Source organism: Lolium rigidum, chromosome 2 (assembly GCF_022539505.1).
Source record: "Lolium rigidum isolate FL_2022 chromosome 2, APGP_CSIRO_Lrig_0.1, whole genome shotgun sequence".
NCBI lineage: Eukaryota > Viridiplantae > Streptophyta > Magnoliopsida > Poales > Poaceae > Lolium > Lolium rigidum.
The window spans coordinates 26329630-26392399 of record NC_061509.1 but is presented as its reverse complement, the minus strand read 5'-3'; the positions used below and the strand labels follow the sequence as shown (position 1 = coordinate 26392399).

The window sequence follows — 62770 nt, the reverse complement described above, 5'->3', positions numbered from 1 at the left end:
GCCTCTAGCCCAGTACTTGCATGGTCGATTAAAGTCGAGGAGAAACACTAAAGTTTGCCAAACAATGCCATGCCGGCCACCTTTGGCACTCCTCTCCCTGGCCTCTCCCTCGTCGTTTCTCCATGTCTGCGAGCATCTCTGATGCATAAGGACCAAGCCTGTACCCCTCACTCGATCGCCATTGCACGGCACCGCCCGAACGCCCGCGTCCAAAACATGCCGGGACGTGCCGCCCGGCGTGGTGATCACGCCCGGACGCGCAAGGACGCCACGCACTCGACCGCTACCCTCCTCGCCCTGCATCCCTATCACCGCGTCGAGCATCGCCTCTGCACCCTCTACAAGCTAGACGAACGCCCGTGCCCGCCCTGCACCGTCGCCGTCGCCCGAGACGAAATGATGCCGCGCGCCCAGTGACAGACATTGCACGCGCTCGAGCTCTCCCATCACTCTTTTCCCTGTCTCGATACAGGTTGAGCATCTCCAGTACACCGGCTAGCCATAGCCGTCCTTCGCTTGCCCTTTCGCTCGCCGGAAACGCCACGCCATGGCCGCGCCCTTGCAGCACACCACGGCACCCCTCGACACTATAAATAGAGGCCCTCCCAGCAAGCTCTCCTCACACCAATCGACTTCCCTCTCACCACTGATCTTCCTCACCACCATAGCTTGATCGATTGCCGCCGGAGGAGAAGCAATTTCAAGATCGGAGCCGCCGGGGGACGCAGCTCACCGTCGACGATTGGCGCCACCCCGAGCCCCGCCGCTGCTCCCAAGCTCTTCCCCATCTACTACACCTTCACCGCGCATACTGCCTGAGTCCTGCATCGGCCTGGTAGGCTCTCCGACCCCCTACTGCCGCCGTGACCTCGTCGGAATCCCGTCGGTGACGACGACGCTCACCCGCCGTCGATCCTCCCTCTAATCCTACGGTCGAGATAGAAAATACCGTTTCGCCGTTTAAATAGGCGCCGACAGGTGGCCCCCACCTTGTCAGCGCGGCCCGAGCGCGCCAGACGCGTGTTGGGCTGCGAAATGGGTTTCCTAACCATTTCGGCCCATTAGATTTTCCCGCGTGGCCCAAAAATTCAAATAGGATTTAATCTATTTAGTTCAAATTCAATACTGAGGTTAACTTCAAAATTAAATATCTTGAGATCCACTACACCAAATTTACCCAATTTTATATTCTTAGAAAGCTCATAAAATTATCTAAATAATGCCACTGGCCCCATCTCCATTTTCTTTGTAGATTTAATTTGACAAAAAAGACAAGACAGGGACTTTTGCACTTTCAAACTTTATTTAAAATTCAACCAGAATAGTTTTTGAAGTAATTCCAATTCTAATACATCACAAATAATGTCCTCTAATTGATTATGCAATAACATAGCCCTGTTGTTTGTATGATCATGGACTAGATCAAATAAAATGGCTATGTAGTCATTTCTAGAGCATTTTAAAGTGGAATTCAAACTCAACCCCAATATGAGAATTATCTCTCATTTAAATTTTGATCCTAAGTACTAATAACCAGGGGGAATGACTTAGGCTAATGAACCCTTGAGAATTATTACTTAGAGATTTTAATTCATTTAAATGTTAGGTTTTAAAACTATGTGAAGTATAGCACTTCAATTAAATTGAACTCATATATAATAGATATGAAATGTTGACTTTGGGTCAACCTATATGTCATACCTTATTATTATATGAAGAGATTAAATCTTAATAAGAGGTAATGAAAAGGAATGAATTCTTTTAAAGATCTACATACCAAATTTAAGAATTTGGAATAATGAGAGGAAATTATTTCTCTCCTAAATAATAATTCATCAAATAACCCACCATGCCATGTTTGATTGATAATAGGACTAGAGTGTGAACTCTTTGAGTGTTTCTAGTCTAGTATGAAATCTTGGTTTAGTATTTATACCTCGTATTCGTATATAGACGCTAGTACCGAGGAATACCAAGAGGAGGAGGGCTACTCTCAGGAAGAAGAAGAGAACTTCGATAACTACCCGAGCTCAAGGCAAGCTAACCCTTGCTAAACACAAGTGCTTAGCTCTACAAGAGCAAAGGCACCATCACCCTTTACATTTATGTATTACCCATCCCATGTTTTTTTACTTACATTTGCTTTCGCTTATTTATTTCAAAGTACTTTTTGATTTATGACTCACTTGTCTAGATTAGAACAAGAGCATCAAAGTTAGCCTAAGCAAATAAAGATAGATAGCACCCCCTCATGGCTAGTTGCTATTGCTAAGAACTAAAATTGACTACTCTAGATGGGAACATTTGTGAAATGAACTGAAGTGAAAGATTTTGAAGGTGAATATGACCTTGAGGAGATGGTGATTTTTGATAAAATAGATGATTGAGTTTGAATGCGATACCCTTCCAATTATACAAGTACCCCCACAATACCTGATTATGGGTAGGGCTTAACTAGAAACTTGTGTATTTTAGTATGGGTTCCCTCCGAACAAACATCATAGGGGTTACTGCTGCGGCTGCCTCCGTTACTTGTGGATTGATGTTGAAATGAGGTGAATGTACGGCCCAAGCCCCGTGCAGCTTCCGGGTTAATCGCGGTTTTCACCGGGAGGCCAAGCTCATGGGGAGAGGTGCTCATACTAGCATATATAAGTGAAAGGTTTCGATTGATGATCCGCGTATCGTGTTACGATGATTCGAGGTTACCCTCGACGGATGTAATCAAAAGTTGTGGCACAAGAGTACAACCTCTGCAGAGTGTTAAACCTATTCGAATAGCCGTGTCCACGGTTACGGACGATTGGAAAGGCCATATTATCTCCGTTGTCATTAAAATGTTTTGATTCTAGAAATGGATGGTGGTTTGAAAGGTGACATTATGGTGATCCATAATGAGTTGTGGGAATGACACTAATGTTCCCACTTGAGTTAGTCTAGCACATGAATTAGGCTTTTACCAAAGATTTATGAAACTAAAACTTGGCTTTATGCAAATAAACCTAGAGCTTAGCACCCTCTTACCCTTCATGAGTAGTTATCTTTGAGTTAGTTTTGCGAGTACTTTAAAAGTACTCATGGCTTTGCCCTGGCTATTCAAATGCCAGACTATGAAGGAGAGCACCAGTATCAGGATGACGGACAACAAGACGTCTACGATAACTAGGATCGTCTTCTAACGTCAAGCGTTGCCTGTGGAATAGATCGTCCACTACTACTTCGCTTCCGCTACTATTTGTGATGTTGAACAATATATTCGTGTAATATTGGATCATGTGATCTATGGTTGTAAGACAATATATGTTGTAATAAATGATGACTCTATGCTACTTACTATTATGTCTCGCAAAAACATTATCCCTGGGATTGCGATGTACGGCATGATAGGCATCTGGACTTAAAAATCCGGGTGTTGACAAGTTGGTATCAGAGCCATTGTTTGACCTTAGGAGACCCTAGTTAGAATGGACGCTCAAAAACTTAGTTTCAAATTTCATGATTTGACTAGTTATGAAAAATCTTATTCACCTTCTTACCTTGAAGAGTCTTTTTCAAACTTTAAATTCATGCCCTTCGTCTAAGAAAATTAAAATTTGGAACACTTGCACTTATCTAACTTAATCATCTCATCTCTCTACAGATGGATCACGTCGTGGACGCGCAGCCCTTTCTCCAGACTGAGTTCTATCAGTTGGGGAACGGTGGAGAGATCATCTTCGAGAGGGACCTCTTCTCCCTCTCCGGAGTTCCTCGGCGCCCACCACCGGAAGTCTTTGGCGGAATGCTCGAATGACCAACCCGGTGGTCAACTTCGATGGGTGATCATGGTGGACCTTCGTGGAAGGTTCACGCTCCCAATGAGCGCAAGGATCCAGTTCTCCTTCAGGGAGAACAACTGGGCGGATGGTCTCGCAAGGGGACTTCAGGAAGGACTCGCACGTCTGTGCGGGCAAAACTTCATGGACTTCACCGACCAGTCGCTTTGTGCACTATGCAAGGCACAACTCACTCGGAGTGCCAATGAACCTTCCGTCACACCCGCAGCTTCGCCACCATGTTGATCATCTTGACTTCATGCTGAGTGAGACCCGCATCGACCTCGACAACTCCCGCGAATATGCCAACCACACTCACATCCAGTTGGCGCAGCAGGCGGAGACCATCAAGGTCATCGCCGGAGAACGCAGGGCACTTCGCCGTGCCAACCAGAAGAAGGATCACGCCATCAACCGCTCGAAGGCCAGGATCGCCACTCGAAGGCGACCATCGCTGCACAAGCCGAGCAGATCCGGGAGCTGGAAGGCGAAGGTGAAGGGGAGAACATCCGGGGGACGGCTACTCCTACGTCGACAACGACGACGACTACGAGGAGGAGGAAGACGACGACCTGGAGTTCCACCCTTACGAGGATGGCCACGAGCACCTCGATGCCAGGGTGGACAATGTCTACCCTATCAACGTCGATGGCGAGTAGTCCCGTCTGAGCACTTGCGCCCCGTGTTATGTATTGGTCCTTTGTACCCGTCCCATGTATCGTAGTTTGTTGAAAGGGTTCTTAAAACCCTCCTGAACATTTGGCTTGTAATATGTGCTACCTCCATGACTATGTTTGTGTGTGTGTAATATTATTATTAATATGAATCAAGTTAAGTTGAAATTATATCCTAAAATGAACCATAGACATTTCCCTCTTATCTCATGATCCCTATCACTGTTCAGATGGCACCCCCAACTCGCAACATGACTCAGGAGGCAATGCTGCAGATGTTGCAACAGAAGTTGGCTGATAGAGAAGTTGAGAGAGCTGAACGGCAAGCCAACCTAGCTGCACTTCAACAACTTGCTCAGGGCAATCAAGGCCACGGAAACCACGACCACCCGTGGTCAAAGCTGAAAAACTTCCAGAACACCAACCCACCTGTGTTCAACAAGACAGAGGAACCCCTCGATGCTGATGATTGGCTCCAGACTATGGAGAACAATCTCGAGGTTGCCGGAGTGGAGGACAACGAGAAGGTGTTGTTCGCCACCCACTATCTGGCTGGACCTGCACGTGCCTGGTGGACAAGTACCCGCGCCTTACACGCGGGGAACCTGATGACTTGGGAAGACTTCAAACTCAAGTTTAGCAAGTATCATGTGCCCCCGGGTTTGATTAAAAAGATGAGGGATGAGTTCAGGGAATTGAAGCAAGGCAGAATGACCGTGGTAGAATACCGCGACAAGTTCCTCACTTTGTCAAGGTACGCCCCGGATGAGACGGACACCGTCGAGAAGAGGAAGGAGAGGTTTCTGAATGGACTGCATGATGAGATGCAGACTGTGCTGATCAACATCCCCTTTGCTGACTTAGAAGCACTCGTTGACTCCGCCATTCAGATGGAGGGGAAGATACACCAAGCCAATGAGAACCGCAAGCGCCGTATGATGAACCAGAGTGGGCCCAGCAACAATCACAAGTATCGCCCCAACTCAGGTGGAGGGTTCGCCCCAAGAAACAACAAGCCCCCGATGCAGAACCCACGTCCGAGTTATCAGAACCGGAGTGGAGGAAACCCCAGGTCAGGAGGACACAACAACTACAACAACAACAACAGCAACTTCAACCGCGCCCCACCTCGCGCCCCCAACAATAACTCCAACACTGCTCCAAGGACTGGGAGCAACGCTGTTCCCATCACCCCCAAGGACAAGTCCACCTACAACTGCTACGAGTGCGGAGTAGCTGGGCACTTTTCCTATGAGTGCCCCAAGAAGCTCGCCAAGACTGCCGCCAACACCTCGTGCCCCGCGCAGCAGCCAGCCGTCGTGTCACCACCAAGCAAGAAGTTCGCCCCCAACAACCCGAACAACCGCAACGGCCGCCTTTACCACATGAATGCGTAAGAAGCTCGGAAGCCCCGGACGTTGTGCCTGGGTATGTTCTCTGTTAACTCAATACCCGCAAGAGTGCCTGTTTGATTCCGGAGCATCGCATTCATTCATTACCGAAGATTTTGCATGCACTAGTAAGATTCAACCCATCAGTTTGAAGCATGTCATGATAGTTCAAATACCTGGATCAACAACTAAAGCTAGAAAAATTTGCAAAGATGTGCCAATCAGAATACATGAAATAGAATTCTATGCAAATTTGATTGTTCTGGGAGCCAAAGGAATGGAAGTAGTCCTGGGAATGGACTAGATGGCGAAACATCATGGACTGATTGATTGTGCCAAGAAGGCCATCACCATGACTAGTAGCACCGGAATAATAGTCGAACACACATCTGAAAAGATGCCCCGAAAATTTACCTGTAACCAAAGCCTAGCCAAACCCACCTTGGATCGGATCGTGGTCGTTTGTCGATATCCCGATGTGTTCCCGGATGATCTACCCGGTATGCCCCCGGATCGGGATATCGAGTTTATCATCGAGTTAATCCCGGAACCGGACCTATAGCCCGCAGAGCCTACAAGCATGAACCCGGCAGAGTTAGTGGAACTGAAGAAGCAACTGGATGATATGCTATTCAAAGGTCTGATTCAACCCAGTGCGTCACCCTGGAGATCGCCAGTTTTGTTTGTGGATAAAAAGGACGGTGCCACTCGTTTGGTTACGGACTATCGTAAGCTTAACGATGTCACCATTAAGAACAAGTACCCGTTGCCCAAGATAGAAGATCTGTTTGACCAGCTCGACCGGAGCCCGAGTATTCTCAAAGATTGATCTCACGGACAGGATACCATCGCTTGAAGATTCGTGCCACCGATATCCCCAAAACTGCCTTTACCACCAGATATGGATTGTATGAGTACAATGTCATGTCATTTGGATTGACCAATGCCCCCGCTTACTTCATGAATCTCATGAATAAGATCTTTATGAACTTCCTGGACAAGTTTATGGTTGTCTTCATCGACGACATCCTCATATACTCCAAGTCCGAGGAAGAACATGAGCAACATTTGGAAGTGGTCCTAGATACCCTCCGGGAACATCAGTTGTATGCCAAGTTCAGCAAGTGTGAATTCTGGTTGAAAGAAGTAGGATTCTTGGGTCACATCTTGTCAGCAGGAGGAATTGCCGTTGACCCCGCAAAAATCAAGACTGTGGAAGAATGGAAAGCCCCAACCACCCAGACCGAGGTCCGTGCATTTCTCGGATTGGCGGGATACTACCGCCGATTCGTTGAAGGATTCTCGAGTATAGCAAGACCGATGACCCAATTGTTGAAGAAGGACCGGAAGTTCGAATGGACCGACAAGTGTGAAGAGAGCTTTCAACAGCTCAAGTTAAGATTGACAACAGCCCCAATACTAGTTATGCCGGACATTACCAAGCCCTTCGATGTGTACTGTGACGCCTCCAAGATTGGTCTTGGATGTGTGCTGATGCAAGAAGGCAAAGTGATATCTTACCTATCAAGACAGCTAAAGCCGCATGAACAGAACTACCCAATCCATGACTTAGAGCTAGCAGCGGTGGTGTTAGCGCTGAAAGTATGGCGTCATTACCTCATGGGTAATCGATGCGAGGTTTACTTGGATCACAAGAGCCTGAAGTATATCTTCACGCAGAAGGAGCTGAATATGAGACAAGCAGATGGATAGAGTTAATCAAGGATTACGACATGGAAATCCACTATCACCCCGGCAAGGCCAACGTGGTAGCGGATGCTCCGAGTAGACTGCCGTGTCGGCTTAAATTCCATGTTAGCAATTGAGCAACCCAGCCTCGTTTGAAGAGTTTGAACAGCTTTAGACTTGAACCGGTTAGCGAAGGATACCTCGCCGCATTGAACTCCAACCCACCCCGATTAGTCGATCAAAGAAGCACGTAAAGAAAATGCTAGCATTGACGGAATCAAGAACCAAATAGCCGCCGGAAAAGCACCAGGATTCACCGTAGATGAAGAAGGAGTGCTATGGTATAACAAGCGCCTTTGCGTACCGTCAGACTCTGCATTGAAGCAAGTTATCCTGAAAGAAGCTCACGACACCCTATACTCCATTCACCCCGGAGGAACCAAGATGTACCAGGATTTGAAGGAGCAATTCTGGTGGCATGGAATGAAGAGAGAAATTGGAAGCTACATCGCCAAGTGTGACATCTCGTCAAAGAGTCAAAGCGTAACATCAACGCCCCGCAGACTGTTGCAACCCCTACGGATTCCCGAATGGAAGTGGGATTCCGTAGGAATGGATTTCATCACCGGACCGCCCAAGTCTAGTAAAGGAAATGATTCCATCCGGGTAGTGGTCGACAGTACCGACCAAAGTCGCCCACTTCATCCCCGTCAAGACCACCTATCAAGGACCGAGACTCGCGAGCTATATATCTCAAGGATAGTCAGCCTCGCACGGAACCCCGAAGTCGATAGTATCCGACGGAGGATCCCAATTCACCTCCCGATTCTCGGCAGAAAGTACATGAAGGACTTGGAACTCGCTCGAATTTCAGCACATGACCTATCACCCGCAGTACGCATGGACAGTGACCGAAAGAGTCAACCAAATATTAGAAGATATGTTGAGAGCATGTGTGCTAGAGTATGGATCTAAGTGGGAAGACCGCTTGCCGTACGCAGAATTCTCGTACAACAACAGCCTACCAAGCCAGCCTGCGATGGCCCCCTTCGAAGCACTCGTATGGAAGGAAGTGCCGTACCCCTCCGAATTGGTCGGAAGTAGGAGAGAGTCAAATCTTTGGACCAGATATTCTCCGAGAAGCCGAAGAGAAGGTTCACAAGATTCGTGAGTACCTCAAGACAGCCCAATCAAGACAGAAGAGCTACGCCGACAAGAGACGCCGAGAGATGACCTTCGAGATCGGAGATTTCGTTTACCTCAAAGTGTCCCCTCTTAAGGGAATGCAGAGATTCCAGCTTAGAGGAAAGCTCGCACCCCGATATGTCGGACCTTTCAAGGTCCTGAGTCGCCGAGGAGAAGTATCCTATCAGCTGGAGTTACCGGAAGAAATGTCAGCGGTGCACAATGTGTTTCACATCTCGCTACTCCGGAAGTGTTTAGAAGTGCCTGAGAAGACCGAGGTTTTCAAGAACATCGACCATCGAGCTGTGGATATCAACTCAGATCTGACATACCGCGAAGTACCTATTCGCATCTTGGAAGAAGCTTTCGAACCACCCGTACTCGAAGTATCAAGTTTCGAAGATCCAATGGAGTAACCACACCGAAGAAGAAGCCACTTGGGAGAGAGAAGACTTTATGAGGACTGAGTACCCAGATCTCTTTAGTACCTAGTTTTCTCAGATCTCGGGATGAGATCTTTTGTAAGGGGGAAGGGTTGTAACATCCCAAGTTTCAACAACAATAAACAAGAAAGAGAAATTCCCCAAACCCAAATTTTGCAAGTAACAAAAAATTTTCCATGCATATAGTGCCACATATAGATATATGCATTTGAGTGATATTCTTTTGTGCAATTGCCATGATGAGTGTTAGTATGATTAAATATTGTTATATGAACACTAACCAAGATCACCAAACCCTAAATGGAGGAGAATTAGAGAAAATGGGAAAAAAACCCATTTCTCACTCACATACACTCTATGTAAAATAACAAATCCTCAACCAAGGCCAAGATTGCTTGCCCCATTGCTTCTAAAATGCTTCAAAGTGATAAACTAACACTTTTGCATCCTTGGATCAAGAATCAAATAGCAAGAAATCAAGATTTCTACATACATGTGATAATGGTCACTTAGCCCAAAATTATTTTCTTCACCACTTTACCCCTCTCGTATTTCTCAAATCTTAAACTAAGCAAGGTCAACTAAAGCCAGGTCATCCAAGACCATGTCAAGGTGAGTAACTTTGATGTTGACCACCCTCCCTAAAGTTGACTAGGTTGACCAGAATAAGAGGGCAAAGAGGGAACCCGAGAGAGAGAAGAAGATCACCTCAAATTTGAAAAGTTGCAAATCACTTCCAAATTGAGTGCCACCACCACCAATACATCACAATATTTATATAAATGAAATTCACCAAAGAGATTTTCAAATTTCAAAATAAAATTTCATGCGGGCATTTTGTCGAACATGTGGCGTGCAGCTTCTAGAATTGTTGTTACATGCTATTATCCACCAGCTTTTGACCTAAACCACTTTTGGTTTGTGATCATCAGCCTCCCCTACACCCCCTGCCTCTAGCCCAGTACTTGCATGGTCGATTAAAGTCGAGGAGAAACACTAAAGTTTGCCAAACAATGCCATGCCGGCCACCTTTGGCACTCCTCTCCCTGGCCTCTCCCTCGTCGTTTCTCCATGTCTGCGAGCATCTCTGATGCATAAGGACCAAGCCTGTACCCCTCACTCGATCGCCATTGCACGGCACTGCCCAGAACGCCCGCGTCCAAAACATGCCAGGACGTGCCAGCCGGCGTGGTGATCACGCCCTGGACGCTCAAGGACGCCACGCACTCGACCGCTACCGCCCTCGCCCTGCATCCCTATCACCGCGTCGAGCATCGCCTCTGCACCCTCTACACGCTAGACGAACGCCCGTGCCTGCCCTGCACCGTCACCGTCGCCCTAGACCAAAATGATGCCGCGCGCCCAGTGATAGACATTGCCAGCGCTCGAGCTCTCCCATCACTCTTTTCTCTGTCTCGATACAGGTTGAGCATCTCCAGTACACCGGCTAGCCATAGCCATCCTTCGCTTGCCCTTTCGCTCGTCGGAAACGCCACGCCATGGCCGCGCCCTTGCAGCACACCACGGCACCCCTTGACACTATAAATAGAGGCCCTCCCAGCAAGCTCTCCTCACACCAATCGACTTCCCTCTCACCACTGATCTTCCTCACCACCATAGCTTGATCGATTGCCGCCGGAGGAGAAGCAATTTCAAGATCGGAGCCGCCGGGGACGCAGCTCACCGTCGACGATTGGCGCCACCCCGAGCCCCGCCGCTGCTCCCAAGCTCTTCCCCATCTACTACACCTTCACCGCGCATACCGCCCGAGTCCCGCATCGGCCCGGTAGGCTCTCCGACCCCTACTGCCGCCGTGACCTCGTCGGAATCCCGTCGGTGACGACGACGCTCACCCGCCGTCGATCCTCCCTCTAATCCTACGGTCGAGATAGAAAGTACCGTTTCACCGTTTAAATAGGCGCCGACAGGTGGCCCCCACCTTGTCAGCGCGGCCCGAGCGCGCCAGACGCGTGTTGGGCTGCGAAGTGGGTTTCCTAACCATTTCGGCCCATTAGATTTTCCCGCGTGGCCCAAAAATTCAAATAGGATTTAATCTATTTAGTTCAAATTCAATACTGAGGTTAACTTCAAAATTAAATATCTTGAGATCCACTACACCAAATTTACCCAATTTTATATTCTTAGAAAGCTCATAAAATTATCTAAATAATGCCACTGGCCCCATCTCCATTTTCTTTGTAGATTTAATTTGACAAAAAAGACAAGACAGGGACTTTTGCACTTTCAAACTTTATTTAAAATTCAACCAGAATAGTTTTTGAAGTAATTCCAATTCTAATAAATCACAAATAATGTCCTCTAATTGATTATGCAATAACATAGCCCTGTTGTTTGTATGATCATGGACTAGATCAAATAAAATGGCTATGTAGTCATTTCTAGAGCATTTTAAAGTGGAATTCAAACTCAACCCCAATATGAGAATTATCTCTCATTTAAATTTTGATCCTAAGTACTAATAACCAGGGGGAATGACTTAGGCTAATGAACCCTTGAGAATTATTACTTAGAGATTTTAATTCATTTAAATGTTAGGTTTTAAAACTATGTGAAGTATAGCACTTCAATTAAATTGAACTCATATATAATAGATATGAAATGTTGACTTTGGGTCAACCTATATGTCATACCTTATTATTATATGAAGAGATTAAATCTTAATAAGAGGTAATGAAAAGGAATGAATTCTTTTAAAGATCTACATACCAAATTTAAGAATTTGGAATAATGAGAGGAAATTATTTCTCTCCTAAATAATAATTCATCAAATAACCCACCATGCCATGTTTGATTGATAATAGGACTAGAGTGTGAACTCTTTGAGTGTTTCTAGTCTAGTATGAAATCTTGGTTTAGTATTTATACCTCGTATTCGTATATAGACGCTAGTACCGAGGAATACCAAGAGGAGGAGGGCTACTCTCAGGAAGAAGAAGAGAACTTCGATAACTACCCAGCTCAAGGCAAGCTAACCCTTGCTAAACACAAGTGCTTAGCTCTACAAGAGCAAAGGCACCATCACCCTTTACATTTATGTATTACCCATCCCATGTTTTTTTACTTACATTTGCTTTCGCTTATTTATTTCAAAGTACTTTTTGATTTATGACTCACTTGTCTAGATTAGAACAAGAGCATCAAAGTTAGCCTAAGCAAATAAAGATAGATAGCACCCCCTCATGGCTAGTTGCTATTGCTAAGAACTAAAATTGACTACTCTAGATGGGAACATTTGTGAAATGAACTCGAAGTGAAAGATTTTGAAGGTGAATATGACCTTGAGGAGATGGTGATTTTTGATAAAATAGATGATTGAGTTTGAATGCGATACCCTTCCAATTATACAAGTACCCCCACAATACCTGATTATGGGTAGGGCTTAACTAGAAGCTTGTGTATTTTAGTGTGGGTTCCCTCTGAACAAACATCATAGGGGTTACTGCTGCGGCTGCCTCCGTTACTTGTGGATTGATGTTGAAATGAGGTGAATGTACGGCCCAAGCCTCCGTGCAGCTTCCGGGTTAACTGCGGTTTTCACCGGGAGGCCAAGCTCATGGGGAGAGGTGCTCATACTAGCATATATAAGTGAAAGGTTTCGATTGATGATCTGCGTACTGTGTTACGATGATTCGAGGTTACCCTCGACGGATGTAATCAAAAGTTGTGGCACAAGAGTACAACCTCTGCAGAGTGTTAAACCTATTCGAATAGCCGTGTCCACGGTTACGGACGATTGGAAAGGCCATATTATCTCCGTTGTCATTAAAATGTTTTGATTCTAGAAATGGATGGTGGTTTGAAAGGTGACATTATGGTGATCCATAATGAGTTGTGGGAATGACACTAATGTTCCCACTTGAGTTAGTCTAGCACATGAATTAGGCTTTTACCAAAGATTTATGAAACTAAAACTTGGCTTTATGCAAATAAACCTAGAGCTTAGCACCCTCTTACCCTTCATGAGTAGTTATCTTTGAGTTAGTTTTGCGAGTACTTTAAAAGTACTCATGGCTTTGCCCTGGCTATTCAAATGCCAGACTATGAAGGAGAGCACCGACATCGGGATGACGGACAACGGGACGTCTACGATAACTAGGATCGTCTTCTAACGTCAAGCGTTGCCTGTGGAATAGATCGTCCACTACTACTTCGCTTCCGCTACTATTTGTGATGTTGAACAATATATTCGTGTAATATTGGATCATGTGATCTATGGTTGTAAGACAATATGTGTTGTAATAAATGATGACTCTATGCTACTTACTATTATGTCTCGCAAAAACATTATCCCTGGGATTGCGATGTACGGCATGATAGGCATCTGGACTTAAAAATCCGGGTGTTGACAAGTTGGTATCAGAGCCATTGTTTGACCTTAGGAGACCCTAGTTAGAATGGACGCTCAAAAACTTAGTTTCAAATTCCATGATTTGACTAGTTATGAAAAATCTTATTCACCTTCTTACCTTGAAGAGTCTTTTTCAAACTTTAAATTCATGCCCTTCGTCTAAGAAAATTAAAATTTGGAACACTTGCACTTATCTAACTTAATCATCTCATCTCTCTACAGATGGATCACGTCGTGGACGCGCAGCCCTTTCTCCAGACTGAGTTCTATCAGTTGGGGAACGGTGGAGAGATCATCTTCGAGAGGGACCTCTTCTCCCTCTCCGAGTTCCTCGGGCGCCCACCACCGGAAGTCTTTGGCGGAATGCTGAATGACCAACCCGGTGGTCAACTTCAGTGGGTGATCATGGTGGACCTTCGTGGAAGGTTCACGCTCCCAATGAGCGCAAGGATCCAGTTCTCCTTCAGGGAGAACAACTGGGCGGATGGTCTCGCAAGGGGACTTCAGGAAGGACTCGCACGTCTGTGCGGGCAAAACTTCATGGACTTCACCGACAGTCGCTTTGTGCACTATGCAAGGCACAACTCACTCGGAGTGCCAATGAACCTTCCGTCACACCCGCAGCTTCGCCACCATGTTGATCATCTTGACTTCATGCTGAGTGAGACCCGCATCGACCTCGACAAATCCAATCACTAAACCATGCTACTCCATCTTATACACACATCATCCCACACACGCTCTCGCATAGATGTTGGATCATAACAAATATTTAAGAACGGAGTACATAATATGCATCTATCAATACATCTTGCACATAATATGATCAGATCTCATAGCACAATATCATAGAATAAGTATCCACCATATAGGTATTACAAATATGGCCATAATCATGTAAGGCAGCTCATACGATACTAAAAACTATGAAGAACATGAGAGAAATATATCAAACTACTGCCATAAACCCGTAGTCCAGAGGTGAACTAGTCCCCCTTGATCACGGTGAGGATGATGAAGACGTTGGAGAAGGTGGAGATCCCTCCGACAGTGATCCTGACGGAGTTTCCCCCTCCAATCTTCGCTGCTGCAGCCTCTGTTTTCGTGTTTCTGTCTTCTGCGGCGCTCTCCTCCTGAGAACTCTTCGGGGACATATATATACTGATTTTTAGGTCAACATAGATCGGTGGGTGAATGAATCAAGTGGATTGGACGATCAGCGGTCAAAAGAGGGTGAGTGGCGCGTCCTACATGTTTGGGCGCGCCACCTGACCTCTTATGGGCCTCAGGCCCATCCAGGTGTGCTACCAAGTTTCAGGGTGCTTCTCCCGATGAAAAAGTGACGCTCCGAAATCCCAGCTAAAAGATCATCTCTTAGCAACAAAGATAATACATTTTCTCCATTGGACGAGTTGTATTATCTTAGACACTGGTTTCGAGCTCATTTTTAATCATGCCATAATTTTAGAAATATGCAAATCATAATTATAGGGGACAACACTACGAGATAATCCATTACATTGCATGTTATTTTGCCTTCTCTAATCATATGCAATAGCTAAGCATAAGGGTACATTGCCCCTAAGTGTGTTTTTGATAATTAATGATAATCCTCTACGGACTAATGTTTTCATTGTATTTATATGAAGGAATATTCAATAGGTAGTTCTTGAAGTCCATATGTTGGATTCAAATGTGGATGCCATGAATATAATGTTATACCTTTGGTATTGACATCAAATCATCGATTTGAAGAGACGAATATGATACGATCAAGAAGAAGAAATGAAGAAGGCCTAGAGTTCTTGTGTGGAACTCAAGTTAGCCATGCTCTAGATTATGAGTTAAGCAATGAATGGTCAACATATTATGATAGAGCATGAAGATATACGAGTTGACCAAGGCTAAGAGTGAAGATTGAATTCAAGTTGGTCAACACATGAAGCATAAAGATTGTACCACTTCAGATCATGTGATCTTGTGGGTGGTAAGCCTTGTCAATTACGCTTCATGAGCTAACCCACTATATATGTCCATTTGCGTTGTGTATGTGGGTTAGGCATCTTGCCATGGGCATGCATCAAGAGTATGATCTCATATAGTCTATGAGAGGATGGCATCAAGCTTGGATGTCATCAAGATTGAGAAGGGCACGTTCAAGATGAGCATATCAAAGATATCATGCTTGAAACTTGCCGCCCATTTAGTGATAATGGACATGTGAAGATGTGTCTCAGTGGAGCTATCCCATAATGGTGTATGAGGAAACCATTATGAGTCTTCACGAAGCAACAACGATCAAGTGATCTGCGCATTCCGGCTTGAGTGTAGCTTGAAGCATTATCGTCAAGATCAAGAGGGATGCGCAAGGAAAAGGTATGACCTTGATATGTTTTCCTTTTACCGGTCTCATGGTGATTGTTGGGAGACCGGGTTATATGATAGATAGCCGCACTATCGATCAAGAGGGGTTTTTGGTTGAGTGACTTGATCGCATCGTCGTAGGGAGCTCAATCCTTTGCATACTTTGCATCCCCATATTTTTGTTGCTTCTTCGTGTTTCTCTGTGTAAGGCTCTTTAGCTTGTTGCTAGCTTTTCAATAGGCCCAAGTTCATCGAAAACGGAATCTGTATGCATCTTCTATTGCGTTTTCGAGTTTGGATGTCTTTACCGTTTCTTGACGTTGGAAGACTCCCTCTCTAAAATCATCTAAAAACATTTTGTGGGAAATCTCAATATTTCCAACAAAATTGGTTTTTGGGAGTTCTGTTCGCCGTTATCTTTCCAACAAAATTGGTTTCATCTCAATCGAAGTTCGGATGCAAAAGTTGTCGCATTTTTCGTAAGGGCTCTGTTGTTCTGGGCGCCAAGGTCGGCGTGTCGGGTGCTGCTGCCGAGTTGCTCGACACCTGGGCCGGCATGCCGGGTGCTTCTACCGGGTAACTCAGCACCTCGGCCGGCATGCCGGGCCCTATGCTGGGTAGGTCGGCACCCTGGCCGGTCCTACCGGGCTCACCAGCGGGTGGCTTGATTTTAGCTCAAATGGTCATTTTTCTTGAAGAGGTATAAAAGAGTGTCCATTGTTTCGTAGGGTTCTTGAGCACGTTTTTTACCACCATTTTTGACCACCATTTTTGAATCTCTTGAGCTTGCTTCCTCTTCCTTTCCTCCCATGATTCTTGCATATTTTTGAGGGATTTGAAAGAGCAGATCTAGATCTACAACTTCCACCAATCAATTCCTCCTCTAAGCGAGGGGAACTCTTGGGATCTAGATGTAGCTTGGAGTCATTTGTTGATTTCCATCCTTGTTTTTCCTTTCTAGTTTCTCCATATCATTTATTGCTTTGGTGGAATTTGAGAGAGAAGGATTTGAGCACTTTTCTTGATGTTCTTTTTTTGCATCGTTACATAGTGTTGAGCTCTCCAATACGATTAGTGGAAGTTACTCTTAGTGGTTAACCTCCTTGAAAATATTGCACATTTTTACACTACATAATTTGTCAAATTTTATTATTTTTACGTAGTTTAAAATATAAAGTAGTTCGTACTGAGATTTCACCTTTGTAGTATACATCATGACTAGATTTACGATATTTTTCGAAAAAAATTAAAAAAATAAAATACTACAGTTCAAATTTTAATTGTTCAAAGTAATGGGCTACGTTTAGCCCCCGCGTGGATCAGTGGGGGAGTGTGTGGACTCGCTTCTTCTTCCCCGCCACCACCAGAGCACCGCCTCTCATCCGCACGCCGCCATGGCGCCCCTCTCCACCGCCATCCGCCTCTCGCGCTCCCCCGCGGCCCCGCGCGCGCTCCCTTCTCCAGCCACCCGCCTCGCCGCACCCTCGAGGCGCCGCCGGGCCCTGTCGGTGCGCGCGGAGGCGGCCAAGGAGGTGGAGGAGCCGGTGGAGCTCAAGGCCGGGGTGGCCGTCTACAAGCCGCGCTCCTACGAGGTGCTCGTCTCCGACGCCGCCCGCTCCCTCGCCGCCGCCATCGACGACGGCAGGACGCGCCTCGAGATCGAGTTCCCGTACGCACCCACTCCACGCACCTCCTTAATTTACCCTCTTCCTCTCGTTCTAATCTGATGACCGCAACTGTTCTCACATTCCACTTGGTGTTCCATGGTACTCGGTGGCAAGGCCTCTGCCCAGCAGCATCTCCTCTTACAAGGTACCCCACAGCACGCCCTTGTTGGCTCGATGTCCAGCCATTCCTGCTACAACGTACATGTTGTCATTACTGGATACAATTCGGGTCTGCTGCGACATGCTGGATGCACATAAACTGTAATTCCATAGCAGTGTTTTCATGGAACATGCATGTTATCATCACTGGATACTGAAATTCATACAGTTGTTTCAGTCAAACCCTGTTTCAGGCTTACTGTTGGGGAAACATGGTGTCATTCATGGTCTAATGGATGCAAAGTCACTACTGACCTATGCACATTGTTAAATTTCGTAGTGTGATAGCACCCGCCTCTAATTTCTGAGGGCAAACAAGCAACCTTATATCATGCATGGTTGATGTCAGTTAGACTCATCACTCATGTCGCCATACATGTCATGGCATGACGTCTCCCCCCTTTCTGATCATGCCGCTTCTCCTCCTTCTCCAGGGCTCTTCGGACGAGTTCATCGACGCCAACGTCCAGCTCGCTCTCGCGGTCGTGAGGAACCTCAAACAGCTCAGGGGGACCCGGTCCTGCATAGTAAGTACTAAGTTCAAGCTCAACACCCCACCTCTCTCTTCCACACTTGTCCAGGGAGCGCGTACAAACCATGCTCATTCGTTCTCTTCTAGTCCATTCCAGGTGTTTCCTGATCAGCCGGAGAAGCGAAGGGCCTCGCAGATATTCAAAACTGCTATAGATTCAGTAAGTTACGCCTCAAAAAAAAACATTGTGTTTGCCTACTGGCTTCATCGGTAATAGGTAATGGTACAGTTTTTTAACACTTCTGTTAGATCGAGGGTATATCCATCAGTTCCCTGGATGATGTGCCCACCGGTCCTGTCGACACCTTCTTCAGGTCGATAAGAAATACCCTTGATTTCGACTTTGCTGACGACAATGAAGGTAAAAATCTCAAAGTCTAGTACTGTTACACGTGAAATACTGATTATATTACTGAATATGAAGCAATAATTACATTTTCATGCCACTCCTCTGCATTAAAGCCACTTTGTGCCAAGAGCTACCAGTTCAGAGTACATGTAATGCGCCAAATAACATTGATACACCGAGATTCTTTTATGTAACCGGAAAAGTACTTTCATGCATATTAATCATCACATTTCAAAGCTGGAAATAAAAGGATGACTGAACATGAGCATTAGGGATATGTGTATGAATCAAGCATAGCAAGATTAACTACGTTTAACTAATTACTCATTACGATACGATTATTAATCTGAGCGAAAATCCTGTAAACCATATAATAACAACCATCAGTAAGTTTGAGCCCTATCACTGTCAAAAAATCCTTGCATAAACACCCTGAAAATTTTGCTCATAACTGGTGGGCTAATGTGCATACAGATCAATGGAAATCTGACGAACAGACATCACTGTATATCTTCATCAACAGTAGCACACAGGACCTTTCATCTATAGAGAAGTATGTGGTATGTCTAGAACAATGTTTTTGTGTATCACTAATACTTATGTGTATACTTTTTTGGTGATGGCTATTGGCTAGTTTGTATTGCAGTGCTAAACTTTAGTTATTCATGATTTTCCTTGCTATGCTTTTTATTACTCTGCCATTAGAAAATGATCAAACTTTGAGCTTGACGCAAGAGTAGGATTCAGTAAATATAGGTGGAATATGGTCACTATTTTCTCTATGAAATGTCTGGCTAATAGTGAGAAGCATATAAGGAACTGCAAGGGAATATGTATCCATAAATTACAATAATTCTATACTACTATTAGACTGGAACAAAAATATATGTTTGTCTTCAATCTTTGTGTATAAAAGTTCCGGCATTTCCTTGCTATGCTTTTTGTTACTCTACCATTAGAAAATTATCACAATTTGAGCTTGATGCAATATCCGGATGAGTAAGATTGAAGAAAGAGTGGGAAATGCCTTAGGCATCACATCTCTTATTTCTCTATGAAATGCCTGGCCAAGAGTGAGAGGCATGTAGGCATATGAATCCATAAATTTCATTGATTCTACAGTATTCTTACACTGGAACAAAGATAGTACATGCTAATCTTCAACCTTAAAGTTTCTGGCATTTGGTTGCATGTTTTATTATTTTCTTAAATGAAAGGCTTTTCAGTTTCATGTTTAATTGATTCATCCTTTGTGCATTCCTTCTTGTCCAGGAAAATTTTGCTGGCTCTGCACCTGTTGTTCTCTTTAATCTTGAACTAGACACCTTGCGGTAATGCCTTCTATATTCCATTTCACACCCTATTCATTATAAGCTTTTTGAGTGCCTGCAGCCGTAACGTACAAACTTTAACCTCCAGATCTGATTTGGGGCTTCTGGGGTTCCCCCCGAAAGAATTGCACTACCGATTCCTTTCTCAGTTTACCCCAGTATTTTACATCAGACAGCGTGACTACTCCAAGGTATTCATTAATTTGTTATTTAAGTGCATAACCCTTCATTTGTGTTTCTGTCTGTAACTTCCATTTTCCACTTCACTATATAGACAATTGCAGTCACTCCATACATAGTGAACTACAGCGGCGCCGTCTTCCGTCAATACCCAGGTTGTACATGGTTTGATGTCTGGCCATTAGCAATAGTAAATTACATTTTCTATGGTTTTCTTCACTTTCAAAAAGTGGTATTTTGTCATATGTATTTGTATCCTTCAGTTCATCTTGTTGTAACATACAACAGGGGTGACATCAGCTCCATGTAGCATCACCATCAGCTACTGATATAGTACGTTTTTGTCTGCTCAGGGCCCTGGCAAGTCATGCTTAAGCAGGCTGATGGTTCTTATGCATGTGTTGCAGAGAGTGCATCTCGGTTCACTTTGGGGCAGGTCATTGCAGTATATCATTTGCATGAACTTTAGTTATTATTTTGTCCGAATTGTGGAATATGATGTGACAATGCCATATATTTCCTTAGGCCAAGGACGAGCTATTGAGAGTTCTGGGTTTGCAAGAAGAGGAAGGAAGCTCGCTTCAATTCCTCAGACAGGGATATAAGGTGTGCAATCTCATCTCACTCAGTTGATACGAATAAATGCATTTCAATGTGTGGAAAAAGAAAAGCTACTGTGCACATCTGCATCACTTTTACCAACTAAGAGAGATCCTGTGATGCAGAATGCTACTTGGTGGGAGGAGAATGGCGATCAGGAGGAGTCTACTGCATGGCGAACTTGAGACTTGCTGATCTGAACGGCGAGTGGATATATATAGGCCGAACACTGTTCATAATGTCCCTGAAAATAGAGTGTCCATGAATCCTGAGCTGAAATTGAAGAAAGAAGCCCACACAGCAATGATATAGCCATACCGTGGAGACACTGCCTGTGCTGAATTTGTACTATCTGCTTTGAGTTCTAAGAGTGAGAGAGGAATCTTCCTCTGCTTTTCTTGTGATTATGTGATGAGTACAAGTCATGTGACTACTTTTGCAATGAATCCTATGGCTTCTTTTCATGTTACCACGAGTACATTTACAACTTATAAGGTCTGATGAGAGTTCAGATTTTGTAAAACTTACAAGTTTGTTCTTACAGAAATTTTATTCGTATGTGTCATGACATGTGGGCCCTGGATTGGCATTAGTAAGGTCTGATGAGAATTCAGAGAGTGGGAATTCACACTCTGTCACTTGGATTTACCACTGTATGTATCATGACATGTGGGCTCTGGAAGAGACAACAAATAATCCTATTCCGCTCCCGTGCGGCTGAGCCGGGCCGCACCGGAGCGCCCCAGATCCGGCCGGCCGCAAGCTCCCCCGTCTCCCCTGCCCTCGCCGCCACCTGTGGCCGTCGTCGGGGAAAGCCCTAGCGGCGCGGTGGCGGCGGGGCGCCCTCCTACGCGCGGGATGCGGGCGGCCCGGCTTCGGCGCCCTTTCCGGCGGTTGCGGCTCGGGGGCTGGCCGGATGGCGGCGGCACGAGGCGGCGCGGCTGCTGCGTGTGGTGGCTCCTCCGGCGGCCTCCTCCGTAGAGGGTGGTGGGGGCTCTCGGGCGGCGGCCTGCGGTTGGTGTTGGCAGTGGCGGCCGGCGTGGCTGTGTCGGGCGGGTCTGGAGGTGCTGCTGCCTTCGTGCAGTGCTCCTGCCAGCATGGTGCTGGCGGAGCCGCCGTCTCCGATGATGTTTGCCTCCACGTGGTGTGGTGGTGCTGGATCGGGTCGTCGAGCTCTCCATTTCACGGTGGTCGGTGGAGTGGGCTGCGAGAGTCGCCTCCTCCTTACCTTGCTATCGCACTGCGGCGGGTTGCCGTTGGGGCTGGCGGGCGCCGTGGTTTCGCGGTGGCGGCCATGGTGGTGACGCGCTTCCCACCCGGGGGCCGTCGTGGCTCGGTGTGGAGCCCTCCGTCTTGCCATCGCGTGGCGGAGGACGCCGCTTCCGTCCGCTCGGTGTGCCCCATGGTGATGCGGATGGCGGCCATGGGTGCGGTCTCCTCTCCGATGCGCGGTGAGCCGTGGCAGTGGTGGTGGTGGCGTCTTCTTGCCGGTTGTTGGGCTCTGGTGTCGGGTCCTTGGAGGGGTTTTTCGGCGCGCGGCGGGTGCTCCATGCGAGTGTAATCTAAGGGTGTCTCTGCCTTTTGATGCCCTTCGACTCCAGCCGGTGGCACACGAGGCGTCGTGGCGTCGTCTCGGCCGCGCGCAACCTTTCGGCCACACCCTCGACACGGGTGGTGTCGGTGCGTTGTGTGGTCTCGGATGCGCGGCGCCCTTCGATTACGTCGATGGTGCAGTGTCGGTGCTGGGTCTCGGCGGACCAAGGCCGTTCGACTACTCCGGCGAGTCCTCGAGCTGGGTTGTCCTTCCTTCGTGTCCTTGGGGCTCTTCCTCGTGATTGTTGTGCCTAGGTCGCGATGAGATTTCTCATCGGCCAACCGTCCCCTAGATTGAGGGGTGGCCACTTTGTTTTTCTCTCCTTAGTCTTGTCTCTTGTTGGTGTGCGCGTTTTTCCTTTTCTTCTTCTCCCTCGTAACCTCTGTGTACTCTGGCTCATTTAAACCCATCTTGTAGAGGCCGGAAAGCTTCATAGGCAACTTGGCTGAATATATGTTCAGGCTGGCTCACGCCCGCCGTAGTTACAGTCAAAAAAAAAAAAACATGTGGGCTCTGGATTGGTTGTCCAAAATTTGTCAAAGTTTGGATGTATTTAGATGCAATTTAGTGTCTAGGTACATTCAAATTTAGAAAAATTTCAGACAACCTAATGGGATGGAGGAAGTACTATACTGCCAAACTGGTCAAGGCAGAAGGAAGTCCAGAAGCTTCCGTGAGACCGTGACAGGGAGCCGTAAGGACGTATTTAAATGTCTGCGGGACCGGGAGGTCGTATCTGCAAAAGGACCAAACTCACACGAGAAGAAGAAGCGGCGACTGGAGATCGAGATCGCCGGAGGGAGAGATGGAGCCGAGAGGAGCGTCCCGTCGCAGATCCGGCACGCTCCTGATCCTCCTCGCCGTCTTCCTAGCGGCGGCCCCCGCCACCTCTGCCTCCGCCATCGGCGACAAGTGCGCCGCCTGCAAGGCCGTCGCTGTGAGCTCCTCTCTTCTACTTTGCTTCTCGCTCTCTCAGTTCCATCTCTAGTCTCTGCCAATCCTCGCGAATCCATGGTACGGAGGCAGAATGATCCTGGATCTTCAGGAATTTACTGCAGCCGTAGTAGAATTTTTGAAACTGCGGTTTGGTTTGGAAGGCACATAGTAGAAGCAGAGGTTTCTGATGGATCGTTTGATCTTGTGTTCTTGCAGGCGGAGCTAGAGATTGGAATGTCAAGTGTAAGTAAGCTTTATCCCTTTCAGATCTCTTCTACGGTTCTACTATGTTCTGGTTTCTTGTTACCGGGGCCATTTGTCGATTGTTAACTGTTCCCGAATTCTCCAATGCAGGAGAAGCCAAGAAACCACTTGGACTTGCGGAACCGCTTAAATTCGAGAGGTCAGCGTGAAGGAAAGGTCATTGATTACAGGTACATTATCCAGCAGTGCCACGTGTTCAGTGATTAACCTGCGCTAAGAAAATTTAAATTTACTGTGTGATGTGGTTGAGTGCTCTTGGAGTCCTGTCAAACAATTGACCAACTTAAAACACACATTTATTGTGGGCAAATATAGGCGTAATCACTGTTAATTTTAAAATTATGTTCTCCGTCCTATTTGGCATAGCATTTGCTTCAGGTACCTACATAATAAATTATGGACGTAGTTTCGCCTTTTATCTTTGGGTTGATTTGTCACTGATTCCATATTCGCTGTGCAGAGTCAGTGAGCTTCGGATTGTAGAGCTTCTCGATGATCTATGCGATAAGATGCAAGATTATACGCTGCAGAAGGTAAAAAATGAAGCTATACGGCTCTTTTGGTATTCTGTTACTGCACACTAGCATCTTTATTGTGGCTAAATATTTTTTCAATATCTTAAAGTGCACCTGCCTGTATAGATAGTGCATACATGTATCAAGTTACCCCTCTAGTATTGAACTGTCCATCTATTCTGTATAGTTTCAGCACCTGCCTAAGCATTTTAGTCATCTAATAAATTGCACTGTGTGCAGTTGGACTCAGGCGAAAAAGAATGGGTGAAAGTTACAAACTGGAACAGTTATCAAACTGGTATGTTCGGAACATTTCTGGCTCCTGTTACTCCTTCGGCTAGCTGTGACCTAACATAAACACTTGAGTGCTTTGGTCAGTCAATAGTTAGCTGTGGTATGATAATGCGTTCTTCCTCCTCTGTTGTTCCTTACATTTGTCATCTAAGGAAATGCAACAAGCACTAGATTAGAACTATACGCATCTGACTCTTACAGTCACTAATCTCCAATGCTTTTGAACATTTCTGATATGCTCCCATGATTTACAAGCATCTTAGATTCAATGATGTCAGGGAGAGGAGATAGTCTTCATTTTGAGTGTAAAATAAATTAAGAGTTAATCCCTGTTACAAGGAAAGAACTTGTTTTGACTTATGCTGAATAGCATGCAAAGAATAAGTTCTCCCTATATTTGTATTTCTGTCATCATGATATCCTTCTGATTTGTAATAACCAACTATTTACTGATTATGTCATTTTTTGTATGTAGATAAGAAAGCTGCAGCACGAGCACACTCCAAAAATCTATCCAGTTACTGTGGAAGGTACAGTACGAATTGTAGTACCTATTTATCAAACTGGTTTTTTTTTTCTCTTTAATATACATGTTGACAAAACTTTGTAAATACCACATCAGCTGCCTAGACTTTCTAGTTACTTGAACAACAAAAGTAATTTATCTCTGCCCCTGTTAACAAATTTTGTGGGCCTATACGGCATAGCCAACCTTTTATTAGTAGAAGTTTTTAATGGTCCTTCAAAACAACAACTCTGAAACTCGTGAACAAATTTTTTTTGTATTTCTATAAGGTCGAGTTTCCATGGTAGAAAGGACCTCAGCTTCACAAAGATTTCGATTGCTTTAGAAATACAGGTTTACTAGAGCTAAATATTGGGGTAGCTTGGTTACTACTGGTAGATTTATGATATGGCGGTGATGAAGACGACAGCTCGACTGTCACCACCTCAGGCTCATGAACTTTAATGTCGACGGCTTTCAAGTGGCGCGGCCCATAAAGTCTAGCGTGAGTTCCACTGGGCTAACCTTGATGTTTCAAGTCACGGCAGACCACGGCATGCGTCGCCTTCTTTGCTATTGCCCTTGTCTTCAGTTGTTAGTGTCGATAGATGGAGCGAGAGCGGGGAGAGGAGGGTGAGATGGTGTGGTGTGTTGAGCGACTCAAGGCCACGACAGTATTAATAGTGAAAACACTACGTGTAAAACGTTGCTCGGGAGCAGGCGATGCATAAAGCAGGTAAAGGAGAAGATGAGTGAGCGCCCTGATCAGCGACTCCCTTGTTTTGCTCTACTTGTCACCCAAGCGATGTTCTACACTGAGTGTTTCCACCATTTAACATTGTCAAGTTCTTCACTCACTCAGTACTCCACATCATCTCGCTCTCTATGCTCTCGCTTCATCTCTCGACACACCAGCAAATGAAGAGAAGGCTGGCCCCGAAGAAGGTGGTACATGCCGGGACTACAACATTGAGGGCAGCCTGGTGGAGCTTGTTTTACGCTCATGGGCGGCTCCTGGTGATTATCTTGGAAGTCGTCGACATTAAAGTTAAGGAACCCGCTGTGGTGATGGTCATCGCTGCGTCATTCACGCGCTGTTGCTCCTGAGTAACAACGAAAATTTCATAGGCAGCCATGTGTTCCTCATGGTCACCGGCACCCATTCAGCATCTCGTCCTGCGTGTCAGCCCTAGCAACAGCACGGGCCATCATACAATTGCAAGATCACCGTGGAGGGCCTTTGGGAGGATTACTTGGACTAAAAATGAGGGAGGTGTTGAGCTGCAAAGCCTCTGGAGTTCAACCTCAAAGGCATGCAGAAAATTGATCTTTTGATGGTGCATCCGAATATGCATGCTAGCGGCAAGTAGAGATGCTCCCAGATTTGGACGTCAAGGAGATTTAACATTTTCATGGGAAAAGACAGGGTTTGGGTTAACTCCAAACTGAGTAAAGTCCACCAACCATCGACATAGATAAGCCCAGACGCCAGTGACCCATTCGTGGCACAGGTGCTCAGAGCGTTCCCTGCCTGCCTTCACGTTGCAGGGTTTTTGTTCTCTAAAGATGACCCTCTACCTTTCATGGCCTTTAAAGAATTCCGTTAATATTGAGTATCATCGTGGATGACTGGGTGCCTGACAAAGTTCACTCATGGCGCAGGTTACTGGAGGAAACTGAGGACGAGGTACTTTTCTTCTCTTCGAAGGCATTATCCTCCAGAAAGAATTTTATATTTTGGTTTTGGCAAATAGTATCTGAATTATTTGGTTATTTGTCAGCTGTCTTTTATCCTTTTGAACTATGAAGATCTGTAAATTTGTTGTCACAAGGTCTTGGATTAATCTTTCTATTGCAGCTTGCTGAGTGGATAAAAACGAGCTCAGCAGAAGCAGGGAACGTGAGCAAGGCCCTGTGCGGAGATATTAGCAAACACTGTCAGTCCACAAGGTATATCTCACGTATATCAGCACATATATGAATCAGCTGATTTCCTGTGCACGTTAGAATGCTGTCAAGCACACATTCTTCATTCTTTTTCCACTTTGAACTAACCTGAGCTTGCTAACGTCTTGTTACTGCCATCTCCAGAGCAACTACCCCGATCGACGATGAACTATAACAGGGCGTGGCCATGTCTGTTCGACTAAGCGAAGTAGATGATAATCTGGAAAGCGTGAAAGCGGCAGCTCCGTTTATGTACGATACCATCCTTGTAGGAATTGAAGCTGTGATATCTTGGTGTTAGTGTTTTGACATTCCACATTTCTGTTACAGAGGGGTTTATAGTAATTTCCATATGATCACTAATCTGTTGAGAACGTTGGGACAATGAGAAAATTTTGCACACTGAATAACAGTTGAACTTATCTCATGTGATGCCTTGTTGGAAGATTAGTCAGCTATTTAGCTTTAAACACTTTTTGACTGAACAAATGAAGCTCCAGAAGCATGAATTTACAAGGATTTCGCGACAATTGAATCTTTGCAGCAACTTTTGATACGAAGGCTGCGAAGGCTGTGTTAGGCATTGAGATGAAATATGAGTTCAGCTTATTATATTCTACCAACTTTTAATTGAAGAAAATCAAGCTTGTTCTCTGTCACTTGTAGAATACCTTGTCAATCTAACTAGACGTACTTGTTTTCTATGAAGATGTCTTAACAATCAAGCAATAACGCTGACAAAAGGCAATGCATCCAGATCCTTCCATAGGCAGAAGTAATAAAAAACAAGGATAATATCCAATGCCACTGGATGGCAGATCAGGTATCGAACAAGGACAGAACTACTTTGCACTGGAGGAAAATGGACTTGACCTGAATCAGCAGATGTTTCAAAAATGTGATTTGGTTCCGAAGGATTTTGTACTCCCTCCGACCTGTGAAGATTATCTGAGATTTATGATACATCCAAATTTTGACAAAGACAACGAAACAGAAGGAGCGAGGGAGATGGCAAACAGCAACATAGGGTACCAGATATTTTCTCAGCTGAAGCCCATTGTTTTACACATTGGCTTTCCTACTTTCCTAGTTTCCTGCATGAGTCTTCTTTATATCATTTGTACTTCCTCCGTCACATAAAAGATGTCGGCACCACCATGTGGTACACGTGGTGAGCAACTAAATAATTGTTATACAAAAAAAATGTCGGCACCCCTCCTCCCGGTAGTTCATTTTTGAATTTGCAAAAAACCCCATCTTCATTCCAATCGATTCATATTTGGAGAAATCAAACTGACATCTTTGCGACCGCAGTCCGTCGCTCGTCCCGCAAATTCCGGCATTCCCGGCATCTGCCGCTCCGGTCGCTGTCACCCCGCGGTCGCCTCGCCTGCCCTGCTCGCCGTCGGATGGATCCCGCGGGGTTCGCCTCGAAGGAATCGAGCAAGGTCGCGCTCCCCGACCGGCCGCCGCTCCGCTCCCCAACTAAGGAATCGAGCAAGGTCGCGCCGTCCCGTTGGAGAAGTCGAGCTCGCCTCGCCGCCGCGGCCGCCGCTCACGAGGACAAGGACGAGGAGGCCGGCGGCGAGGACGACGACAGCAGCAAGGCCGCCGCCACCAAGACGACCACGAAGACGCAGACGGTGGAGTGCTCATGACGCTCTCCTCGGGCGTCATCTACGCCTTGTTGGATGGATCTTTGGTTGTCTGCATGGCTGGATCGATCTTTGGTTGTGTGCAGTAGTAGTAGTAGCCCTCTAACTCTGCAATGTAATAGCAATAGGGATGAATGAACTAGTGTGCAGTAAAGAGCAGAATAGCTCCAGAACAATGTGTTTGTGTATATGAGCAAAAACAATGTGTATGTGTATATGTACAGGAGATCATCCTTAGCACAAGAAATCTAGCAGGCTTTACAATTTCCGAGCCTAGTCTTTCAGTATAATGAGAACTAGAGATCCTCCCACAATCTGATGATCCTATTATATATGAATGCTTATGGAAGGAAACTACTCATAGCTAAAACTGTGCATTATTCATTTCTGCAGTATCTTAGAATTAATCCACAACACAAGAACTTACAGAGAAGAACAGGTGAATTGCTTGATTTGTGCATTATTCATTTCTGCAGTATCTCAGGATTAATCCACAACACGAGAACTTACAGAGAAGAACAGGTGAATTGCTTGATTTGTCTTTAGAACAGGGATTCAATTGAATTAAACAACAGTATTCAGTATTTCCCTGTTATACTGAAGATAGGCAGCAGTATTCCTCATCTGAGTTACTTGAAGAAGTGGCCCAGCATCACATACCTGATCAACAAAATAGTCTTGATAAGCAATCCATGCATTTTGGATAGACTTTCACTTGAAGCTAACCATATAATTGCAAGATCAGACTGCTAAGGGGCATTAGTTAAAATCTCACATTTACACAAGTCATACAAGTAGATTGTGTAAATATGTTGTCGACTTTGCTCTTTTCGTGCTCCTCCCATGCCTTGACCATCGACAGAAACTTCCAAGGATACTCTACCCCCTGTCAGTTTCTGAACTTGCAGCGTTTTGTGGCACTCAACAATGTCAGTCTAGTTGCATATTGCATCTCGTGAAGTGTGTTCAAGATTGTCGTTAAGACTTACAGCTAGAGTACAAAAACAAAAATGAGATACTTCATGGAGTAAATCATTCTACTCTTCAGGAACCACTCCAACAGAATTTGATAGGGCACTATATGCACTATACAATACCCAGTGTGGACAGTTGGTTCAGGAACCATGAAACATGCCACTGTCCGGGCTTGCATTGCTACTTCCTAAATTAATTAGGGAAGACTATTTAATAAGAAGATGCTATATTTAAGAAGTCATACGTGTTTCAGGTCCTCCGGTGACCAAAAACTAGCGGGTTTAAGTTTGTGGTGAGACAGGAAGACAGAACTTCAGTAGCCAACAGCAGCTAAACAAGAAAAACCAACAACAACTTGCTAATTTTGGGAATGGCATAACCTCCGATCATTGGGATGCCCCGCTCCCTGCCGGCAAACCTCATGAAGAACCTGTTCTTCCGGCCCGGTGCCCAGCTCCGGTACCTCTCCCCAGGCTGCACGAAGTAGTTCTCCTTCTTCACCATCGTCTTATCCCTGACAGAGTACTTGTGACATTGTGAGTACTTGTATCTCCAAGATGAAGTGAACTGACAGAGCTCTCTGACAGTAAATATTTGTACCTCATTCATAACCCATTGCATTGCAGTGCTCTCTTCTCAGTACTTGTTGTGTCCAGTGCCGCGCCAAAGACATCCTGCAATAACCGAGGGGCATGGCGTCTGAAAAACGAAAATGCTATCTGAAGAGATTAGATTCACCCAGTGTGATGCTTTGTTGAAAGACATCATACTATATGTACAGTACCACAGTAGCATTTTTTTTCGAAATGGGGGAAATATCGCCCCAGCTTCTGCATCCAAAGGATGCACACAGCTTTTTTTATTAGATTATTCACGAAACCTTACAAGAAAAAATACAAAGCATCACACTAGTGATGTTCACTTGATCCAGGAACCTAGTGTTCATTGTTGGTTACTAGTTCGTTCAGCTACTGAACCCATGTCCATATTGACAGTGCTAATGCTAGGTATTGACTGAGTTGATTTACTCAACTGAGATGCTCTCTGTGGGATTTCCTATCTTGGACATGGTCCAGTCACAGTGGTGATTCACTTGATTTGCAGACATGCTTGATTAATACCCCTGTACACATGAATTGAGTGATATGTAGTGGATTTAAATCTACTTCTTATTGCTCTTATATTCCCTTTATCGAAAAAAAAAACAAGGGAGTGAAAGATAATAGTAGAAAAACCAATGACATCTTGAGTAAGCTGAGAATATTTTTCTATATAAAAATAAAGAAAACATAGGAAGGTAACCCGGGATTCCCGGATTAGGAAGCATGAAGTGGGATTCATGAAAACACAGATAAACACATATCATGGCCACCGTTTAGAAAAGTCTGTCGCAGAATTATTTGAGCACTATATCCGTTTGAGTTCTACAACATACAAAATGTGTAAATGCTAAAGTTGCACATGTTCTTGAGCTCCTAAATGTTAAATTCCATATTTTCTTGCTTTTAATATGAATGAAGTCACATGACATTCAGGGAACATTTGTAAGCCAATCTGTGCACATCTTGCAAGACTCAAGTAATTCTAGCATCCGAACATCCAGTTTTAGGCCTCCTATTATCATTAGGCTTCAATCAACTCTAAAATGCTAGTACGGAGATGTGTGGGGATGGAGCTATGGAAGCGGAGCATTTTCGTGGGGTTGATGGCGTGGCGCCATCGCCAATAACGGGAAGATCTTCGGTGGGTCGTCAGGGTCGAGCGAATTGGTTTAAGTGGCAGGATCAACCAATTTTTTAGAAAACCAGTTCACTCGTCCGCAGCCAAACAAAATGTGCCGTAAATCCTGCGCTTGGAAAGTCGAGAATTTGAATAAAGTAACTCTCGGAAACTCTTATCTATCCATCTCCTCCCCTTTCTTTAAACCAAGGGCTACTCCTCCCTTTTCTTTTTTATACTCAACTCCGTATAAATCTACCGAAATCACAGTCACTACGGAAACCAGTCAAGGTGCCGACAGCTTGCTTTGCCTTCGCGGCAGCCGTCGGCACCTTGCCGTCGGCACAATAACGCCTCGGCACAGGCAAATTTGCCGTCGGCACAAGCTGGCCATCGGCATAGCATCCTGTGCCGACGGCAAAGCCGTCAGCATAGAGATAACGCCGTTTCGTAATTCTGGCTCTAATTTTTTCAAAAAAAAATTCAAATTTTTTCAATTTTTTTTTTCAAATTTTTTTTTAATCTCTCACATGCACCATTTTAACTCTAACTACACTTAATATTAGGTCAAATTTCACTCATGGTCAAACTTCCCGGTCAGTCACCCATCCTTACACTACTCCACCCCTAGCACACTTAACTTCTCGGTTCCATTTAGACAAGATTCCATGAAAGAAATGACACATTGTTGACAATAATAACATATCAATACTATTAACCCTTATTACTTGATGTTGCACATCATTATTTTTTGAATTACAAACAATTACCTACATAAACTACAAGAATAAGTATATTAATCTTGAATTCAAATGGACAATAAAATGATTTATTTTCTTTCTTTTATTAATATGGAATAATTAATATCTTTAAATCTGTAAATCAAATTTTGACAAATAATATGTCTAAATCGATTAGAAAAATGAGAGGAATCCAAATATGACATCTGTATATAATATTTTGAATCTAAAAATAACTTTTCCAAAAATTCTTGAGCGTTAGATCATGTACCAGTATTTCAAATCTGGCCGGCCTCCTACCGATTCGGCAGAAATTTATCTTTTTTCATGAGGGATGGACGTAAAAGTTCCAGATACACCGGTTGGGAAATTTTCCATCTTAGGTGGTCTACTATTTTTAAAAAATGTGTTGGTACCAACGTGAAACTTTAATTTGGTGGTTGCTTTACAAAACATCCCGTTTTCGGCACCTCAAAAATGGAAAATGGATTTTTCGCGATGAAAAGGAAAATTTCCTCCAGCAACATCGTAAGACATCTCAAGATACACATGTGTGCATAATATAGGTACATTATCACAAACTGTGCAGCAATTCTATCCATAACATTGGTCGTTTGACCTAAATGTCATGAAACCTCGAACATGATAGCTCATTTTGTGAAGGATTTTTTGTGATGTTCTCAATTTTCCAACTTTAATATTTTTCCTTGCAACTATGACATATAATATGATAGAACGCAAAGGTTTCACATTGTTTGGATCATTTTTGAATTTTTTATGCCCGTTTCAAACTATATTCAAAACGGCGGGCATGGAGATCATTTGCTCGGGGCTGAGGATCGCTAAACTTGCATTGGATCTCTAATGAAATAACATGCTTTGAATCTAAAAATGATTTTTAAAAAAAATCTTGAGCAATATATCATGTACCTATAGTTCAAATCTGGTCGGCCTCCTACCGATTTGCCAGGAATTTGTCTTTTTCATGAGGGGTGGACGGAAAGGTTCCAGATATACCGGTTGAGAAATTTTCCATCTTAGGTGGTCTAGTATTTTTTTAAAATGCGTTGGTACCAATGTGAATCTTTAATTTGGTGGTTGCTTCACAAAACACCCCTTTTTCGACACCTCAAAAATGGAAAATGGTTTTTCCGTGCGATGAAATGGAAAACTTCCTCCTGCAATATCGTAAGACATCCCAAGATACACATGTATGCACAATATGGGCATATTATCACAAACTATGCCACGATTCTATCCATAACATGGTCGTTTGACCTAAATGTCATGAAACCTCGAACATGATAGCTCATTTTGTGAAGGATGTTTTGTGATGTTCGCAATTTTCCAACTTTAATATTTTTTCTTGCAACTATGACACCACGTGAAGGTTTCACATTGTTTGGATCGTTTTCGAATTTTTTATGCCCGTTTCAAACTATATTCAAAACGGCGGGCATGAAGATCCTTTGCCCGGGGCTGAGGCTCGCCAAACTTGCACTGGATCTCTGATGAAATAGCATGTTGTGAATCTAAAAATGATTTTTACAAAAAATCTTAAGCAATATATGATGTACCTGTAGTTCAAATCTGGTCGGCCTCCTACCGATACGGCAGGAATTTGTCTTTTTCATGAGGGGTGGACGGAAAGGTTCCAGATACACCGGTTAAGAAATTATCCATCTTATGTGGTCTAGTATTTTTGAAAAATGTTTTGGTACCAATGTGAAACTTTAATTTGGTGGTTGCTTCACAAAACACCCCATTTTCGACACCTCAAAAATGGAAAATGGTTTTTTCGTGCGATGAAATGGAAAACTTCCTCCTGCAACATCGTAAGACATCCCAAGATGCACATCTATGCACAATATGGATACATTATCACAAACTATGCCGCGATTCTATCCTTAACATTGGTTGTTCTGTGTGAAAGCCATAAAACATCGGATATGTGTTGCGGTCAGAAACCCACCGGCGAGCAGCGACGGGCAACACGGTAGAGCCGGGAGGCTCCCAGGACTGCGGCTGGCCCTGGTCCCTCCGAGCGACGGCCCGCAAAGACTCGGCACGCACGTCCGATGCTCGGTGCAAGGGCGTGCCACCCGACCTATACCCGGTCGTAGAAGGTGTTGGATGTGCCTCGCTTAGTTTCCTGCATGGCATACATGTAAACATTAAATACGAGCCTCGATCGGCTCTCAGGTTGTCCTGTGAATCGGCTCAAGGAGCCGATCCACCCATGATCCGTACGAGGTGTACGAATATATGGTGGTCCTGCTTGATCAAAATAAAGCTAAAACGACCTACTACGATTTAGGGTTTTCACCGCATAATCGGAACATCCTACTCGTGATTGAGCCTGGCGGCCATGCACGGTGACCGTAAACCGACCCTAGACAAGGCCTAAAAACCAACACGAAGTTGATCCCCGAACATCCCGTCTAGGGCTAGCAAACTACACCCTACGCGCCACCGGATCCTTCAACCCGTTTGTAAGGCCTAACTATGCAGATATTAAACTAATCCTTGAAGAACAAGGAGCAATCATAACGGATCGGATCTACTAAATAATGATCAAGCGGGTGCCGCCCTTACACCTAAGATAGGTGTAAGGGCGGCTAGACGTCTAAGGGTTGCACAACGACAGCATATGATACGATGAACAATGCTAACCCTAACACATCTATGATAACTACGTTGCCCGCCATCAACAAGGCTTCAACACGAGCAACACATGAACAACGAATAAACGTGTACTGCCTAGATCGCAAGATGCGATCTAGGCAGCATGATGCTTACCCGGAAGAAACCCTCGAGACAAGGGAGTTGGCGATGCGCCTAGATTGGTTTGTGGTGAACGTGATTGTTGTTTATTTCATAAACCCTAGATACATATTTACAGTCCGTAGACTTTCTAACGTGGGAATAATCCCAACCGGGCACGAGCCAAACTCTATCTAAACGACACGTATCCTACTATGTTACGTATACACGGGCAAACTAGCCCAAACTTTGTATGCAAGGCCGATTCATGTATTTCTTCTATGTATATTCTTCAAGCCCATCTTCAATCGCGGCCCTCCTCTGATCCGGTCAAATTCTGGTGATAACACATGCCCCCCTGGTTTTGGAAATGACAATTCCAAAATCACTCTGCTTTTCCTTCGTCGGGTCATGTCGTGGCGTCTTGCCTCCTTGATTTCATCACCAATCTAAAAAACCCCTCTGATTAATGAATGAGTGCTTCCATTTAATTTTACCGATAGTCGAAGTCAAACACTCCCCGAAAGAGCCGATGGCATCACATCAGCCTCTACGATAAAACAAGAGTAAGGCCAACCTAATTGCTCCTCCAAACGGTAACCTGCGCCCTCCGTCCGAGAAAGCAAACTCAGATCCCCAAATCGCCGCCCAAGCAGCTCCACGAATCTCGGATCTCAGCCGCGCCGTCCCAATTCCTCGGCGCATCAAATGGCGGAATCATCCAACGCCAACGCCATGGTCTCCGGTCCGAAGGTAATCCTCAACCGCCTCCCTGGCCATTCGAATCAATGTTAGGAGTAAACAGCAAACACCTGAATTAATGTCCTATTCCGTTATCAATTTTAGGTTTCGGACATCCCGCTGCCTGCACCCTTCTCTCCCAAACTCTATGTGTCTTGGCCCCCGTTCTTCCGAGAGTCCCGCTCACCTAATCTCATGCGAGGCCAATAGAATCCCCTTCGTGAATCAGAATTTAGATCTGACTTCCCGGGCCGACTGCCTGCGAGCCTGGCCTAATCCTCCCGAAGGTTGGGTGGCATGGTACAAGTAGAGTGTCTAAAACACACTATGCTACCTGGGACGCGATAGGGATAGCCGATGCCTTATCATTATCACTATCTCCTCTTGAAAAGAATGAGAACATCCTGAAAACCATCGGCTACTTTTGGTCCGATGCATCGAATTGCTTCATGTTCGGCCATGGCCCCATGACGCCAACTCTGCTCGGACGTGGCCATGATCACGAGCCCGGACATTGCATCCCCAAGCCCCTCTCGCCTTTAAATTGCCAAAGGTCTCTTTCACCCTTTCCTCTAAAACAGAGTGTACAAGCCGTGGGCGCCTACCTCGAGCGTTATATGAAAACCAAAGGCCCTGTAACAGAGAGAGCACACGGCCTTCCTGAACTTCTGGCTGGAACACTTCATATTTTGTGGCCCTTCACTTGCCCCAACCAAGAATTACCTTTCCCTGGCTTACGAGCTCGCCAAAGGTACTCAACTTGGCCTCGGAAAACTGCTCCTTAGAGAGGTCTATCGATCTCTTCAACTGATGTCCGTCAAACTGTTCTCCCAAAAGACAGTTAAAACGGGAGGCCCCTCGGTGGTTTATTCGAGCTTATGGGCTCAACTGTACTTCCAAAACCAGATCCCAAACTTCCCGCCTTTGGCCACCCGCACCTTCCCGGCATGTAAATGGGAAGGATATTCGATGCACTAGCTATGGTCAAGCTCTGTATAGTCTCCCGGGCAGCAGGGTTGATCCCCAAGGAAGCAGACAGAGTGGTTCAAGATTTTCTTCCAAGGCCCGGACAACCCCCTGTTCTTCCTCTATACCGAATCGGAAAACTTTGAGAACCCGGTCTCTTTCCGATTAGACAGCCCTTGCCGATGATGCTAGCACCCGGCACTTGTACTCTATCATGATCCGTCCTTGCTTTCTCCCGGCTTGGTATGAGTACCTCGAACAGGATCATCAAGCCCAGTTATGAGTCTTACCAACCGGTGGTAGTAGCCCGGCAGCTTGGTCTCGGGCAAGTGCCCCCACATTTCTTCCTCCACCACCCGACAGACAAGCGGAGCTGAACTGCCTGACATTCTCACTGGCCAAAGGTGCTATACCTTCTTTGATGCTCTGGCCATTCCAATTCCTCATAATCTCTGCTTCACCACCACTACCGATGGTTTCGAGACTTGGTGGTCCATGTGGAAGACCCACGCCTTCAGAAGAGCTCTAGGACCATTGCTGAAGCAACTTGATACCGACTATGACGTCCCTGCACACCAGGTACCATTCCACATAAATTACTTGCCATGGCTTATGATGATTGTCCGTAACCTGACTCTATTTCTTGGCAGCAACAGGATGGTCCAGAGCCCACGCAAGCCGATGGCTCCCCCTTCAAGTTCCTTCCACCAGCCCCGGTGGTTCTCTTCTGCCAGAGCTCGCCCCCTTTGAAGAAGGTCATAATGCAGAGCCATCCGATTTCACCGAAATCGGCTCCCAAAGATAAAGCACCTTCGGGGCCTGTTGCCCCCCGAGCCTCAATCCAGGTGAGGAAGGCAGTGAGGAGAGTAGCTGCCCGAAAGACCCTGAAGCGCAAAGCTCCTGTCCAAGCAAGCTTGCATGTAAGTTGACTCGTGTCTTGACCAAATTCATTTGCCTTCCCAATCTTTTGTAACATGGTTGTACCTCTTCTTTCAGACTTCCACTGAAGAGAACTCCAGTGAGGAAGCACAGTCCAGCCCAAGGGACTCCACCCCGGGCGATTCTGAGAGATCCACCACACAGAGCCAGACGGACTCGCCGGGCGTCGGCTTCTAGGAAAAGGTCGACTCCCGAGCCTGCTGACCTTCAAGCTCCGATCAAAACGGGGTCACGCGTGAAGCGTCGATGCGTCAAAAGGGCTCGCAAAGACCCACGAGTTTCCTCGCCGAGCCAGGAAGTTTCAAATGTAATTACCTCAACAGCTCATATTCCATACCGTCCCGTTGCTAATTAGATCGGCTCACCATTCCTTTTGCAGACTAATGGGACCTCTAGCGGGGACGTTGAAGAGGTACCGATGCCATCCGCCACGCTTGGCCTAACCACCTCGCCGAGCGTGGCTGACCAAGTGGCTAACCTGGCCCAGTCCACCGAAAAGCCGATTGTCACAACATCGGCTGCCCTTCCTTCTTTGGGAGAGGTACGCTCCACTCTCTCGGGCCTACCCTTTTCCTTTGTTGTATGCTCACACTGCTCTTGTTCGTCTGTCAGGGTTGTGATCTTTCAAGCTTGCTGACGTTCGATCCCGACTCCATCGAGCCGGCTACTTCCAAAGCGGTGAAGAGCCAAGCCCTAGCGCGGTCCATGGCCCGCTCCGGCGTCTCAAGGTTTTGCTCTCCTCCTCGATCGAAACCCCGATCGAAAACCCCGAGGCGAGTCAAGGGCATCCTCGAAGACATCCAGCCCCATCTCCCGGTGACGCCTGCAGGTTAAGCTTTGGCCGACCGTGACTTTGTCGGTTTCGGGTCAAGGGTGCGGCCGGCTCGTCAAAGAATTACTCTTCGCCGCGCCCGGCTTCCGTTGAGAGCCGATATTGCGGACAAGTGTCAACGGCTCAACGAGAAGAAGGCCGCTTAGACGCCAAAACCGACACTTCTACCAATAGTGCCGAACTCGAGATCTTGCGCAAGGAACTCGGAGGACCTTGAAAAGAGGGTCGGTGAGACCAAACAACTTATCCAAGACAAGGAAACCCTCATTGCTCGCTCTCAAGAGGAAGCAAAGGCCTCACGACCGATCCGAAGACCGATCCGGCTGAAATTCGTGCCCGAGCGATCACCGTGGTGACGGCAGAGACGAGGACGACGAGGCTGAGATCGCCGAGGTGGATCGAATCCGTGCCGATGCCCTTCACGCTCTCAACGCTTTTCTTCAGTAGAGCCTCTCTATGTAAACTGATAAATGTTTCTGACCAATGTTTTGTCTGAAGTCGACGGTACGTGCATCGGCTTTTCACATGTACTGATTTATATATATATATATATTTTTTTACTGGCCGATTTTTTTATCGGCCCCTCTATCTCTATCGGCCCCTCTATCGGCCCCCAATATTTCACTGCACATGTATCGCACATGTTCATCTGATTAGGTGCCCCCCCGAGCCGAATCTGCCAGGTAACTGCGGATCTCGGCTCTGTAGTTAGCCAAGGTACTGTATTTGGACGTCGGTTCTGTTAGGACCAATGTTGACCTTTTCCAGCTCATCAGCCGACGTAAACCCGTTGCTCGTTAGATCGACGTTGAACACAGACAGAGCGTATGGTGAGGATAATTTGGGCCGATTGCTGGAACCGACCTTCATGTTGATTGAATCGCTCAACGGAGGTTTTGCAACGTTCCTCCATAGATCTTTGGGGCCGATCACACGGATCGGCCTCGCCACGTTCGTCTATCGATTTTTTGGGAAGTGCCGGAGCCGATCGCGCGGAACGGCTTCCTCCTTGTCCTCGTTATGAGAGCAGCTGCCCTCGTCTCCGTCCTTACCAGAGTGGTGCCCAGGTCCTACCATGTTGATGTTGAACGAGAATCCTGGCTGGCACCCTCCAGGGTAAGTGCACGCCACCGTGTTAACGGCGGGGAAGGGGTGTGTGTCGACCTTCATGGCGTATCGGCTGAAAATTAGACGCCCTTGTTCAATCGCCATTTGGACTTGGCCGACGCCACACCCCGCGGTCGTTGGTGGCATGGGTGAACGTGTTATGCCACTTGCAGTATGGCTTTCCGTTCAGCTCTCCGCACCGTGGGGATCTTGTGGCCTTCGGGTAACCTTAGCTGCTTCTCCTTAAGTAAGAGGTCGAAAATTTGCTCAGCCTTGGTGACATCGAAGTCAAACCCTCTTGGAGGACCTTGTGGCTTAACCCACTTACGGGGACACGGGGCTTGCCCCCCCCCACCGAGTCCATTCAGCCATTGCTACCTCTTGATCTCCCGCGAGCCTTCATCTTCATCCGCCTCAACCAGGACCACCGCACGCTTGAATTTATCCTGGTATACATCTGGGTGGCGCAGTTCATATAATGACAGTTTCTGCACCATGTGCGCCAGTGAAGGGTAGTCTGCCTGGGAGGCCACGTCCTTGATCGGTGATGCGAGACCCACCACCGCCAACTCGACTGCTTCTTTTTCAGTCACATGAGCCGAATAACATCGGTTCCTAACGGTCCTGAAGCGCTGAACATATTCTGACACTGTTTCTCCGCGCTTCTGTCGTACTTGTGCTAGATCGGCAATGCCAGCCTCGGAAGCCTCTGAGTGATACTGCATGTGGAACTGCTCTTCCAACTGCTTCCAAGTCCGGATTGAGTCTGGTGGCAGCGATGTGTACCACCCGAAAGCCGATCCCGTGAGGGATTGTGCGAAGAACCTCACACGCAGCTCGTCCCGATGCGTCGAGATCGTGCCTGGCCTGTGCCAAATATCGGCTCACATGCTCGATGGAGCTGGAACCATCTGATCCATTAAACTTGGAGAAATCAGGGAGCCGATATTTGGGTGGTAGCGGGATCAACTCGTACTCGTTGGGGTACGGCTTGGAATAGCCGATTGTCCTCCTCTTTGGCACCATGCCGAACTGGTCTTTCAGGATTGTACTGATCTGATCCGCGGTGATGGCTGCAGGCGTCGAACTCTGAAGATTCACCGGAGTGGCATACTTAGCCAGCCATGCTTGCTTTTCCAGCTCTGAGCCAACTGCAAGAGCTGAGCCTGCGGAGGTTTGTCGGAGTGGCATACTTAGCTAGCCACGTCTCGCTTCTCAAGATTTGTTCCCGAAGTTCCTCCCGCTGTTCCGTAAGTCCCCGCTGTTGCGGTCCGGTTTGTGAGTGCCCGAGCCATCGCAGTATGGCACGTATGTGCACGTGTATCCGTGAGGGATCTCCTTAGGCGCCTCATGCAAGAACCGGTAGTCACTAGGGTCCCCACCGATCTTGTAGACGACGTATGCCTGGTGAATTCGGCACTTCGGTGCTGCCAATGCGAATGGCAGCGGTGGACGGGACCGGAGTGGCATCTCTCCTTGGTGAGTCCCTAGAGCTGGTCCCGACGGAGAGTACCGATGCCTCATGATTTCCTCGGATCACGCGAAGAGCGACACGCTCCAAAGTGTTCACCGAGCTCTCGGAATGGCGGTGCGGCGAATGAGCTACCATGAAGTTAATCTCCCGACGCGAGACCCGGTGCGTTCTTCCGACGGGCGGACAGGTCCACTCCATCGAGCGCACCTTCAGTGAGAACCCTTTCCACCCGATGCCATGTGAGCGGGTTCCGTGAAAAGAGCCGATGAGGTCGGCTTCGAGGATTGCTTTGACCTCGTCATGCTTCTTCTTGAGCTCCTCGGTCGGATCCTCGTACGTGATCGGAGTGCCTTCCGCCATCTCAGATGTAGATGGCGATGCGGTTGATGTCGAAGATGGTCCCACCGGGCGTGCCGAATGTGTTGCGGTCGAAACCCACCGGCGAGCAGCGACGGGCAACAAGGTAGAGCCGGGAGGCTCCCGGACTGCGGGCCGGCCCCGGTCCCTCCGAGCGACGGCCCGCAAAGACTCGGCACGCACGTCCGATCGCTGGTGCAAGGGCGTGCCACCCGACCTATACCTGGTCGGGAAGGTGTTGGATGTGCCTCGCTTAGTTTCCTGCATGGCATACATGTAAACATTAAATACGAGCCTCGATCGGCTCTCAGGTTGTCCTATGAATCGGCTCAAAGAGCCGATCCACCCATGATCCGTACGAGGTGTACGAATATATGGTGGTCCTGCTTGATCAAAATAAAGCTAAAACGACCTACTATGATTTAGGGTTTTCACCGCATAATCGGAACATCCTACTCGTGATTGAGCCTGGCGGCCACGCACGGTGATCGTAAACCGACCCTAGACAAGGCCTAAAAACCAACACGAAGTTGATCCCCGGAACATCCTGTCTAGGGCTAGCAAACTACACCCTACGCGCCACTCGGATCCTTCAACCCGTTTGTAAGGCCTAACTATGCAGATATTAAACTAATCCTTGAAGAACAAGGAGCAATCATAACGGATCGGATCTACTAAATAATGATCAAGCGGGGTGCCACCCTTACACCTAAGATAGGTGTAAGGGCGGCTAGACGTCTAAGGGTTGCACAACGACAGCATATGATACGATGAACAATGCTAACCCTAACACATCTATGGTAACTACGTTGCCCGCCATCAACAAGGCTTCAGCACGAGCAACGCATGAACAACGAATAAACGTGTACTGCCTAGATCGCAAGATGCGATCTAGGCAACATGATGCTTACCCGGAAGAAACCCTCGAGACAAGGGAGTTGGCGATGCGCCTAGATTGGTTTGTGGTGAACGTGATTGTTGTTTATTTCATAAACCCTAGATACATATTTATAGTCCGTAGACTTTCTAACGTGGGAATAATCCCAACCGGGCACGAGCCAAACTCTATCTAAACGACACGTATCCTACTATGTTACAGATACACGGGCAAACTAGCCCAAACTTTGTATGCAAGGCCGATTCATGTATTTCTTCTATGTATATTCTTCAAGCCCATCTTCAATCGCGGCCCTCCTCTGATCCGGTCAAATTCTGGTGATAACAATATGATAGCTCATTTTTTTAGAAGGTTCTTTGAGATATTTTAAATATTCCAAGTTTGATATTTTTCCAACATAGAACTTATTTTTCTGAAAATTTTGATATATTATTTGTATTTTTCTAAATTATAATAATTTAGTTATAATTTTTTGAAGATTAATGTGGTAAAATAGAAAATAGCTATGCCGACGGCTTTGCCGTCGGCACAGGGCTGAAATATATGCCGACGGCTTTGCCGTCGGCACAGACCTGACGCTGTTAGCTCGCCATCACGGTGGAGAGGCTGTGCCGACGGCTGAAACTGTGCCGACGGTTGCCGTCGGCACAGACCTTCATGTGCCGACGGTTTTCCTGTGCCGACGGCTGACCTGCTGGCCTGACCAAAACGAGTCATGTGCCGACGGTCCCGATATTTTGCCGTCGGCATAGGACACTACTAGGAAAAGGCTTATAGCCGCACTCCTTACCGCCGGCGAGTTCGATTTGAAGGTGCCGGCGGTAAGGCCTTCTAGGGTGGCCTAAACTTACCGCCGGTGAGGTCGAAAGGAAGATGCCGGGGGTACATGCATTACCACCGGCGAGTTTGATTTGAAGATGCCGGCGATATATTGGGCCGCGGGGCCTCTGTCCAGCCTGACCTTACCGCCGGCGAATTCAGTCCAATAACGCTGGGGGTAGCGGGCCTTACGCTGGCCAACCCACTTTGAGGACGCCGGCGGTACCACCCCTTCCATCTCCCCACCTACCAGCCACACGATCCAACCCTCACCGCACCCACACATCACACACCCACGACTCTAGATCCATTCTCGATCTCCTCCGCCCGCCCTCCACCCCTCGACCCCTAGCGCGCCCTGATGTCTACGGGAGCTTCTATTCTTGTAGACAGTGTTGGGCCTCCAAGAGCAGAGGTTTGTAGAACAGCAGCAAGTTTCCCTTAAGTGGATCACCCAAGGTTTATCGAACTCGGGGAGGAAGAGGTCAAAGATATCCCTCTCATGCAACCCTGCAACGACAAAGCAAGAAGTCTCTTGTGTCCCCAACACACCTAATAGGTGCACTAGTTCGGCGAAGAGATAGTGAAATACAGGTGGTATGAATATATATGAGCAGTAGCAACGGTGCCAGAAAAGTGCTTGGCGCGTAGTTGATGGTGGTGGTATTGCAGCAGTAGTAACGCAGTAAAACAGTAAACAAGCAGTAGTAACTCAGCAGTATTTAGGAACAAGGCCTAGGGATTACACTTTCACTAGTGGACACTCTCAACATTGATCACATAACAGAATAGATAAATGCATACTCTACACTTTTGTTGGATGATGAACACATTGCGTAGGATTACACGAACCCTCAATGCCGGAGTTAACAAGCTCCACAATAATGCTCATATTTTAGTAACCTTTAGTGTAAGATAGATCAAGAGACTAAACCAAGTACTAGCATAGCATGCACACTGTCACCTTCATGCATATGTAGGAGGAATAGATCACATCAATATTATCATAGCAATAGTTAACTTCATAATCTACAAGAGATCATAATCATAGCATAAACCAAGTACTAACACGGTGCACACATCTGTCACCTTTGCACACGTGCAGGGAGGAATAAAACTACTTTAATAACACATCACTAGAGTAGCACATAGATAAATTGTGATACAAACACATTGCAATCATAAAGAGATATAAATAAGCACCTCACTATGCCATTCAACAGTGAATAAGTATTACGTGAAATCTAGCCTAAGAGACCCACACGGTGCACACACTCTGTCACCTTTACACACGTGGGACGAGGAGTCTCCGGAGATCACATAAGTAAAACTCACTTGACTAGCATAATGACATCTAGATTACAAGCATCATCATATGAATCTCAATCATGTAAGGCAGCTCATGAGATTATTGTATTGAAGCACATAGGAGAGAGATGAACCACATAGCTACCGGTACAGCCCCGAGCCTCGATGGAGAACTACTCCCTCCTCATGGGAGCGGCAGCGGTGATGAAGATGGCGGTGGAGATGGCAGCGGTGTCGATGGAGAAGCCTTCCGGGGCACTTCCCCGCTCCGGCGGGTGCCGGAACGGAGACTCCTGTCCCCCGGATCTTGGCTTCGCGATAGCGGCGGCTCCGGAAGGTTTCCGTGGTTTTCGTCGAACGCCCGAAGTTTTTAGGTCGGGGGCTTTATATAGGCGGAGAGGCGGCGCAGGGAGGGCTTCCGGGGGCCCACACCCTAGGGGCGCGCCCCCCTTGGCCGCGCCGGGGTGTGGTGTGGTGGCCCTGCCCCCTTCTCTGGCGGTTCTCGTGTGTTCGGATGCTTCCGGGTAAAATAGGAACCCGGGCGTTGATTTCGTCCGATTCCGAGAATATTTCGTTACTAGGATTTCCGAAACCAAAAACAGCAGAAAACAGGAACTGGCACTTCGGCATCTTGTTAATAGGTTAGTTCCAGAAAATGCACGAATATGACATAAAGTGTGCATATAACATGTAGATAACATCAATAATGTGGCATGGAACACAAGAAATTATCGATACGTTGGAGACGTATCACGCCCCACTGGACCAGATCGACGCCACATCCACCCTCCTTCCCCACGACCTCGCCCCAGCTCCGGCGCTCCATCCTGGCCGCCTACCGACCCACCCCGACCTCACCACCGCAGCCCTGCCGAATCGCTCGCCAACTCGCCTCCAATCGACCTTCAAACCGCGTCGCCGCGAAATCTTGCCTCGCCGCCGGCCGTGTGCAAGATTTCGATCTCTGGTGCGGTTTCATGGCGTGTATTTCACACGTTCGTTGGGCAACCCCAAGAGGAAGGTATGATGCGCACAGCAGCAAGTTTTCCCTCAGAAAGAAACCAAGGTTTATCGAACCAGGAGGAGCCAAGAAGCACGTTGAAGGTTGATGGCAGCGAGATGTAGTGCGGCGCAACACCGGAGATTCGGCGCCAACGTGGAACCCGCACAACACAACCAAAGTACTTTGCCCCAACGAAACAGATGAGGTTGTCAATCTCACCGACTTGCTGTAACAAAGGATTAACCGAATTGTGTGGAAGATGATTGTTTGCAGGAAAACAAGTAAAACAAGTATTGCAACAGATTTGTATTTCAGTATTAAAAGAATGGACCGGGGTCCACAGTTCACTAGAGGTGTCTCTCCCGTAAGATAAAAGCATGTTGGGTGAACAAATTACAGATCAGGCAATTGACAAATAGAGAGGGCATAACAATGCACATACATGGCATGATAAGTATAGTGAGATTTAATTGGGCATTACGACAAAGTACATAGACCGCCATCCAACTGCATCTATGCCTAAAAAGTCCACCTTCAGAGTTATCGTCCGAACCCCTTCCAGTATTAAGTTGCAAAGCAACAGCACAATTGCATTAAGTATGGTGCGTAATGTAATCAACAACTACATCCTCGGACATAGCGCCAATGTTTTATCCCTAGTGGCAACAAGACAAAGACAACCTTAGAACTTTCGTCACTCGTCCTGGTGTCAATGCGGGCATGAACCCACTATCGAGCATAAATACTCCCTCTTGGAGTTAAAAGCAAAAACTTGGCCAAAGCCTCTACTAGTAACGGAGAGCATGCAAGATCATAAACAACACATATGTAATAACTTGATAATTAACATAACATGGTATTCTCTATCCATCGGATCCCGACAAACACAACATAGAGTATTACGGATAGATGATCTTGATCATGTTAGGCAGCTCACAAGATCCAACAATGAAGCACAATGAGGAGAAGACAACCATCTAGCTACTGCTATGGACCCATAGTCCAGGGGTGAACTACTCACTCATCACTCCGGAGGCGACCATGGCGGTGTAGAGTCCTCCGGGAGATGAATCCCCTCTCCGGCCGGGCGCCGGAGGAGATCTCCCGAATCCCCCGAGATGGGATCGGCGGCGGCGGCGTCTCAGTAAGGTTTTCCGTATCGTGGTTTTTCGCATCAGGGGTTTCGCGACGGAGGCTTTAAGTAGGCGGAAGGGCGAGTCGGGGGCCGACGAGGGGCCCACACCACAGGGCGGCGCGGGCCCCCTTGGCCGCGCCGCCATGTGGTTTGGCCACCTCGTGGCCCCACTTCGTATGCTCTTCGGTCTTCTGGAAGGTTCGTGGCGAAATAGGCCCCGGGTCTTGATTTCGTCCAATTCCGAGAATATTTCGTTACTAGGATTTCTGAAACCAAAAACAGTAGAAAACAACGAATCGGCACTTCGGCATCTTTTTAATAGGTTAGTTCTAGAAAATGCACGAATATGACATAAAGTGTGCATAAAACATGTAGGTATCATCAATAATATGGCATAGAACATAAGAAATTATCGATACGTCGGAGACGTATCAAGCATCCCCAAGCTTAGTTCGCTCGTCCCGAGCGAGGTAAAACGATAACAAAGATAATTTCTGAAGTGACATGCCATCATAACCTTGATCATACTATTTGTAAACATATGTAGTGGATGCAGCGATCAAAACAATGGTAATGACATGAGTAAACAAGTGAATCATAAAGCAAAGACTTTTCATGAATAGTACTTCAAGACAAGCATCAATAAGTCTTGCATAAGAGTTAACTCATAAAGCAATAAATCAAAGTAAAGGTATTGAAGCAACACAAAGGAAGATTAAGTTTCAGCGGTTGCTTTCAACTTGTAACATGTATATCTCATGGATAATTGTCAACATAGAGTAATATAACAAGTACAATATGCAAGTATGTAGGAATCAATGCACAGTTCACACAAGTGTTTGCTTCTTGAGGTGGAGAGAGATAGGTGAACTGACTCAACATAAAATTAAAAGAATGATCCTTCAAAGAGGAAAGCATCGATTGCTATATTTGTGTTAGAGCTTTTATTTTGAAAACATGAAACAATTTTGTCAACGGTAGTAATAAAGTATATGAGTTATGAAAGTTATATCTTACAAGTTGCAAGTCTCATGCATAGTATACTAATAGTGCCCGCACCTTGTCCTAATTAGCTTGGACTACCGGATCTTTGCAATGCACATGTTTTAACCAAGTGTCACAATGGGGTACCTCCATGCCGCTCGTACAAAGGTCTAAGGAGAAAGCTCGCATTTTGGATTTCTCTCTTTTGATTATTCTCAACTTAGACATCCATACCGGGACAACATGGACAACAGATAATGGACTCCTCTTTAATGCATAAGCATGTGGCAACAATTACTATTCTCATATGAGATTGAGGATATATGTCCAAAACTGAAACTTCCACCATGATTCATGGATTTAGTTAGCGGCCCAAAGTTCTTCTCTAACAATATGCATGCTCCAACCATTAAGGTGGTAGATCTCTCTTACTTCAGACAAGACGGACATGCATAGCAACTCACATGATATTCAACAAAGAATAGTTGATGGCGTCCCCGAAACATGGTTATCGCACAACAAGCAACTTAATAAGAGATAAAGTGCATAAGTACATATTCAATACCACAATAGTTTTTAAGCTATTTGTCCCATGAGCTATATATTGCAAAGGTGAATGATGGAATTTTAAAGGTAGCACTCAAGCAATTTACTTTGGAATGGCGGATAAATACCATGTAGTAGGTAGGTATGGTGGACACAAATGGCATAGTGGTTGGCTCAAGGATTTTGGATGCATGAGAAGTATTCCCTCTCGATACAAGGTTTAGGCTAGCAAGGTTATTTGAAACAAACACAAGGATGAACGGTGCAGCAAAACTCACATAAAAGACATATTGTAAACATTATAAGACTCTACACCGTCTTCCTTGTTGTTCAAAACTCAATACTAGATGTTATCTAGACTCTAGAGAAACCAAATATGCAAACCAAATTAGCAAACTCTAAGTGTTTCTTCATTAATGAGTGCAAAGTATATGATGCAAGAGCTTAAACATGAGCACAACAATTGCCAAGTATCAAATTATCCAAGACATTTTAGAATTACTACATGTAGTATTTTCCAATTCCAACCATATAACATTTAACGAAGAAGAAACTTCGCCATGAATACTATGAGTAGAGCCTAAGGACATACTTGTCCATATGCTACAGCGGAGCGTGTCTCTCTCCTAAAAAGTGAATGCTAGGATCCATTTTATTCAAACAAAACAAAAACAAAAACAAACCGACGCTCCAAGCAAAGTACATAAGATGTGACGGAATAAAAATATAGTTTCAGGGGAGGAACCTGATAATGTTGTCGATGAAGAAGGGGATGCCTTGGGCATCCCCAAGCTTAGACGCTTGAGTCTTCTTAGAATATGCAGGGGTGAACCACCGGGGCATCCCCAAGCTTAGAGCTTTCACTCTTCTTGATCGTATTGCATCATACTCCTCTCTTGATCCTTGAAAACTTCCTCCACACCAAACTCGAAACAACTCATTAGAGGGTTAGTGCACAATAAAAATTAACATGTTCAGAGGTGACACAATCATTCTTAACACTTCTGGACATTGCATAAAGCTACTGGACATTAATGAATCAAAGAAATTCATCCAACATAGCAAAAGAGGCAATGCGAAATAAAAGGCAGAATCTGTCAAAAACAGAACAGTCCGTAAAGATGGATTTTATTAGGGCAGCAGACTTGCTCAAATGAAAATTCCCAAATTGAATGAAAGTTGCGTACATATCTGAGGATCACTCACGTAAATTGGCTTAATTTTCTGAGTTATCTACAGAGAATAAAACCCAGATTCGTGACAGCAAAGAAATCTGGAACTGCGCAGTAATCCAAATCTAGTACTTACTTTACTATCAAAGACTTTACTTGGCACAACAAAACTCAAAACTAAGATAAGGAGAGGTTGCTACAGTAGTAAACAACTTCCAAGACACAAATATAAAACAAAGTACTGTAGCAAAATAACACATGGGTTATCTCCCAAGAAGTTCTTTCTTTATAGCCGTTAAGATGGGCTCAGCAGTTTTAATTGTGCACTCGCAAAAAATAGTATGTGAAGCAAAAGAGAGCATCAAGAAGCAAATTCAAAACACATTTAAGTCTAACATGCTTCCTATGCATAGGAATCTTGTAAATAAACAAGTTCAAGAAGCATAATGCAACAAGCATAGAAAAACTAGACAAGCTCAACTTCAAGATTTTAAGCATATAGAGAGGTGTTTTAGTAACATGAAAATTTCTACAATCATATTTTCCTCTCTCATAATAACTTTCAGTAGCAACATGAGCAAACTCAACAATATAACTATCACATAAAGCATTCTTATCATGAGTCTCATGCATAAAATTATTACTCTCCACATAAGCATAATCAATTTTATTAGTTGTAGTGGGAGCAAATTCAACAAAGTGGCTATCATCATGTATAGGAGGCATATTGTAATCATAAAAGAAAATTTTCTCCTCAATGCTTGGGGGACTAAAAAGATCATGCTCATCGAGCCAGCTTCCCCAAGCTTAGAATTTTCCATAGCATTAGCAACAATGGTGTTCAAACCATCCATAGTAATAACATTCCCATTAGCATGCATATAAAGTTCCATGGGTTTTTTAATTCTCTCTTCAAACACATCATGTCCTAATTCAAGATAAAGTTCATAAAGATCTCTCATATTTTTGTTGTTTTCCATTATGCTTAACTAGTGAAATAAAAACATGCATGATATTAAGTAAAGTAAAACAAGTAACTAATTTTTTTGTATTTTGATTTAGTGCAGCAAACAAAGTAGTAAATAAAACTAAGCAAGACAAAAACAAAGTAAAGAGATTGGGAAGTGGAGACTCCCCTTGCAGCGTGTCTTGATCTCCCCGGCAACGGCGCTAGAAAATATGCTTGATGGCGTGTATTTCACACGTTCGTTGGGCAACCCCAAGAGGAAGGTATGATGCGTACAGCAGCAAGTTTTCTCTCAGAAAGAAACCAAGGTTTATCGAACCAGGAGGAGCCAAGAAGCACGTTGAAGGTTGATGGCGGCGGGATGTAGTGCGGCGCAACACCAGAGATTCCGGCGCCAACATGGAACCTGCACAACACAACCAAAGTACTTTGCCCCAACGAAAAAGTGAGGTTGTCAATCTCACCGGCTTGCTGTAACAAAGGATTAACCGAATTGTGTGGAAGATGATTGTTTGCAGAGAAAACAAGTAAAACAAGTATTGCAGCAGATTTGTATTTCGAGTATTAAAAGAATGGACCGGGGTCCACAGTTCACTAGAGGTGTCTCTCCCATAAGATAAAAGCATGTTGGGTGAACAAATTACAGTCGGGCAATTGACAAATAGAGAGGGCATAACAATGCACATACATGGCATGATAAGTATAGTGAGATTTAATTGGGCATTACGACAAAGTACATAGACCGCCATCCAACTGCATCTATGCCTAAAAAGTCCACCTTCAGGTTATCGTCCGAACCCCTTCCAAGTATTAAGTTGCAAAGCAACAGACAATTGCATTAAGTATGTTGCGTAATGTAATCAACAACTACATCCTCGGACATAGCGCCAATGTTTTATCCCTAGTGGCAACAGCACAGCACAACCTTAGAACTTTTCGTCACCGTCCCAGGTGTCAATGCAGGCATGAACCCACTATCGAGCATAAATACTCCCTCTTGGAGTTAAAAGCAAAAACTTGGCCAGAGCCTCTACTAGTAACGGAGAGCATGCAAGATCATAAACAACACATATGTAATAACTTGATAATTAACATAACATGGTATTCTCTATCCATCGGATCCCGACAAACACAACATAGAGTATTACGGATAGATGATCTTGATCATGTTAGGCAGCTCACAAGATCCAACAATGAAGCACAATGAGGAGAAGACAACCATCTAGCTACTGCTATGGACCCATAGTCTAGGGGTGAACTACTCACTCATCACTCCGGAGGCGACCATGACGGTGTAGAGTCCTCCGGGAGATGAATCCCCTCTCCGGCAGGGCGCCGGAGGAGATCTCCGTAATCCCCCGAGATGGGATCGGCGGCGGCGGCGTCTCGCAAGGTTTTCCGTATCGTGGTTTTTCGCATCGGGGGTTTCGCGACGGAGGCTTTAGGTAGGCGGAAGGGCGAGTCGGGGGCCGACGAGGGGCCCACACCACAGGGCGGCGCGGGCCCCCCTTGGCCGCGCCGCCATGTGGTTTGGCCACCTCGTGGCCCCACTTCGTATGCTCTTCGGTCTTCTGGAAGGTTCGTGGTGAAATAGGCCCTCGGGTCTTGATTTCGTCCAATTCCGAGAATATTTCGTTACTAGGATTTCTGAAACCAAAAACAACAAAAACAAGCAATCGGCACTTCGGCATCTTGTTAATAGGTTAGTTCCAGAAAATGCACGAATATGACATAAAGTGTGCATAAAACATGTAGGTATCATCAATAATATGGCATAGAACATAAGAAATTATCGATACGTCGGAGACGTATCACGGTTCTCGGTTCCACGGCGACTGACGAAGGTTGCTCGCTCGCGGCGGCCGTGGAGCGCGGAGCTTATGCTGGCGTACCAGAGCCTCGGGGTGGTGTATGGCGACGTGGCCACAGCGCCGCTCTACGTCTTCAAGAGCGCCTTCGCCGGCGGGGACATCGAGGGGACATCGAGCATTCGGCGGGGAACGAGGAGATCTACGCCGTGCTCTCCCTCGTCTTCTGGACGTTGACCCTCATCCCGCTCATCAAGTACGTCTTCCTCGTGCTCCGCGCCGACGACCACGGCGAGGGCGGCACCTTCGCGCTCTACTCCCTCATCTGCCGCCGCGTCCGTGCCGGCCTCCTCCCGGGCGGCGGCGGCGAGCTCGCCGTGCAACCGCGCGAGGGCGCGGCGCTCCGACTCTCGAGGGTGCGCGCCGCCCTGGAGCGGCACAGGGTCCTGCAGAGGCTGCTGCTCCTGCTCGCCCTCCTCGGGACCTGCATGGTCATCGGCGACGGCGTGCTCACCCCTGCCGTCTCCGGTCGGCGCCCTCCTCCTCCACAGATTTAGTTTCCTTCCTGTTATTGCATTGGTACAGCCTGCCTGATGTCCTCTTCTTGCTCTGTTTTCAGTGATCTCCGCGGTGTCCGGGCTCAAGCTCTCGCTGGACAATAAGCAGCACGAATGTAGGTCAATTGCTTCCCCTGCTTGCGTTTACGATTCCTCGATACCGATGTGTGCTTCCAGTACTAGTGGATTCCAATTGAACACATTCTAGCAATGGATTTACTTGTTGCTCTTAGAAAAATTCTGAAACCTGAATATACGATTGTTGAGTAGTGTGTCTGAATGTGTTGTGACATGTTGGTTTTCAGATATACTGCTACCGGTAACCTGAATATACGTGATTCCAAAATTGTTCCTTGACTATTTGAAACAAGCCGGCTCCCAGTATAATATCTCGTACCTAGTAAGTAGTAGGTTTAGTTCAGCTAGATTTGCATGGATGCATCAGTAAGTCTGCTTTTACTTGACAATGTGCTATGTTTGTCAGTTTAGTTATGCTCCCTCCTTTTTGGGCCAAAGCTGCTATACAAATTTCTTTTGGCATCCTAGATAGAAGCTATAAAAGTGAAACCTGTATTGTGGAACAGTTAGCAGTGTTTTCCTTGCTTAATTTCTTGAGATGAATACTACTTTGCTTGCATTGTACAGCTGGAAACAATGGCCGTTGTTTCTATCCTCTTATTAGTGCTTCTGTTGATAGGTGTGTGATAACTCAAAACTGTTAGTTCTATACTATCTCCTCATGCATGCTGATTTATGAAAGTAACTTCTATTCTTACATAATCTACTGGCATCTACTTTGAGATGATCTGAACACTTTATGCTGGAAACAATGGCCGTTGTTTCTATCCTCTTATTAGTGTTTTCTGTAGCTTACTCCTGGATAATAATTCAGTAGCAGTAGTTGGTAGTAATAGCAGGAAGATATTCCTTACTTTTTCTTTTCTTTCAAATTGCCTTCTAAACATAAATGCTGCCATGGTATACTCCTTAGATGGCAGGTCAGTTATCTTGTTTTTTCATGATGTTGCAGTGTTGTTTGGCCGGAATCGAAGACGAACATGGCGGAGGCGAGCAGCAAGGAGAAGCAGCCCCCAGGTGCTCCTGGGCTTGACAGTTCAAGATCAAGGACATTTCACAGGTGGCGTCAGCAGACGGCGTTGTCTCCGATTACCGGCCGCTGCAATATATGCCTGCGTTGGGCGTGGTCGGTGGCTGGTATGCAATACTAGCCATGACCGTCTCGGTTGTTCCATGTGACAGTATTCTTGGTCTGTATTCTTGTACTAAGGATTATTGTATATATTCTTGTGTATATTCAAACAATTGAAAATGCGTCTAATGGGTACACCTAGTTTTTGTGTATATTCTTGTATATGTTGTGTATATTCTGCATATTCTGTGTAATTCGAGCATTTTTTTTTTGCTCCTGCTTAATGTTACCCCCGGCGGATTGGAAAGTGCCGGCGGTAAGTATTACCCCTGGCAGATTGGATGGGGGCGCCGGTGGTAAGCTCGGTTACCCCCGGCGTTTTCGAAAGCGCCGGCGGTAGGCCATTACCACCGGCGAGGTGATCGCCGGCAAATACGAAAGTGCCGGCGGTAAGCCTTTCCAGGTCGCCGGCGGTAAGCCTTTTCCTAGTAGTGGGATCTGGCCGTCGGCACCTTGACTGATTCCCGTAGTGAGTAGCAAATGGTGTTCGATCCATCCCAGAGTAGCCACCGGCTGGACAACGGTGAACGGGACTGTGGGTGGGGAGGGGGCTCCTCAAAACGATGTTTGCATGTGTCTCCAAAACCTAATGTCGTAGGTTCAAATCATGCAGACCGTGCGTAACAGTTCGGGCCAAATCTTGAAGAAAGTTCAAAAGCGATGTTTCTCGCAGATAGTCGGGATCTCTACTCCTCGACACTCCTCTAGTTTTTTTGTTTTGTTTTTGAACCTTATGATGAATCGTCTCTTTGGCCGTGACGGGTAGTACCTTCCATTAGAGATTATAAGCCCCCTTGAAATTTGATCCCAAATTTAACTATGAATTTGACATATCAGATACAAATTATATGTTACATAAAATATACAATTAGATTCATATTTGAAAGAAGATTCTAACAATATATTCTTTTATAACAAATAGATTATATTTTATTTACCAATTTTATGGTTAAAGATGGGCTCAAATTTGGGACAGCCTTATAAGTTATAATCCCTAGTGACGGTAATACTCCTGAAGACGTATTCTGACTCAACTTTGATTCTGATCGTTTCCTAATCTGACCCAACTTTACCTTTCCTGCTTTCTTTCCATATATAACTTGATAAATTGCACGTAGCAGAGGAACAGACAGAGGATCGATCGGTCTACACGCGCGCGTAGATATAATCGCCGCCTTACCGGCCTCTCGTACCTAGGGACACGCCATGGCTTCACGGAAACGCCGACGAGAAAACGCATCTGTGCCGGAGACTCCAATAGCCTGGACGCTGCCGGCAGATCTCCTGCTGGAGATCATCTCACGCTCGGAACCACGCACCCTTATCCGCTGTGCCGCCACCTCTAAGCTCCTCCGTCGTGAAATCCTCAGCCCATCTTTCATCCGCCAAGTCAGCCACCAAGTGGCTCCGTGTGTTCTCGCCCATCTCACCTATGATGAAAACAGGCACCTCGCCCTTGTCCACCCGGTGACCCACGTTGCCGCGTCGTTCTGCGACGACATTCTCTCTCCCTTCTTGTCGCGTCACTCCGTCGGCCTCTTTAACCAATATAGCATCGTAGTGTCCCGACGCGGCCTCATCCTCCTCCGGCGCCGAACCATCAAATACCCACCGGAGTTCGACGACACCAGTTGCTCCGACCTTTGCGTGTATGACCCTATGAGTGGCGTCCAGACATTCTATTCCGAACCGCCGGGGATCAGCTCTTGTTGTAAGTATGTCCTACTCACTGCCGCCGACGGCATCAAGTGCTCCATCCTTTTGGTCGCGATCGATCACTACGGATCGAGCCTGAAAGTTCAGACTGCATCATCATGTGGCACCTGGAGTCCTGTTACTGGGTGCGACAATCACCTCCCATGGTGGTCGATCAAGACACACAGCGACCCCGCAGTCCTCAACGGTGGCATCATTCACTGGATGGAGAATTCTTGCAAGGAAATCCTAAGCTACGACGCGAGCAAAGGGAAGACGGGCACCGTGGAGCTACCGCCCACCAACGGAAACGTCTACCAACACCACTTGGCGACGTCTTCAGATGGGAAAATGCTGAAGTTGCTCGCCATTGAAAGGTTTATCATGTCTGTGTGGCTACACCTCCCGGTCTCAACAGCAGGTGGTAGTGGTTGGTCGCTGGAAGCTGTGATCAACATGGAGGAAAAACTGCGGTCGCTGGACCCTGCTATCATCGATAGCCAAAAACCTATCAAGTTCAAGGGCTTCGGGAAGAGGAGCGGTGAAGTGGTGCTTCTACGGGTATGTGTCGATGGTTATATGGATACAGTCATCGTCTTTGACTTGGAGACGATGGAGATGCGCAAGCAAAACAGGGGATGCTCATTGTTGGAAATTGACCTACCGTCTCGGCTAGAAACTATGATTTTTTTTTCGTAATTAGCTATAAGTAAATAGGATAGGAAACAACCGAATTTTAAAAACCTAGATGGTTCATGTCTACGTGGTATTTCATATGTCATTTCACAAGTAATGTCTATTTTTTTTAAATATCTATATCTATGGAGGTATTGTGTACACTTTATCCAAAATATTTGTCTCATCTTATCTATACGCAACTTTTACGGTACCCCTGTAAAAGTCCTCTATCTATAATATCTAAGTAGGAGCAACCCTCTAAGTTAATTTCTCTCAACATGCTACCTCACCAGCATGCCAACTCAGCGAAAAAATGTTACGCTGGCCTATTCAGCTCCTTGCAAGTTTGATCCAGTAACGCATGAGAAATCCCCTCACACCGATGGGTTTTGTCTACTCCCATTCCGATCCTGGTTGACTCCACTAACAACTTTTAATCTCTCCACAGTCACCAACCTCTCACAATCAGTGTGGCTGTAACGATTGACATGGAGGAGAAGTTGCGGTCGCTAGACCCTGCCATCATCAAGGCTGGTCAGATTTGGCGTTCCGAGCCCAAGTGGTTCGTCGAGGAGAGCGAAACGGTGGAGATGCGTATACATCAGCATGGGTCGAATGCAAGCCGTGGTGTTGTGTTCATTGTTATTGACATAGAGACTGCGGAGATGCACGTGCATAAAAATTCAACCCCTTCCTCCTTCGTACTCTTGGAGGTCGATTTGTCATCTCAGCTACGTGCCATGAAACTTTTTTCATAGCTATCTTACAGATTTTGATAAAAGAAATATATTAATATCAAGAAATATCAATTACACCTAGCCTCTCCAACAATATAATGTCAAAATAGACATCAAGGATGCACACAAAACAACAACAAAATGAAAGAAAAAAATAAAATTCCCGCCGAACTGATCAGCCAAGCAACATGAAGTACCACCACCAATGGCCACACCAGGGCTTCCAAAAAGGTTTTCCAAGAACGACACCTCGAAGAAGGAAACAATGCCATCCTAAAGAAAGTTTGGATAAACTCCAGACAATGCCTTCAACAAGGAGACGGATATAGATCCGCCATTGCGCAGGTATAACCAGTGAAGGTCAGACCTAGTTTTTTCACTCCGGAAACCAAAACCTGGTGTCCAAAGAACGCCATCAAGAACGAAGCCCCCCTGTGTTGCCGCCCCCGCTTACCTAGCATGTTGCAAAACACCGATCATCCGATTGACAATCTTCACCACATCTCAAATCTCACTGATGTCATCCCTTGAAATCTCAAACTCCACATGAACTATGCAACCATCTTGATATTCCCATCATTGTTAGTACCACGGTAATCGCACAAAATATGCCAAGGTAGACGTACCGGATGGTACCGACAAAAGTAGATCCTCGAGATGTGCTTCCTTGAAACCACACAGGCAGGTTCACCCATAGTGTGGAGAGGTACTCAACTTAAGCCAATCAATCCCCCGGTAAAGCCAGCTGGAAGACCACCCGCTCTAGGTGAAGAGGATCACCTGTACTCAGCGCACTCACTGTCCGCCGTCATGAGCAACCGCTTGCAATTGCACGGCTTCGCCGCGAGGACAACGTCAATCTCTGGGGTGCATCCGGTGTTGATCCAGAGTGACGTTAGCAGTGATGTCATTAGTTTCACTTTTTGTCCCAATGTTTTTCATGTATCACTTTAATTTCATAAAAGTTTCACTTGTGTTTAAATTATTAATTTTATATTAGAAAAATGTCAAAAAACTCACTAATTAATCTCAAAGCAGGAAGTGGACGCTAGATGTGGCACCGGTAGGTACCGTTACCGGTAAAATCGCTGGGTTCCGGAGCTAGGGCACTAATCCTGTGTAGTCAGCTTAAAAAAAAATACATGTATTCATACGATAGTGAGCGGGCTTTCTATTTAGAGATAGACGATTTGCAACCCCTACGTACCGTATGTTTTGCTCCATGTTTTTCTTTTTATTAAGATGGTTTTACTCGATACAAATAATTCGCGCAATGTGCCCTTAGGTTAATCGAGTTCGTACGGAACCACCGATTGCGCAACGGGGTTTAAGTTAGGGTGTCAGGGTGGAATCCCGGTGAAATTAATCTCACTTTTAGTGTATTTTATCTTTGTAGTTTAACAATTTGTGTCAAAATTTACACAAAAAACAAAATGTATTACGAATGGCCGGGATTTAGGTGGGATCCCATTTGACACCCTGGTTTAATTCGTGTTGGGCTAGCTTGTTTACATGTCGCGTTGAGCACGGAGTCTAATTAATTGGAAAAGCTCTTGTTCGAGTTCGGATGGGTGGCAGATTCAGTTTTCCGAATAGAACCCAATCATCTTATCTGCAGCGATATACAAGCAGGCCGAACTCAAATCAGCTTTGCAGATCAACTAGCAGCTAGCCACGTCCGTCCGGCGAACACACAGATACATACAGCAGGATGGTGGCTTGCAAACGGCGGCGAAGAAACAAACGCATGCTGGAGGACCTGGAGTCACCGATGGCGGACGAGTGGACGGTCCCGGCGGATCTACTGCTGGAGATCATCGCGCTTTCCGACACCCGCACCCTCGTCCGCTGTGCAGCCACCTCCAGGCTCCTCCGCCGAGAAATCCTGGATCCATCTTTCATCCACCGCGTTACCCGGCGAGAAGCAGGAGGCATCGTGCCCCAGCGCTTCCTCGCCCGCATCAACACCCACGACGATACAAATCCAGGTCCGGCGCCGCCACCGCTTTCTCTGGTCGAGCCAGTACTCACGGCCGCCGCCGTGTCGTTCGTGGACGACCATATGTCCCCTTACATGTCGCGCTTCGCGGATGACCTCCTCGGCGAGCGCATTCCCGTGACGTCCCGTGGCGGCCTCGTCCTCCTCCGTCTTCGCTACGCCAACGAAAAGCTATCTAGCTTGTGCGTGTATGACCCCTTCACCGGCCACCGCACCTTCTTCTCCGACCCGCCAGGCCTCGGCTCGAATAGCCGCAGACGCTATCACTTGCTCACCTCCGCGGATGGCATCGGATGCTCCTTCTTATTGTTGGCAGCCAATCTGGATGGCAGGGCTGGAACCGATAGACACACGATCCAAGTCCAGACCATCAGATCAACGTGTGGCATATGGGCACCTTCTGCCATGGTCCACGACGCTACTGGCTTCATTAAGCAAGAGATGAACCGAGATGCGGTCATCCTCGATGGCGGTGTCATGCACTGGCTGGTGCAAAGCCGACGCGAGATCCTCACCTACAACATCTACACGATGGAGGTGGGAGCGGTGCAGCTCCCTGTCATCAGCCCCGACTTCAAAGGAAGACTTTACTACTTGGGGTCATACTACTCAGATGGGCGGAAGCTACTAAGATTGATGTCCTGTAATGTGTTCAAGATATACATGTGGCATCAGCTGCTAGACGGAGGTTGGGCGCCAGAGCCTGTAACGATTGACATGGAGGAGAAGCTGTTGTCGCTAGACCCTGCCATCATCGAGGATGGGGAGGTTGTTGTGCGTACTGAGCTCAAATGGTTAGGCGAGGGGAGCGAAACGGTGGAGCTGTGCATATATCGACGTGGCTTGAACTTAAGTCGTGGTGCTGTTTTCATCGTTCTTGACATGGAGACCAAGGAGATGCACGTGCATCATAATTCAACCCCTTCCTCCGTGCTCCTGGAGGTCGATTTGCCATCTCAGCTACGTGCCATGAAACTTTTTCCATAGCTATCTTATATGCGAGTGTGTTTCCCTCTTAGCTTAGTATAGTACGAGTTACTCTACAAGTTCTGACCCTCGCAAATGCGAGGGCATCACTTATGCATTTACAAGGACGTTAAGTTCTCCATTTATATTATTGATTGAAATATGTTTTTCTCCTATTCATCTCGTTTGTTGCAAAATATATGATGCTTTCGACCTCTATATGCTCGTAAAGGTATAACTTTGATCTCTATTTATAGTAATATATATAAGTGTTTCTGAGAAAATATTAATTTGAAATCTTGCAAAAGAAAAGGTCACTCACATAAGATTCCTGCTTGCATGTACAATTCTATCATTTTGTTATAAATAAACAATAATTTCAGGAACCAATGAGCATCATGGTCTCAAGTTTCCGGTTCTAGTAACTCAAGGCTATTTTATATACTCCCTTCGATCCACAATAAGTACCAAGAACTTAGTACAAAATTGTACTAACCTATTACAAAGCCCCCGACATTCATCATGGATCAGAGGGACTAATTGCCTTCTATCGCCCTTCGGAAATTTTATATGTTGATTGTATCACTAATCGTCTACAAAGAATAAGATTGTAAGAGTAATTTCTGAATATGCACACACTTGGCTTAAGTGATTCGATGCACTTTCCTATACAAATGTAATCTATAAATGTTGAGTGTGTGTCACATAGAAGTCAAATTGTTAATTCTTCCCGCATTTCAGTTTTTTATATAGGTTTTCAAAAATGTATCCATAGCATTAGTATGTTTGTGGTGAAGACTGACACATTTAAGTCATAGGTAACATTTTCTAACCATTTATAGTCCAATTAATAATTAACATGTGCACATAAAAGTATCTTTGTGTGAGATCGATGATCTATTGACGGTGATTTATCTAGCTATAGTTACAAAGATCTAGACTACAATGCCGCCAAGTACAATTAAGAAGGTCTAATAGGTATGATACAGATTTAGAAACTGTTACATAGCTCTAATATATACTGTCTGTTTATGAATGGTTATATACATGTAAGTTTCTTCATTTATAAGAAACAAGAAAACCAAAATTGTTGAGTTCAGTTGGGAGTTTCACCCAGAGATGTTCAGCCTAGCACTCTTGACTCTGATTTTGCAGTCATGGTCCCTTCTATTACTTTGTAGATTGCAATGTTTGTAGTACGAATCGTCGAGAATTGTTTGTGAATGGAAAATAGAAGCTTAGAATCTAAGTGAAGCAAAAAAAAAAAAACCCAGGTGGTATTGTTGTGCAGTGCACACTTTCATTTGGAGTTGATGTTAAACATACACTGGTGGAAAAAGGGGCTTTGGTCGCGGTTGGCAACTGCCATTAGTCGCGGTGGCGCAACCGCGACCAAAGTAGCGCGACTAAAGGCCCCCCCTTTAGTCGCGGTTCCTTAGGAACCGCGACTAAAGGCCCGTCCACGTGGGCCGCAGGCGAGCGCTAGGGCGGAGGACCTTTAGTCGCGGTTCTTCTGGCTAACCGCGACTAAAGGCCTCCGCAGGGTTTAGGGTTTAGCCCCCCCTCCCCCTAAATCTGGTTTCTTTTTAATTTGTATTATTTTATTTCTTTTGGGTTTTAATTTTGAAGGAGTTTCACATATTCTATGGTACTACATACATGCATATGAATGTACAATTTCAAACAAATTTGAAATTAGAACCAAAAAGAATTCAAGAGGAATATACAATATATATTCAATATCGGATGACCATATACAATATATATTCAATATCGGATGACCATATACAATTTTGAACAAGTTAGTTACAAATTCTGGTGCATATAAAGTTCTACGTCATCGTAATGGTGTTCTCCTCTAGGATCGATGACTTCCCTCGCCAACCATCCAGCTAGTTCCTCTTGAAGTGGTCGGAAGCGAGCTTCTGGACTAAGCGTCTTCCGGAGGTTATTCCTCAGGATGTTGTTCTCACACTTCTGGTCCCGCTCATTGCAGTATCTCCGGATCCTCTCACAAACATAGTATCCACATAGATTGGTCCCCGGTGGCTGAATATCCCCACCGTCCGCACCGCCATTTTAAAATATAGCTCTTTTTTGAATTCACCGACCTTGGTATCTACGAACCGTCTCCAAACCCTACGAGGCAAAGAAAATTAAATAAACAAGAGAGTTATTAATTAGTTACTTGATATTAGGAAATGATGAACGAAATAGGCCGATCGATATAGAGCGCAAATGAATGAAAATAATTACTTTTGCATCATTTTTCTCATGTCGCCCCAAAGCGCCGGATCCATATTCGCAGAGTCGTGGACGAGAACCGAGGAGGTCTGAACTTTAATTACCATAAGAATCCAGTGGAACCTGCGGACACGATACATGCACAATCATGCATAACTCATCGATTAGCCACATACCATGCATGGAGTAAACAAAAGAGAATGTGCTCAAGACAGAAACACTCACCCAAAATGGTAAGGAAATAGAATATCACTTTTCTGTTGTCTGTTTTCTAATAAACCGCCACAGGTCATCCTCCACGTCGGCGGGGTGGTGTTCTAACACATGTGAATTAACGATGCGTGGGTCAATGAACCCAACATCATGGATGTTCCTTATTCGCATTTCCCGCTTCTTCATTCTGCATAATAGCGTACACAACAAGATAGTTAGGACAATATATATATATATAGTGCAGGCAATGAACGAGATGGGGTAGAAATTAATAAATCACTTACAGAACGTAGCAACGGATGATAGATTTGTCGAGGTCGCGCAGATTGAACAGCTGGAACAATTCACTCAGATGAATTTGTACCCAGTAATGTTTGAAGTGATGCTCATATCTAACTTCCGCATAGATATAGTCTTTGGCGTTTTTATGTTTTATGTAACCCTTGTACCAATTTAGCAGCACCTTTCATTTGTCGAGGTAGATCCTCTTCTCGCGCAGCTCGATGAGAGGGCCATTCTTCACATATGTAAATACTACGTCCTTCATTGGCGCCTCATCAAGGCCTAGCAAGGCACGAAGAGTGATACCTAAGTCGGCCGCTTGTTCTCCGGCACTCGTTAGCGCTCAATCCATAAGCTGCCGCAGCTGCTATGATATCGGGGGCATCCGGATCGGCGGCTTGCACTATGAGCGGGGCGATCGATTGTTTACTTTGTTCCCCGAGCTGGGCAACTTCTTTCCCCTTTCTAATTTTGTCTC

At 45.9% G+C, this 62770-nt stretch overlaps 2 protein-coding genes and 1 long non-coding RNA gene across 4 annotated transcripts; all 3 read left to right on the top strand.

The window, feature by feature from the left end:
• Positions 1 to 17324: 17324 nt before the first annotated feature.
• Positions 17325 to 21313, top strand: LOC124691463 (protein LPA3-like). The gene is made up of 12 exons (XM_047224739.1): positions 17325 to 17599; positions 17712 to 17742; positions 18191 to 18283; positions 18386 to 18448; positions 18538 to 18649; positions 19112 to 19197; positions 19910 to 19968; positions 20057 to 20159; positions 20243 to 20303; positions 20502 to 20584; positions 20674 to 20754; positions 20874 to 21313. Exons 1-12 carry the CDS (start codon positions 17325 to 17327, stop codon positions 20931 to 20933), a joined length of 1107 nt encoding a protein of 368 aa, XP_047080695.1. The 3' UTR covers positions 20934 to 21313.
• A 1791-nt stretch (positions 21314 to 23104) lies between these two features.
• On the top strand, positions 23105 to 27235 carry LOC124686121 (protein canopy-1-like). Of its 2 annotated transcripts, XM_047220119.1 has the most exons (9): positions 23105 to 23279; positions 23495 to 23521; positions 23633 to 23712; positions 24003 to 24075; positions 24298 to 24355; positions 24827 to 24881; positions 26519 to 26543; positions 26715 to 26806; positions 26948 to 27235. In XM_047220119.1, exons 1-9 carry the CDS (start codon positions 23148 to 23150, stop codon positions 26976 to 26978), a joined length of 573 nt encoding a protein of 190 aa, XP_047076075.1. In that variant the 5' UTR covers positions 23105 to 23147; the 3' UTR covers positions 26979 to 27235. The 2 variants fall into 2 exon arrangements, with proteins under 2 accessions (XP_047076075.1, XP_047076074.1); XM_047220118.1 differs by lacking the exon at positions 23105 to 23279 and having other exon boundaries at positions 23330 to 23521.
• A 24909-nt stretch (positions 27236 to 52144) lies between these two features.
• On the top strand, positions 52145 to 53530 carry LOC124686120. The gene is made up of 3 exons (XR_006997728.1): positions 52145 to 52239; positions 52331 to 52384; positions 53344 to 53530. It is a non-coding gene; the product is annotated as an uncharacterized LOC124686120 (long non-coding RNA).
• Positions 53531 to 62770: the final 9240 nt, after the last annotated feature.

What these genes read in the sequence shown, in the direction of transcription:
- LOC124691463 (XM_047224739.1), top strand. Translation starts at nt 17,325, where the DNA reads ATGGCGCCCCTCTCCACCGCCATCCGCCTCTCGCGCTCCCCCGCGGCC. An exon ending in TCAAAACTGCTATAGATTCA is followed by an intron (nt 18,449 to 18,537) that starts GTAAGTTACGCC and finishes CACTTCTGTTAG; the next exon opens with ATCGAGGGTATATCCATCAG. An exon ending in CATCTATAGAGAAGTATGTG is followed by an intron (nt 19,198 to 19,909) that starts GTATGTCTAGAA and finishes CTTCTTGTCCAG; the next exon opens with GAAAATTTTGCTGGCTCTGC.
- LOC124686121 (XM_047220118.1), top strand. Translation starts at nt 23,354, where the DNA reads ATGGTACGGAGGCAGAATGATCCTGGATCTTCAGGAATTTACTGCAGC. An exon ending in TGGAGGAAACTGAGGACGAG is followed by an intron (nt 26,544 to 26,714) that starts GTACTTTTCTTC and finishes TTTCTATTGCAG; the next exon opens with CTTGCTGAGTGGATAAAAAC. An exon ending in AAACACTGTCAGTCCACAAG is followed by an intron (nt 26,807 to 26,947) that starts GTATATCTCACG and finishes TGCCATCTCCAG; the next exon opens with AGCAACTACCCCGATCGACG.